The following is a 72,089-nucleotide window of genomic DNA, read 5'->3' as shown; positions in this document are numbered from 1 at the left end:
ATGGGGGGGAGAGTGGCTGAACACCCCAAAGGGGCTGGAACTCTGAGTCCAGCAGCTGCCTTCAGGACAATACTTGAGAGTAGCCCAAGCCGAATTGCCTTCAGGTACAGGCTGCTTTCTTCCAGAGTCCACACGATCTGCCAGGAGGGAATAGAGAAAAGTGGCTGAACACCCCATAGGGGCGGTCGGAACTCCAGGGTCCAGTAGCTGTCTTCAGGGTCACTACCCGAGTGTCGCCCAAGCCAAGTGCCCGTCAGTTGCAAACTACTTTCACCCAGAGTCCATGTGATCTGCCAGAAAAGAGGTACAGGTCACCCTTAGGGGCCTGGTCAGCCTTGATGTCCAGCAGAGGCCTTCAGGTCACTGCTCGAGAGTCACCCGAGCCACGTGCCCTCAGATGCACTCTGCCTTCTCTCAGGGCCAACACGACCTGCGAGAGAGAGAACAGCTCCCCTAAAGGGGAGGGGGTCCCAAGACAGAAAGTCCCAATTTGTTGTCAGGTCAGGCAAGGCCTGACCGCTTGCAAGTTTGCTTTTGGTTAGGGTGACTTTTGGGATTTTGGGGAAGCAGCTCTCAGGATTTGCATAGGGTATTTGCAAGTCCTTTGAAGGGTCTCATCTCCTTTCATTCAGTAGGAGTGTCCACTTGGTGCTGGCCCCTGGGTTTGTTGATTAGTAAACAAATGGCTTTGTGAAGCTCTGGCCTTCTTATCTCTGAGCCTTTGGAATTTCAGGCATTTGTCGCCCCTCAGGAAACTCAGGAAATTAACTTTTTCTGCTGAGGCCTTTTCCCTATCTGCCTATTTCCTTTCTATCTCCCCACCATGATCAAATACTAATAGACTGAGGCAGAAAACCAGCAGGACCTGTATGTTCAGCTACTTCTGACTTCTTTCTGCAGCATTTTTTCCCTGTATCTGGAGCACAGTTTCTGTGACTCTCTGGGAAGGGAAATTCAAGTTTCTATGACTTGCATTGGGTGGAGGAAAGAACGCAGGAGAAAGGACAGGAGAAGGTCAGAGAGAAACTTTGTTCCTGAGGCTATTCTAAACTTTCCCATAAATGGAATCACAGAGCGGGTATTCTACTGTCTAGTTCCTTTCACTCAGCATAATGTTTTTGATATTAACCCATATCAGTGTCCTTTTTTCTAGGAAATATTTTATTATCAGACTTGATGTTGTTTTAGTGAGAAATCCGTGAGGGAGGAGTGGAAGTAGATCCTTGGGTTCAACCAGTCATCTGTATTAGTCAGATGTAAAAGACATATTCTTTCACTCCTGGTTTACTGAGATTTCTCATTGTTGTTGTGCTTTCATCCTGCATGATTGTTAATTTGATTAGATTTTTTTGGCTCTTTGAGATAATCATTCTTTTATTCCTCCCTGTTTTCGCTTAACATGGTGAATTACATTATAGATTTCCTCATGTTAAACCACTCTTGTTTTCATGATACAGGCCCAACTTTGTTTGGCTGTTTTATTTTTTATAGCCAGTGCTGTATTTAGTTTGCTGGAATTTTACTTATGTTCTTTGCCTGTATTTCCTAATTAAGATTGGTCAGTGAGTTAATCTTATACTTTTGTTTGCTCAGTTTTTATATCAAGGTTATACCAGCCTTATAAAATAAGTTTGGGGATGATTCCTCTTTTTGTCCTTGGAATTTATACTTTAAATTGGATTCTTATTTGGGCATAGTGGTCCAGGCCTGTAATCCTAGCACTTGGGAAGCTCAGACAGAAGGATCTCAGTTTAAGACCAGCCTCAGCTACTTAGGAAGACCCTTAGTGACTTAGCAAGACCCTATTTCAAAATAAAAGAAAGAACTGGGGGCATAACTCAAAAGTATAATGCCTTTGGGTTTCAATCCCCGGTACTGGAAAAAATAAAACAAAAAGATTCTCATATGTTAGAAGAAAGTTCATTAGTTTTATTTTCCTGTTGCAAAAAAAATTCTAAAAGTTTAGCAGCTTAAAATAACACCCATTAATTTTCCACAGCTGTGTAGTAAGAAGTCAGGTCAGATAGGCATGGTGGTCCGTGCCTATAATCCTAGAATTTGGGAAGCTGAGACAGGAGGATTGCAGGTTCAAGGCCAGCCTCAGCAGCTTAGTGAGACCCTGCTTCAAAATAAAAAAATAAAAATCAGGGTGAGATGTAATAAATCTAGAAAACTAGACTAATATAATAAAGAATATTTCTTTAGTTTTTATTTTTCAATACTTAAAAAAGACAAAAAAAAAAAAACCAAAAAGAATCAATTGTGTGGATGGAGCAGTCTCTTCTCTTTGAGACTCACAAGACCATAATAAAGGTTTAACCAGAGCTGTGTTACTTTCTGGAGCCTCTAGGGTTTTGAGGCTCATCAGGTTGTATGCAGAATTCAGTACCACAGAAGTGTAGGAATGAAGTTCCCTTTTCTTCGATTAAACTGATTAGCAACCTAAATTTCATCCTCAAATTTTTATTGTATTTTGTTGTTGTTGTTGTTGTTATTGTTGTTGTTGTTATTATTATTATTATTATTATTATTATTATTTTGGTGGTACTGGGGTTCCTGGAAACCCTTCTACCTCCGGGCTACACTCCCAGGCCTATTTTGTATTTTTTTTATTTGGAAACAGGGTCTCTTACGCCAGCGTGGCTGGCTTTGAAACTGCACAATACTCCTGTCTCCACCTCCCAAGCACGGGGATTACAAGAGTGTGCAACTAGGCCCGGCTAGTTCGTTCTTTCTCTCTTTCTTTCTTTCTTTCTTTCTTTCTTTCTTTCTTTCTTTCTTCTTTTTCTTTCTTTCTTTATGGTATTAGGGATGGAACCCAGGGGCATTGTAACTCTGAGCTATACCCTCAGCCCTATTTTTTATTCTTTATTTGGAAACAAGGTCTCACTGAGTTGCAAAGGGCCTCACTAAGTAGTAGCTGAGGCTGGCTGTGAACCGGGATCCTCCTGTCTCAGCCTCCTAAATGGTGGGTTTACAAGTGTGCGCTATGCCCAGTTCAAGTTCTGTTGACCTGCAACATAATATATTTGCAGATATAACACCATGGACAAAGATTGTGGGGGGGCATTAAAACTTTCCTATCAAAAGTTGACCTGTAAAACCATTTGTGCCTGGTATTTTCTTGATGTAAAAATTTGAACTACTAATCTTTACAAATAGTTATGATTGTTTTTCACATGTGCTATGTCTCTTTTTTTAGTGCACTGCATGGTAATTGTACATGATAGTGAGATTTATAGTGATATATTCATGTGTACACATGACATTATTTGGCCTGTTTCCTTCCCTGTCTTATTTATTCTATTTAACTCAGCTTGGCAAGTTATTTTTCCTAGAAATTTAACCATTTCACCTAAATTTTATAATTATATAATTTCCCATAATATAATCTTTGCAGCAGCAGGGCGTGGTGGCATACACTTGTCAGTACTTGGGACGCTGAGACAGGATCTCCAGTTCTACAGTCAGTCACAGGTACTTTGTGAGGCCCTCGGCAACTTAGTAAGACCCTGTTTCAAAATAAAGAATAAACAATGGGACTAGGGGTATAGCTTGGAGGTATGCTCCTGGGTTTAATCCCAAGTTCTGAAAAAAAAAAAATCTTTGCAGTAACTGTAATCATGATACTCTTTTAATTCCTGTTATTATTTATTTGTGTTTGTTCTTTTATTTTCTTGATTAGTTGTGCTAGAGGAATTTTTATTTTTTCATAATAACAAAAGCTAGCATTATTAATAAACTTTTTTGCATGTATAATCAATTTCATTCATTTATCTTCTTATTTTTATTATTTACATGTAGTACTAAATATTATCCAGATTTATTTTATAAATTTACCATTGAATAATGGACATTAAAATATATAATAGGAAGCATTGTTACTTGGTAAAGATCTGCAGTTTATCAATGCTTGGGACTTTAGCCAATAGCATCATATCTATTCGATTCCAAATAATTAAAGAAAATCATAGCATTGAAATGAAAGAATTCCTCATATATCACATCACTTAAGAGGATAGCATAATAGATGGAAAAGAACACAAATAGAAAAATGAACCTTCAAATCACACACATTTTTACTGTGGCTCTTTCTGTCGCTATATATGTGATTTTAGGCACAAACATAATCCAACTGAGCTTGCATTTCTTCATGTAGTAGTCTGTGATGCTGATTGTCAACCGCAGTGTTTTCCTTCCTCTCTTGTTCTGGGTGCTACATTTTTTGACTGGTTTGGAAGGAGTCACTGAAATATTCTGGCTAATGAATTGTCAGTGGAAGTGTTGTGTTACATCTGGGCCAAAACACAGGATGGCTAGCTTTCCTATGCTTTTCCTAAATCAGTTCATTTGTTCATAGGCAGGAAGCAACGCACTGTGAAGAAAGGAGCCTGAGGAACAGTGGTTATAAAGTTAGGGGAAACCCGAGGAAAGACGAGTGTTTGGCTAGACTTAGCCATTTTGAGATCCTAAGTACAAAACTTTATTCTGTCTCTACCCTATGTGAACTTTGTAAAACTGTTGAACTGCAAACTAAATATAACAAATTTTGAATCTTTACATGATGCATTTTGACACTTTTATTGAAATGTCAAAGTTTTTAGCTTTATTACAGTTTAAGTAACAAATAAAATTTTATGTATGTTGTTATAACATGATGTTTTCATATATGTGTCTACTATGAAATGATTAGATCAAGTCGATTAACAAATCTATCCCTTCACTTGCTCTGTGTGTGTGTGTGTATGTGTGTGTATGTAGTAAGAAACTATCTTACTACACTATCTTAGCAATATTTTAGTATACCCCCTCTACCACACCTATGAGCTACTTCCCAGAGCTTTAAAATTTTTTTGAAACAAGGTCTTGTTACGTTCCTGAGGGTATTACTAACTTGCTGAAACTGATCTTGAAATTATGATCTTCCAGTTTCAACCTCCCAGGTTCTGGGATTACATGTGTGCATCAACACACCCTGCTTACAATATATTATTAACTCATCATGCTCTATAACATTTCTTCAGAATTTATTCATCACATTTCAGTGAAACTTTGTACCCTTTGACCAACATGTCCCCATTCCTAATTTCTCTCTCACCTCTATTCCCCAGTGACCACTATTATACTCGCTAGTTTTATGGGTTCTAATTTTAGATTCTATATATAGGGGACTTTGTGCAGTATTTGCCTTTTTGCTCTTGACTTATTTCACTTACATAAGTCCATGTTGTAAATGACAGTGTTTCTTTAATTTTAAAGGCTGAATAGTACTCTATTGTGTGTGTGCACACATGCACGTGTTAACTAGCAAAATCAAACTCTCAGGTTGTATACTACAAATGTATATAATTTTTGTCAGTTTAAAATATTTGGCATGTTTGAGGACTGAAGGAAAAGTGGCTAATGTTTAGTAAAGAGACACTCTAATGCATTTTGATTATTAATTGTTTTGTTAATTTAGATACTTTGCTATTGGGGAAATCTACTGAATTAAAATAAAAGTCTTCTGTATCCTTAATCTATACAAGGCTAAGCTGGGCTATGATTCAAGAGAATTTTCATGGACTTCAAGGGCTGGGTTTGACACATCACCATAGGAAGTTGTATGATCAAATGTGACCTAAAGGGTGGGCTGAACCCCCATGTGAAAGTAAGGTTCCATAACAGCAAAACCTAGGACTCTGTGTGACTGGAAAATTGGGGCTTATGATGGTAGGGTCTGATAAGGAGTGTGAGGAGAACCTGCAGGTTCAATGTAGGCTTTATACCCCATTTTAGGAGCCCACCATGTTCATGTGGTGTATAAACCTGGACCTATCATTTGACAGGGTCTGCAGAGCTGCAAGGATTGCTTTGACCCCAGTGTTACGAGCCACACACTCATGTTACTGGGCTGGTTGCATTTTATGGTTGGATTTAAAATGTCCCCCAAAGCTCATGTGTTAATCCATGCAGACATGATTGGAGGTGGGAGCTGGCTGGAAACGGGAGCCTGGGGCGTGGCCAGGGCAGTGTCTTTTTCTGGGGTTGGCTGATGCAGCTTTCACTCTCTCATGAGTTGATAAAAGCTCTTATCCTGTCTGTGCTCCTCACCATGATGTCTTGAGGACCTGAAGCTGTGGTGCTGGCTTGGAAGTCAGCCTAATATAACTGAAACCTACAGAGCTGTGAGCCAGTAAATCCTTCTTCCTGTATGTTTTACTTGTCAGGTGTTTGGGTCACAGCAGTGATACTGCAGATTGAAACATTGCCCATGCTTCACGACAGTAGGGTAACAGGCTCCTTAGAATCTGTGTGGCTCAGAGGACCATCCTGTTCATTTAACTTAAAAATGTCACTGGACTCCAACTCCATGTGACCTTCTGCAGTACACAAACTTGAACTTTAGCTGCCTCCACCCTCCTTAATGAGCAAAATATTTTTAATAATACATGAGGTGCATATTTAATAAATGAATACTTAATTCATAACAGTGAACATGGCAATTAACTAGGTCCTCGGTAAAACCATATCATAAGCATTGCAATATTATAGGGAGGGCTGCGAGAAGCTAAGCTGTGAGTGCAGGTAAGCACTATTTGTTTCATGCAGGCCTAGAGTTAATCACAACAAATCTATCAGTTTTAATTTTTAATTTGAAATTAAAAAAACATGTATAGTGATAACTATGTGCCAGGTACTTTAAAAGATTAATGGGCTACCTCATTTTCTGGCAGAAACTCTATGGAGTAGGTTCTATTATTATTCTAATTGTACAGAAAGAGGAAGTTGAAACACCAAGGTGTTAAGTCACTTGCCCAAGAGGGTACAAAGCTTGTAGGTGGCAACCAAGGATTTGCCTCCAGATTGTCTGGCTCCGGACTTTGATTACTCACAGGTACCCAGAAGAAAATTAATATTAGTTCAGCTTCGCTAATTCAGACTAACTGAAAGCCAGCCATTTAAATGACTACAAGTATTTGCAACAAACTAAACAAAATCGAATCTAATGAAGGACTTCAAGAGATTTGTTTTAATATATGGATATAAATGTGTCTTTGCTGTTTTAAATGTTTGTTTATAAAATGAGGTTTAAAATATAGATGTTAGTTGAAAGCAGTTCCTTCTTTATTTTTTATATTTATGTCTATTTTCTTTTTATTGGTACTGGGGACTGAACCCAGAGGGGGCATTCTACCTCAGAATTATACTTGAAGCACTTTTTATTTTTTGCAGAACTAGAGAAGGAACCCAGGGGCACTCTACCTCTGAGCTACACCCCCAGCCCTATATTATATTCTTTATTTTGAAACAGTGTCACTAAGTTGCAGAGGGCCTCACTAAGTAGTTGAGGCTGGCCACGAACCTGAATCCTCCTGTCTTAGCCTCCCAAGTACTGGGATTACAAGCATGTACCGCCATGCCTGGCTACTTCCAGCACTTTTTAGCTTTTATTTTGAAACAAGGTCTCACTAAGTTGTTGAGACTAGCCTCACACCTGCAATCCTCCTGTATTAGCCTCCCAGATCCTGGCTGATAGATATGTGCCACCACACCTGGCTCTTTCTTTAAATAATTGCCCAAAATAGACTTATTACAAAGTTTAAACATCATGCTTCTTGCCCGAAATAGAAAAAATGTAGAAGAATTAGATCTCACTTAATTAGATCCCTGTTTTTTTTCTAACATGCCTGTGCCTGTCCAGAAAGGACAGAGGAAAAAAAGAGAATAAACATGGTAGTGTACATTTGTTTTTCAATTCTAAGAATAACTGGGGATCTGCAGCTTTGTCTGCTTGTTTATAATATATTGGATGTGGTCTTACTGTTTGGCTGGCTTACGAAAAATTAATGATATTCAAGCAGTGATCTTATTTTGCTATGTGTTTTCAATGTGATATGACTACATAAATAAGCTGAAGAAAATAGACCAAAATTTGCACCATGGTTAAACCGATTGTACTGGTAAAGATAGCAGACTGTGTGTTTATGGTTCTAAGCTTATTGAAGGAAGTTCTGACTTTTAGAGTATTGAACAGGAAGAAATGACAGCATTTGTGCATGTTTGTAAGATTTAAATGATTCAGGAAACTTGTTTGTTGAGAAAATGTAAATACAAAATAAGACAGGCCCAAATATTTAAAAGATAGCCTGATAAAAATTCCAAGATGAATTTAGGAAGTATACAGTCAGAAGATAGAATCCGACATGAAGACCTGATGTTTTTCTCGACCTTTCTTTCTATAATTACTTACAACTGGATAAATCAACTGGGTAAAACAAATCAGAGTTATATCTAGTCCACTGACGTTCAGCGGAGATTTATATAGTATAGTTAGTGATTGGGGTCAATTTCTTTCACCAAACAAAAAACAACCCCCTGCAGTTATCTTCATAACTCTTCTTTACATCACATTTTGCACCTGTCCCACCTGATACTCTTCTCATTTGTTCTCTCTGAGAATGATTATTGGGAGTTTCTAGCATTTTAAATATATTTAGTTACATCAGAGAGTATCTGTAAACATTCTAATATACTCTTGAGGGTAGGAGTCAAATCTATTATAAACAGCTGTGCCTTCCTGGTCCGCATGTATTAGTAGTTTAGGCACTTCATTTACCAGGTGCTATATTTATGTGATTTAACAGGATGTATTGGAGGAAATTTTCTGCTTTTACCTTTTATTTCTTGTGGTGGATCACTTAGAGATTAGTGCTAGTGGCTTCAGGAGAAATGACTTAAGAACAGAATAGTGAATCAGTAGTGATCATGGTAAATTAAATGCTTAACTGTTCAATTAAACATTGAAATGGTATTATTTTCAATGATGGTCAAATGGAAATGCATGTACACCTGAGTTGGAGGTCCTATTTGAATTTGCTTTTAGAACAGAAAATTGACTTACCTGGCAGTACTCCCCAGGGAATATCATCAGATGTGACTGTGCTATTAGGGAAACTATACACACACCATGATTTCTTTGTTCCTGTGTGAGAAGCTTTAATAGCTGGAAGTTTATTTATTCTCAGTGTCAAGGAACAGGAAAGAAGAGACCCAGTTGCATTTGGTGCTTAGGTTAATGTGCTCAGTGTGTGCCTCCCCCTCCACAGTGCAGTGTAAAATTCAACCACTCTAGGTAATGAATGCACCATTTAGGACTTATCTACCACATAATGCAAAGAAAAAACGATATCTCCAAGTAAAACTTCTCTCAGGTCAAAGGATGGAGAAGGTGAGAAAATATGGATCATATATAGGCTGTATCATTTGTGATGATATGACTTTCCAGTATAGTTTGACAGTTCCCTCTACATGGAGGCTACTAGACATGAAAAATGTGCCAGGAGTGGTGGTGCACACTTGTAATCTTAGTATTTGCAGACTGAGGCAGGAGGATTGCAGGTTTGAGGACAGTAACTTAATGAGGCCCTCAGCAACTTAGTAAGACCCTGTTTCAAAATATAAGATAAAATAGGGCTAGGAATGTAGCTCAAAGGTAGAATACCCTTGAGTTTAGTCTCTGCTATCACAATAAATAAATAGGTAATGTGGTTTAAAGCTTTAAAACTTATTGGAAGGGGAAATTTGTGCTTTTCCATCTTGGTTCTTGTCTGCTCAATGCAATCTCTTTTTTGCCATTCAAAAATAATTATTTTGGATTGTTTTTTGTTTATTTTTTAAAATTTTGTTGTATGCAATCTAAATGCACATTGTGGTGAGATTCAAAGAGTTACTTTCATGTATGCATATGCCGCATCTCTTGGTGTGAATTTCCTCAGAAAATATTGTCAGATAATTATTTTATCTTTAGTTCAAATTATAGAACAAATAACCACGATATTCCCCCTTAAGCCAGGTGCTCCATCTTCTCCAGTTCACTGCCCCTCAAGCCCAACCCGAAGTCTACATTAATGAATAGAGAAAACTCACTTGTCCTAGTTAGACAAGAGCTAATGGACTTGAGTCCTTGAGGCCAGTAGTTCTCATGAGCAAAGTAAAAACTCTCCTTGTGAAATCTTTTTTTTAAAAATTGAGGTGTAATTCACATGGATACCATTAACCATTTTTAAGAGTACAATTCAGGTGCACTTAGGTGCATTCACTATGTCGTTGCTGCCACCACCTCTCTCTAGGTTCAACACATTTCCATCACTCCAGAAGAATACTACATTTCCTTTAAGTAATCAATCCTTCCTCTAACTCCTTCTAGTCTACTCGCAACCACTATTTTACATTATGGATTTGCCTGTAATGAATAGTATGTACCAAAGAAATTGTATAATATGTTACATTCTATGATTTTTTTTATTTTAGCCTAATCATGATCAGGTCCATCTATATTGTAGCATGGATTGGTACTTTATTCCTTTTAGGGCTGAAAAATATTGGATGTATATATGACAATTTGTTTATACATTCGTCTACTAATAGACATTTGTGTTGCCTCAGCCTTTTGGCTTATAGGAATAATGCTGACATAAATGTTAGTGTTTAAATTTATACGTGAACCAATGTTATTTTTCTGAGGTATATAAGGAGAAGTGGACTTGTGGGGACATGTGGTAACATTACATATAATTTTTGGAGTAACTGCTGGTCAATTTTCTAAAAGAGTTATGTGTTTTATATTCTCACCAGCATTGGATAAAAGTCCCATTTATTCTCCATCTTCACCAACACTTGTTAGTTTCCATTAAAAACTTATAGCCACTTGCATAGGTGTGAAATGGTAGCTCATTGTAGTTTTGATTTGCATTTTCCTAATGACTGAAGAAGTTGTACATTTTAATGTGTTTATTGGTTATCAGACATCTTATTTGGAGAAATGTCTCTTCAAGCACATGACCCAATTTTTAATTGAGTTGTCTCCTTGTTTTTGAGATATAAGAACGATGTGTTCTGGATATACATTATTATGAAATTTATGATTTGCAAATATTTATCTCATTGTTTAGATATTTTTACTTTCTTGTTATTGCATGCTGGAGCATAATGGTTTTTAAATTTTAGAAGTCAAATTTATCAAGATTTTTCTTAATTATATTTTGTGTCAAGACTATGACTCATTAGCCAAATCTAAGATATTAAAATTTATAATTACATCATCTGATAGTTTATAAATCTAGCCTTTAGTTATCTGGTTTTGGACTGTTGTTTTTGGGGAGGTTTGATTAAAAAATTCAATCTATTTACTTGTGATAGATCTGTAGAAATGTTCTGGTTTTTCTTGTGTACATTTTGGTCACTTGTATTTCTAGAAATTTGTCCATTTAGTCTAAGTTATTTAAATTGTTGGCTTACTGTTCACAGTATTTTCTTATAATATTTCAAATTTATGTTTCATTTATGACTTTAGTTATTTGCATCTTCTCTTTTCTTATTGCAAAATGCTTATCAATATTTTTTAAATTTTTTATTGGTGCATTGTATTCATACATCATAGTGGGATACAAACTTTTGTAGACACACATGCACACATCGCCCAGTCAGCCCCCACCTGATCCCCACCCCATTCCCTCCCCATCCCTCCTTCCCATGCTTGGCTTAGTTGTTAACATCTAGTATTATAGCAATTTATCCAAAATTAAAAATGATTATCTCACATAACAGTTTCATTTGTCTGATACCAAGCTTTTGATAACTTAAAGATAACATTTCAATATTTCTTTTTGCTTTCTTTCTTACCAGAGAATATTTTTTTCTATTTTTTTAGGTGAAACTATCATATATTTATATATTTATTTTTCAGAAAAAAATCTATCCTAATATGGAATATGGACTCTAGATACCCAAAGCGATCTCGAAAAAGAACAAAGCTAGAAGATATATAGTTTCTGATTTCAAACCATATAAAGCTACAATAATTGAAACAGTGTAGTTCTGTTTTAAAGGCACATATATAAACCGTTGGAGTTAAATATAAGCCTAGAGATAAATTCTTCCATATATTGTCAAGTTATTTTTGACAAGGTTTCCACGAACATTTGGTGGTGGAAATAATAATCTTTTAACTAAATATAGTTGAAAAATAATAATTACATGAAAAAGAATAAAATTGGACCCTTACCTAATCCCATATACAAATATTAACTCAAAATAGATAAAAGACCTAAATATAAATCCTAAGATTATAAACTTTTAGAAGAAAATCTGGGTTATAAAACCTCACAACATTGAAATTGGTAGTGATTTCTTGGATATGATTTCAACGGCACAGGCAACAGAAAGGTATACAAACTCCCTAAAAAAAATATTGTATATCCAAAGACAATGTAAACAGAGTTAAAAGTTACTGATAGAATGGTATAAAATATTTCCAAATGCTATATCTGAAGGTATATTAATATTCCAACTAGAAATCCTAAAAATTAACAACAATCAAAGAAAACAGTACAATTTAGAGATAGGTAAAACACTAACATAAATAATGAATCTCCATAGATAACTAATCTTAGTTGTCTGTTGGATGGAAAATCTTGTTTCTCTGGTTCTGGTGTGTGTTACCTATTTCTTCTTTGTAGTTAATCTCTGAGTATTTTCTCTAGCGCTGGTTTTGAAGACATAAATTCCTTCAGTTTCTGTTTGTCGTGGAAGCTTCTTATTTCTCCATCTAATTTGATAGAAAGTTTTGCTGGGTAGGAAATATTTAGCTGGAAGTTGTTTTCTTTCAGAGTTTAGAATATGTTACTCCAAGCCCTTCTGGCTCTCATGACATGGTTTGGGAAGTCTGGAGTGATTCTAATTGGTTTGCCTCTGAATGTCACTTGGCCCTTTGTTTTTGTTGCCTTTAAGATTCTCTGCTTGGCTTCCACATTGGTCATTTTGACAATGATGTGGCGTGGGGATCCTCTTCTCCGATCCTGTCTAAAGGGGATTCTATAAGTTTCCTGGACCTGTGTATCGACCTCTTGTTCTATGTTTGGAAAATTTTCTGCTATTACTTCCTTGAAGAGATTGTTGATCCCTTTGGTTTCACATTCTTTTCCCTCCTCTATTCCAATTATTCTTAGGTTAGCTCTCTTAAAATGGGCCCATATTTCTTCAATGTCAGATTCCTGCTGTTGGATATTTTTTCCTAGATTAGAAACTATGCGTTCATTTTTGGATTGATCATCTTCTAAGAGCGAGATTCTGTTCTCCATGTGGTCTAATCGGTTGTTTGTGCTTTGAATTGAGGCCTTTACTTCATTAATTGCATCCTTTATCTCTTTTTGGCTCTCTCTGAGTTCTTTTCGAAGCACCTCTATTATTTCTACAGTTATTTTCCTGATTTGATCTTCTAGAAATCTCTGATTTTCTGTTTTATCGGGTTCTGATGTTGTGGAGTTGTGGGCATTCATTGCTCCAGTGTTATTCCTCTTTCCCATGATTTCGGAAGTTTGTGCCTTCTCTGGGTTCTTCCCTTGGGTCACTATGACTTCACTTAAGGTGCTCTGGATCTCGAGTCTGTAGTATCTCAGACCCCACTACTCCTTTACTCTGTTGTATCACAGAGTCTCCGACCCAGGCTGTTGATAGAGGCTGCTTTAGACCGTGGGGGGTGCCAGGTTGGGCGTTCTCCTATGGTGTGATATCTCTGCCACTGCCACTCCCCCACTGGGTCAAGTCCCAGGGAGTACAGTACTGGGATTTCTCCTCTGTGGCCCGCAATTTGACTCACTGTTGTTAAGTGCGCAGATGGAGCTGTAGTGGACTGGGTGAATTTGCTGCTGCTCCCGCCGGTGGCAATATGGCGCGGCTGCCACACCCTTGGCCGTGAGGCTGGCATATTTCTTCTTTGGCTTTGAGCTCCGCTCTGAGTCCCTGCAGTGTGTGCTGAGCTCAGCCACTGGGAGCTTTATATGCTCCCTGCGCCGAAAAATCCCGCCGGGCTGTTCCGCAGCGGCTCACCTCGGCTCGCTATAGCCGTCTGGTGAACTCGCCGCTGCCACCAGCAGTAAGGCGCTGCTGCTGCGTCCTCGGGCGTTAGGCCGGCGTATCTCCTCTGTGGCTCTGAGCTCCGTTCTGAGTCCCCTTCCTCTCTGGAGCCTGGTGATTTTTTTGTTTCTCTGGTAATGGTGTTTTCTGCCTATGAAAGGCGCTGATTTTGTGGTAATATAGATTCGTTGTTAGTGGGGCTCTTAAGCCCCGCTTTTCTCGGTCGCCATCTTCCTGGAAGTCACTTATCAATATTTTTGACCATTTCAAAGAATCAACTTTTCATTTTGATTTTCTGTTTTTTATTCTTCTCTCTTTCGCTTATTTCTGCTTTAATCTCTGTATGTGGGGGAGTTACTGAAACTCTGGGGTATCTACCTCTGTACTATACTTCCAGCCCTATTTTATTTTTTCTTTTGAAACAGGGTCTTGCTAAATTGCTGAGGATGTCCTTGAATTTAAGATCCTCCTGTCTCAGCCCCCAGATACTGGGATTAGAGGCACATATCACCAACGTTGCCTTGCTTTAATCTATATTATTTAATTTCTTCTGGATGCTTTGGTGTACATTGCTTTTTTTAGTTAATTAAACTATAAAGTTAGGGTAGTAATTTATAATATTTCATATTTTTCACAGTAGAAATTTACAACTGTATGTTTCCCTATGAATAGTGCTATTGTTAAATTCCATACCTTTCAGCATATTGTTTCTTTGTCTCAGTCATTGCAAAGTGTTTTCTAAATTTCCTACTGGTTAATTCTCTGACCTATTGATTGTTAAGGATGTGTTATTTAATTTCCATTTATTTTGTAGTTCTCCTGTTCTTTGGGCATTGAGTTTTAGATCAATTGCAATGTGGTTATAAAAAGATATTCTTTATATGATTTCACTCTTTTAAAATTTATTTTTTAATTGTTTTATGAGCCATTATATGACATATTATGGAGAATGTTCCATGTGCACTCAAGAAGAATCTATATTTGGCTTTTGATGGGTAGTTGTCTATATAGTTGCTAGATCTAGTTGAGTTATTGTATTATTGAAGTCTTCTGTTGCCTTATTAGTCTTATATCCATTCTTCTATCAAAAGGTATTCTAGCCAAGCGTGGTGGCACATGCTTGTAATCCCCGTGCTTGGGAGGCTGAGACAGGAGGATCTTACAGGTTTGAAGCCAGCCTGAGCTGGCTTTAGAGACCCTGTTTCCACATAAAATATAAAAAATAGGTCTGGGAGTGTAGCCCGGAGGTAGAAGGCCCTTGGGTTCCATTCCTCAGTAAAACAAAAAAGAAAGAAAAAAAGAAAAAGTATTCTACCCATTATTGAATTGTAGTACTGTATTGAATTGTAGTATTGTATTGAAAAGCAGGGAATTGAATTCTCCTACTATTATTGTATAGTTATTTGTCCCCCCTCTAATTCTACCAATGCTTGCTTCATATATTTGGGGTTCTGTTTGGTGCACATGTGTTTGCGATAGTTATCTCTTCTTGAAGATGGATATTTTTATCAGTACTTAATATACTTCTTTGTCTCATAACACTTTTGGACTTAAAAAATCTATTTTATATTAGTATAGTCACTCCAGATTTCTTTAGCTTTCTATAATCTTGGGATATTCTTTCCACACTGCCTCTTTTGAAATATTTGTGTCTTTGGACCATTTATATGGAGCACATATTTCAATTAATTTTTTATCCATTCTGCCAATTCTCTGACTTAATTGGTGACTTGAACCATTTATATTTAGCTATATTATTGATAGTACAGAACTTCTGTTGTTTTGCTATTTTTCTGTATTTCTTATATAATTTTTGTTTCTTTTGTTTTTTGTGATTGATGTTTTCCAGTGTTTCACTTTACTCTCTCTTCTTTTTCTGCATCTTTTAAGCTTATTTTTAGTGATTATCATGGTAGTTATAGTTAACATCCTGAATGTATCACATTCATATTCCAGTTTAAGCTGAAGCCACCCCAGCTTCAGTATCATGTATTAATTCTGCTCCTCTCCACCTCTGTCCCTCACATTTTTACCTTGTTATTGTCATTTCCACATTACCATATACTTTCCTTTAATTTGCATCTTAAGAACTACTTTTAAGAACTTCTTATAGAGAAAAATATATAAGCAGCAGTTTATTTAGCCCTTTGTTATCTGAGATAATTTTAATTGTTCCTTTATTTTTGAATAATTTGTGATTGTCATATTGGTATATTTGATGGTATCCCATAAGATGGTATCTCATACTTCTGAGGTCATATGCATTTTCTTTATTCTTTTTCTTTTTAAGTGTGTGTGTGTGTGTGTGTGTGTGTGTGTGTTTCTGGGGATTAGACCCAAGAACATTCAACCTGGAAACTCCACCTGCCGCCTTATTTTATATTTGGATAGGATCTTCTTAGGATACTAAGAGCCTTGCTAAATTACTGAGACTGGCCTTGAACCTGAAGTCTTCCTGTCTCAGCCTCCCATGTACTGGGATTAAAGGTGTGCAACACCACACCCAGCTAGATTGAATCTTTTAATTGCTTTATCTTCAAATATGCTAATACTTTTTTCTATTAAAACCTACTTTTGAACCACTCTAGTGAGTTTTTATTCCAGGCAGTGTGTTTTTCAGCTCCCAATTCTGAACGTCAGTCCTTTTTATAATTCCTTTCTACTGGTATTCACTGCTTGTTCATGTATTGTTTCCCACTTCACATTTGCTTTCTCTCGTCCATGGTTTCCTTCAGCCTTTTGAGTATCTTAATTCAGTTAATTTAAAATATAGTACAGTAGGCCAGGTGTGTTGGTGCACGCTTGTAATCCCCACGCTTGGGAGGCGGAGACAGGAGGATAGGTCTGGGAGTGTAGCCCAGAGGTAGAAGGGTTTCCAGGAACCCCAGTACCACCAAAATAATAATAATAATAATAATAATAATAATAATAATAATAATTATATACAGTACAGTAAATTCAATGTATGAATATTTTCAGTGATGGTTTCTATAAATATATTTTCTTCCTTGTGACTAGACCATACTTTTCTGTTTTGTTGTATATTTTGCAACTTTTTTGTTGCTATTGTTGAGACCTGTAGACATTCTGAATATTGTAGTATGATAATTCTGGAAATTGGTTTCTTCCTCTTCCCAGGGATTGGTTTTGTCTCCTATTGGTGCTGAATTTGTTCAGAGAGTACCTCATCCCTTTGTTACTACTAAGCTTGACTTGCATGACCTCTACCAAGTTCATTTTGACCCTCAGTTCAACCCCTGGGTTGACCTCCATATTATGCTTTTATTCAAAGATTTTTTTAATTCCATATAGGTAGATACGTATGTGATTGTCAAGTAAATAGGTCAGGATGTTACCATAAACATAAGATGTTGTAAACCTCTCCCTGATGGAGAATAAGCAACATGATGGTTCACGTACTACAGTCTCTTATCATATTCTAGAGAATGATTGGACAGGCATGAGTGAGTGGTTTTATTATTACATCCTGAAAAGGTGTTCTGCCTTTCTGCTGTTGCTACTGTCTGGTAGCCTCTTAATTTTACTAGAAAGCAGGAGATAATGTGTTATGGTAATAATAGGAAAGATATTTGACATTAGAGATTTGAGGAGAATACAGAAGATTTGCAAGTGCTCCTGCAGATCCTGAAAGAAAGGCCTATGTAGGGAAACAAACATTTTGAGACAATAGTGAGACTTCATTTGAGGTTGTAGGCCATGCATTTAATTTATAGTCCACCGAGTTTTACAGTGGCTTGTTTTCTCCATAAAGAAGGCTTGGTCTTGAATAAATAGACTGGTCCATGGATGATGTGCATGTTACATGTTAGACATGTAGAAAAGATTTCATGTTTAGAAATGTGGAAATAGGAATATTAGGAGTTTCGGAAGAGATTTCTTAAATGTGGTGGCCCATGGGAACTGGTTAAGGAAGAAAGTAATTAGCAATGTCTGTGTGGCTAAGGAATGACAGTAAATAAAAGGGGAAGTTTGAAGAAGAAACTGTAGATAGAAAAAAATGTGTTCTTTCAAATTAATAATTAATTAATTTAGGCAAGAGATTCCTTAAATGTGATGGCCCTTGGGATCTGGTTAAGGAAGAAAGTAATTAGCAATGTCTGTGTGGCTAAGGAATGACAGTAAATAAAAGGACAAGTTGGAAGATGAAACTGTAGATAGAGAAAATGTGTTATTTCAAATTAATAGTGCAGGAGTTTGAGAATTTCAAGAGGTAACAAACAAATTATATGCTATAGTCGTATAGTGATAACTGATGTGTAATGAAGGAGAAGATGATTCCAAATGACAAGCTAAAGCAGCTGAGAGGCTTGGAAACTGGAGGTGTCCTTCATGTCACGGGCTTCCCGCTTTGAAATTTGTATTGATTGACAGTGTAGAACCAACGCATAACCTCTAACAAGCTGATTTGAATATGTGATAAAAAAAAGCTTCATAATTTTCTCTGAAGAAGGGATATCTTTATCTTCACGCTTATGATGGAAGAAGCTGGGAAACAATATAATTCACTTGCTTTAACATTGATCAATATTATATGCTTTCTCTCCCATTTTGCTTCAACATCCAGAGATGTGACCATTCATAATTAGAAGGGGATGATTTAAAGAATTGTGTTATTACTAATTTAAAGTAGACCTAATGGTTATTTTAAATATTTAATTAAATTTTAGTTTTATAAAACAATATTGTAACAATTTTAGAAGAAAATAAAACAGAATTTTGCCGCAGCTCATGAGTAAAATATCTCAAATATCAATAGACTCTAGTCTTCAACTCAAATTCTTCCCATCATAATGAATAAGGAATTTCTATTTCTATACAGACCCATGGGTTCCATCCACAGCAAAACACACACACACACACACACACACACACACACACCCCATTACATGTTCATTAAACATAAAAAAAGAAATTCTACTTATAGATAAACATGTATAAAACTCATTTTAGAGACTGTAGTTGAAAGGCATTCAATTGGGAAGATTCGGTTTAATTAGTAATTGTGAGGCTTTACTTAGTATGCTTTTGGATCATTTTGGACTTAAAGTTTAGGTTTCACATTAGATAATCTTGGGTGCAAATTGTTAGAGAAGAAAGAACTGTCAGCTTTGGAACTCTTTTCAGATAATGCAGATCCTATCATGAATGGAAGTATTTTTAATTTGCCATCCAGCAATTTGTTTCATATCTCTTTAGACATATCAAGAGAGTGTTGTAAATTTTGGAAACACTTTTCAACTGTAAACTTTAATCAGCACACACACAATTATTGCATAAAAATTTTAGCATTTCATTAACCTATTAATCCCTGTCCATGTACTTTATTAAAGTATGTATATAATACATAATAGAAATTAAATTTAATACTAAACTGATTTCTGTTCATTCTTTTCTTCCTCTATTTCTCTTATATGTATATTTGTTCATTACTACCAGAAATTTGGGAGATTGACTGAAATCATGTAGAAGGAGCAAATTGTTTAATTCTCTATATTTTGTATATCACTGTATTCATTTTGTTATGCTAATTGAAAAAGACATGGTGGTGGCTGGCACGGGAGACAAGATGGGAGACTAGAAGCAGTTGGCATATCCCAGTCTGAATAGAAACAGCTGGAGAACAGCTGCTAAGTGAGATGGGTGATTGAGCGCATGCACTAAGGTTCAATACAGGACACTCAGAGACTTGGAGAGACGCAGAGACATTGGTTACTGCAACGGAGAGTGACAAATAATTATATCTGAACCTGTTCCTGTGGTGTCAGGGCGGTAGGGGTCACAAAGAGGGAGAGAAAGAGATACATATCTGTCAAAATTGTTATAGAAACTACAGAAGTCGAGAATGTCTTCTGAAATTAGCAGAACTAGGAACTGCAGAACTGTGTGAGAAGTGCTCCATTTTTTTTTCCATTGCTAGACAAAAACCTGCAGTGGAGACCTATCTTGTTGAAGTTACACCTGTGCCCATGGAAATATCATCCCCTGAAGATCACAGCAAATGTCATGGAGGGTACACCTGGTAGCAAGGTGTCTGATTAGTTTATACAGTGAGATCGCTAAAAAGAACTGAGGAATTAATTAAAGAAAATAATGTGGGATATGTAAGAGCTTACCAATAAAGAGAGATTTTGAAAAGCCAAACAAATCTTAGAAATTAAAGGCATAATAAGTACAAACAAAACAATTTCAACACAACTCAGTGGAAGTTCTGTCCAATAGACGACGTCAAGAAGAAGAAAGAACACCAGGGCTAGGAGACAAAGTTCATGAACTGCAAGTTTTAGATAGTAATAAAAACTGAAAGCTGTGGGCAGAATATATAAAAGCTTTGGAACAACACAAAAAGGCCAAAGTAAGTTTCACAAATTTCAAGTAAGGAGTGGAAATACAGGCTAATGGCATCAGAAATTTATTTAGTAAAATAATGGCAGAAGATTTTCTAATCCTTGGGGATGAGATGGACACATGTACTGGAAGAATGTATAGCTTCAAATAAACACGACTAGAAAAGGAGGTCTCCAGAACATATTATAGTTAAGATGCCAAAGATTCAAAATAAATCAAAGATTTTAAAAGCTTCAGGAGAGAAGTGCCAAGTCATTCAGAAAGGCAAATATAACAAAATATCAGAAGATTTCTCAGATACCCTAAAGGCCAGGAAGGCATGGGATGATATAATCCAGGCCCTGAAGCAAAGAAAAGATGAAATGCCAACCTAGATTACAATATCCAGCAAAGTATATTTTTTTAGAATTGAAGAAAAAATAAAAACCTTCCAAGATAAGTAAAAGGAATTCCTTACTACTAAGCTAATATCTCGGAAGATACTCATAGTAATTCTAAACATAGACACACACACACACACACACACACACACACACACACGTACAAACACATACACACACTAAAAGCCACAAAGAGATCATGGAAAATAATTAATCTCACTAGAGAAGAACATAAGCAAATGAGAATTAGGAATGAATCAAACACTAGAAAACTTTTAAATGAGAAAGAAGAGTACATACCTCCCTGTAATAATACTTAGAATAAATGATCTTAATCCTCCAATTAAAAGATATAGACTGGCAGATTAGATCAAAAACAAGACCCAGTTGTATGTTATCTTCAAAAACATACTTCACTGGTAAAGATATTCACAGAGTGAAAGTGGAAGGATGGAAAATGATTTTCCATGCAAATAAAATCTGAACACAAGTAGGAGTAGTAGCTGTTCTCATATCCAACAGAGCAGAATTGCAGTTAAATTAGAAGAGACAAAGAAGATCATCAATGACTGGTAAAAGAATCATTAACTTTTGAGGAGCTATAAAAATTGTAAACATTTATTCTCTGAGAGTGACTTATCCAATTTCATAAAACAAATACTACTTAACATAAAAGGACACATGGGCTCTAATTCAGGAAAATGAACACCAAAAAATAAAAATAGTAGTAACCCATTCAACCAATGGGCAAATACGCTGAACAGATACTTCGCAGAAGAAGAAACACAAATGACCAACAATTTTTTTTAAGTTTAATATTTTTAGCCAAAGAAAAATGCACCTCAAAAGTATATTTAAGCCAGGTGTGGTGACACACACTTATAATCCCCGCGCTCGGGAGGCGGAGACAGGAGGATCACACAGGTTCGATGTCAGCCGCGCCGGCTTAAGAGACCCTGTTTCCAAATAAAAAGTATAAAATAGGTCTGGGAGTGTAGCCTGGAGATAGAAGGGCTTCCAGGAACCCAAGTACCACCAAGAAAACAAAGTATATTTAAATTCCACCTTATTCCATTTAAAATGAATATTATCTAAACCCCTCTATTACGTATAACCATAATTCACCAATATAAAACAACGAATATCAGTTAGCTATTAAAAATTAGAAGGTAATCATATGAAAGCTCACCCTGCCTCCCATTAAAATACACGAGCATAAAACTTAAGAACATAATAGACAACCAATTGCAATTTCTTCTTCCTGGTAATCGAAGCTACTGCGGAGGTTGAAACCAATTCGGAATTTCAAGGCTGGCCTGGGCAGCTTTGTATTAAACTATATGGAAAAGAAACAACAACAAAAACAGAAGATTAGCTCCAGTACTACCAAAAATAAAAATAATAACAATACAAATAATGCAAATAACAGTGAATGCTGCAGAGGAAGAGGGGTGGAGGGAAGGAAAATTTACGCACTTTTGGTGGGAATGTAAATTAATAGAGTCACTCTGAAAATCATTATGAAGGTTGCTCAATCAACTAAAAATACAAAGTACCATATGATCCTATTATATCACTACTTGGTATTTACCCAAAAGTCAACATACAAAATAGACACATACCTACCCATGTTTATTAGGGAACCATTCAGAATAGCCAAGATATCACATCAGCATAGGTGCTGGTCGGCAGATCGATGGATAAAGAAAATGTAAGTTACACACACAAACACAGAATAGAGTTTTATACAACCATAAAGAAAAATGAAAATGTGTCATTTACAGGAAACTGGATGGAAATGGAGAGCATTATGTTAAGCAAGATAAGCCAAGCTCAGAAAGATAAATGTTAGGTTTTATTTCATAAGTTGAAGAGAAAAAAGAAGGGAGACCATTAGGATAGAAGAATGGGGTCATGCGGAGAGAGGAGGGCAGGTTAAGGAGAGGTATTAGAGGGAATCTGATAAAATTATATGTGTGTATAAATATGCCACAATGGAATCCATTATTTTTGTAATATCTATCAGAGAGAGAGACAGAGACAGAGACAGAGAGATTGTACAGAAGGAACAGATTCTTCCAATCCCAAGTTGGAGGCTTCTACCCACCCCATTTGATATCTACATTTTAAGCATTCTGTAAATTGGAGTTGTTTGCGTGATGGGGCTAGAAAAAGAAAAATCTATTTGTGATATATTATTATCTTTCCATGAATTGATTCATCTTGTCCTGATTTGTTCTCTAATTAATAAGGTCTTATGCAAATAGACACTGAAAATTATAATATGTAGGACAAATATCAACTATTCTGTGTTTCAGTTTTCTTACCTTATAAAATATGTATAATAATATATTGAGTGGCCAAAGGCAAGAAGCTTTTAGGCTTTATTCCATTACGATGATCTTTGATTCCATAATTGACAAAATGGAAAGGGATCTCATTAAAATATCATTTCCCAGGACCACAGATATTATTGCATCAAAGTTTAAGGCTGGTCTATGATGTAATTATGTTGAGCAGCAGCCTTTGAAAGTATATGTGTTTAGTGAGTTTTTAACTAGGAAATGGAAGTATGAGTTATTGCTTTTTTATCAAAATAGTGAATTAGTGTTTTGAATGAAGAGAATACAAATAAAATGCATATTCTGGGAGGTAAAATAATATTGCTACTTATCCTTGTTATTCAGAGTATCCATCTCTACAATCACGAGGTTTAGTCTCACTTTTCTTAAAATAGTATATTATATTTAATTATTACGCATAGAAAAAACATACATTTGTACATAGCAAGAGTTCAGATCATTCCCTCAGGCCAAAGTTAAGTGTATACATACCACCGATCTGCCTGTTTTGAGTGAGTTTATATCATTCATACTCAACAACAGGGTTGTTGGTGAATAATCTTCCCATGTCTTTCAACGCAAGGAATCATTAATGGTCTACACAGAGAATTACACTTGTAGATATCCATTCAACTGCTGAGGTCCAGTAGATAGATGCTGCAAACTATTCTGTTATGGTTCTACCACTTACACTGCTGAGACAATGATTCCCCTGTAAACTTAATCAGTTTTGCCTTATCAATGAACATCTGACTTAGTGGTAAGTCATCCTGTTGCTGGACATTTTAATTCGAAAACCTCTCTCTCTCCATATATATGCCAAGTTTAAAAAACAATTATTTTCTACACCAGTTTTTTTATTCAAGCCATCCATTTAACAAAATTGTGTTGAACATTTTCAGTAAATAATATATTAAGCTATATTATGTTAAACCTTAGAATTAAAAATAAGATCTAGTTTATGTTCTTAAATGTAATGGGTAAGTCTTAAGCTAAACAGATAATTATAAAAATATGTAATTCTGTTGGTAGCCTGAATCAGTATACTTCTGTACCTAAAATCTTTAGGACTTCCACCTGACCTTTAGTTCCAATTTGCTTTCCTGAAGGATCATGCTGGATGTTTACTAATTGGCAGCGTTCATTTCACACACTAGACAGAGTTGAAGCAAATGTGCTGAGTTTCAGTTTCAATTTGCACAATTAGTCTCTTTTTGTCTTTTTCGGTTTTACTACAATGTACTATATTTGATTAATGTTTTACATAGTCTAAAGAACACAAAAAGAGGGCTCTAATCAAATGTCCAGTTCTGCTGAAACTCCACTTCCAGTGACAGCTACATAAATGGTTTATTTAAACAAAAATGAAACAAGGCCTTCTTTTTCTAACTTTCTCCGACACTTGTGAAGCTAGCGAGCATTTGTTTAAATGCTGTTACTGGTTCAACAATTTTCATTTTGAGGTAATATGACATTATGGGATTATGTGCTATGAAACCATAGCAAAATACACATTTGGCATTTCCTCTAGGTTGCAAAAATGAAGTAGTGATTCACTTGGAAGATTTAAATATTGTTTCTTACTTGGCATAACTTTGACTCCCAGATGTAGCAGTTGGGTATAACATAGCCAAACCACCCAGTTGGAAAAGTGAACAGTGTGGTCCAAGTTAACTAATTCAACTGAAGACTTGTCACCTATACAGATTCAGTGGAGGAAGAACTTTTAATTAAAGCACATTTTCTCTGCCGAGGCTCCACTTTACTTCTAATTTTCTCTCTGCCTTAGAGTGCCATTCAGATTTTTCAACTAAAGATGCCTCTTTGGATCATGTTGATCTTTCAAGTGAAGTGTTTTTTCTCCATCCAAGGATTTATTATTCTATAAATGAAGTATTAGTGTTAACATTTACACAAATGAGCATAACATTCACTGGGGAAAATCAATTTAATGTGTCAAAGCCTTTTGAAAATGCAAGGAGAAACCTAGGACACACCTGCTATCGCATGGTCACTTTTGTTATACGAAATATTTCTTGCCGGATGTGTTGGCTAGGCCTTTGTGCTCTCTATACAAATTAAATAATCTTTAAAGAACAGCCGTCCCTAGTAGGAACCATCTTTATAAATCCTTACTTTCCACATATTTACTAATCAATTTTATTTGTTTTGGAGATAGATAATTAATAAAGCAAGGAAAATAATTTCTTCAAACATATCATAATCAGGTTTCACATCAGTAGTTTTATTAGATTAATTTTCTTGGCTAATGATAAATATAATTCCCTTTAATGTAAAATATGATGGGAATAATTAAGGGATCAAAGTTTCTTTGAACTAAGTATTTCAACCTCAGGGTTAACAAAGTCTCTAGATGTTTAATCTTAACCAAATAAATTTTAACTACAAAATGAGCTATCACCCTGTGATATTGACAGTGATGAAGTTTTGGTATAATTAATTTCATATTCATTATTCTGTTCTTAAAAGATGTTTTTGTCAGCACACAAGTTCGAAGTAAGGAAAAATTTTATGATGAAAATATGCATATGTTAAAAGCTTTGTAGTTCACAGAATCTTTCAACTTTCTGATGATCATTGTACTAGAACAATTAGTGAGTTAAGTCACTGAATTATGATAAAAATGAAATGGCTGGCTCATTAAAACTGCAATTTGAAGAAATCACAACACTCTCAATACTGCCCAGCTGAGATGAGATGGATCACTAAACCTGCTCAGAGAAACACTGTGTGGTTACATTGTCAATACCTCTTCTATTCATGGCATACAACTCATATTTGCTAATATCTACTTCTAAGAAGGTCATTTCCTTGGGTAATAAGACATATAATCTCTTAAGACTTCAGTGTTCAGGCCAGGCACCATGGTGCATGCCTGTAATTCCAGCTATTTGGGAGGCCGAGGCAGGAGAATCACAAGTTCAAAACTAGACTGGGCAATTTAGTGAGATTCTATCTCACAAAAATGAGAGTTCAATATTCTAAGCATTTCGCTTAGTTAACTGTATCTCTTGGCTACATTTTTTAATTAAAGTGACATGAAAAATATACTTATCATTTTTCTTTATATTTATTACAATAGAAACCCTATAAGAAGAAGCATAATTGATTGATAACATTACTGAAATACACATTCAAAGGTTGAAACACTAAACCGCAATATGATAGTATTTGAATATGAGGCCTTTGGGAGATAATTAGATTTAGATGAGGTCATGAGGTTGGGAACCTTATCATGGAATCAGTGTGATTAAAAGAAGAGAAGATGGAGCTCTTGCTCTGTCTGTTCATTGTCTTTCTCTCTCTTCATCGTGTTCTTATAGTAGTCAATTTATAGTTTCCATAGGGGGCTTGGAATTCTCATGTAATTACTAAGTTGGCACCAGCATGTGATTATTTATGTCATGCAGACTAAGGGGCTTCTGAAGCTGGACTCTCCTACTCCTCTATTCCACAAAAGCTTGGAGGAAAATAGGTTTTATTAAAGCAAAGCCAACTTTGGATATAGGAAACTTTCTTGCTTCAAATCTCTATCTTGGAGAACTCAAAGGCAACGGAAGCTTTCATAAGACAAGGGACGGCAAATAGACCAAGAAAATTTTGCATATGCAGATTTAGATACCAGACAACCTGTGGTCTCAGCCCCGTCTCAGTTTTCTTGGTATTTATAAAGCTGAGAGTTGGGGGCAGCTCTTCAGGTTTTAATTTCACCATGAAGAAATGCAGAAAAACAAGTTGTCAGGAAGTTGTCAAATTTAGAAGGAACCTGCCAATTATAGGGAAAGCCTGTTTCACTTTGAAGAAGTACGTATGTTATATTTTACATAATAAACCTCTAAAAGGTTTACCTGACATGTAGAACATCATTGATAGTAGAATGTTGTACAAATAAGAATAACTTCATATTTTATGCCCTATTTATTTATTTATTGGTGGTACTGGGGTTCCTGGAAACCCTTCTACCTCCGGGCTACACTCCCAGACACTGATACCTGTTTTTTATATTTTTATTTGGAAACAGGGTCTCCTAAGCCAGCGCGCGTGGCTGGCTTCGAACTTGCGCAATCCTCCTGTCTCCACCTCCCAAGCGCGGGGATTACAAGCGTGTGCCACCATGCCTGGCCATATTTTATGCCCTATTAAAAAGACTTTTCCCCATCATGATGCACGCACTCAATAGACTGTACAGTTAAACTTGTAAAAAAGAAAAACATTTGACCTGGCTAGTACTTGTAAATTGAAAAAATATAAAAAGTAAATATTGCATCAACATATAAAAATAAGGAGTGCTATCAGTAAAAACTGATACCAGATTCTGCCTCTTCATGAAAGCAATAAAAATTGTTCAAAAAATTTCACAATCATCTTTATCAGAAGTATGGAAATTAACCAAAGGCTTAAGCCACCCAGAGAACACCTGTGAGATAGAAATGGTGGGTTTTCAGTGAGAACAATAAACCCTATGGACTTTGAATTTACTTCAGTCCCATCCTGTACCATGCAACTCAATACTCATTCAAACTCAGCCAGTGACTGTGGAGCGAACAACCTACATTCTTTGTATCCAGGGAACAGAACAGAGCTCATCTAGAACATTTGTAATTAATGATTTGTTCTGGCTTGTCCTGTGGTTCCCTAGAAGACAGGTTCAAAGGCTTGTCTTCATTTCCCCTCAACTTGGGATTGCCTAGTGCCAGAACTGCTTCCCAGGAGACATTGGTTGAAAACATTTACAGCCTAATCTGTTAGCTGCTTCTGCCCCAGATGATAGATAGGAATTGAAACAATGGACTAATCAAAAAGCTTGTGAGGAAAGGCGGGGAATGTGAAATTGTTATGTCTTTGAAAGGCTCCAGTACATTCCTGGGAATTTAGAAGGCTGTGCCCAGGCTAAGGACTGTACACATGCTAAGGAAATGCCTGAGAAGGTCCTAAGCTCTCACCTTCTGCTGACGTTGAGGCTTTGTGGAAGCAGAATGTAAAGGCTAGGAAGGGAAGAGCAACAAACGCCTGGCTGAATGGTGAAGGTGTGCCCAACACACATAGAGCCCCTTGGCAGTGACTTGAAGATGTTTGGTAACAGGTATTTAGGGAAATCTCCATCCAAACATTTAGTAACCATCAAACTGCTATAGTTAGAACATCTAGTACAGTGTTGTAAAAGGTTGAATAGAAACGGCAAGAGTAGGCATGTTGCTATTGTTTCATATCTTAGGATGAAAGCTTTTAGTATTTCAAAATTAAGTTCAGTATAACGTAGGGCTTTTCATAGATGTCCTTTATCATGGTGATAAAGTTTCCTTCTATTCCTAGACTGCTGAATAATTTTACCAGGCCAGGGTGTTGGATTTTGTTAAATGTATTGTGCAGGAATCAGAGCCCCCGTATATTGCTGTGGGAATGCAACATGGTATAGTTGTCGTAATATATCTTCGTGGTTCCTCAAGGAGTTAAACATAAAGCCGGGCCTGGTGGCCCATGCTTGTAATCCCAGCTCTTGGGAAGGTGAGATAGGAAGCTCATGGTTCATGGACAACCTCATCTACCTAGGGAGACCCTCTGCAGCTTAGTGACACCTTGTTTAAAAATAAAGAATAACAAAAACGGGACTGGCGGTATAGCTCGCAGGTAGAATGCCCCTGAGTTCCACCCCCAGTACCACAAAAAAGTTAAACATAGAATTACTACTATATATGAACTTTTGTAATTATGCCCATTATAATTCCTTTAAAACTTTTGCTTCCTACTGTTGAATTATTTCCTAAAAAGATGTCATATTAATAAGTAGAGTTAATCCCAGAAATTCAAGGAGAGTGGAATATTAAGTAATAAAATTAGCCATATTAATAGATCAAGATACAAAATATTTAACTCTTGAAAGATAGTTAATATAATTTGATATTTATTCCTGATATAAAGGCTGAGAGTAAGAGAAATATAAAGATTTTTATCTTAATATGATAAAGAAAGCTATTTTAAACCCAAAGTCAGCATTATAAAACTCAATCATCAAATTCTAAAGGCATTTTGGCTAATATCAGAAAAAGTTTTAAGCAGTTAATTAGTTACAACCAACTCCTATTGGCCTAGTCAATTTGGGCTGCTGTAACAAAATATCATAGACTAGGTGGGTTATAAAGAACACACATTATTTTTCACAGTTCTGGAAGTTGGGAAATATAAGATCCAGGCACTGGCAGATTCAGTGTCTGGCAAGAACCTGATTAGAGGTAGAGCCTTTCTGCTGTGTGCTCACATGCTAAAAGGGCCAACAAAACACCTTGGGTTTCTTTTATAAGGGCAGTCATTCCATCCACAAGGGTTCTACCCTGATGATCCCAGAAGTCCCCACCTCCTAATATTAATCAGTGATTAGTTTTCAACACATGAATTTCTGGGAACACAAGCATTCAGACAGCACTACCAATCAGCTAGCTAAATAAGCGAGCCCGCAAATAAAAGGAGCAGATGTTGGAAAATAAGAGATTCTATAGTTTAAGTGTGCCCCTGAAAAGTTCTTGTGTTGCAAACTTAATCCCCTAATTCCCATGTTAATGGTATTTGGAGGTGGAACCTTTGGCACTTAATTTCCCTATGATGAAATTATGTTTCTCATGAGATACCTTTCTCCTGTTACTGTTATGATACAACATAGCAAGTACATTTCTTTCTCCTTTTTTTTGGTGGTCCGGGGTTCCTGGAAGCCCTTCTACCTCGGGGCTACATTCCCAGACCTATTTTATACCTTTATTTGGAAACAGGGATTCTTAAGCCGAACCTGCGTGATCCTCCTGTCTCTGCCTCCCAAACTTGGGGATTACAAGCGTGCGCCACCACGCCCGGGGTGAGCAAGTACATTTCTAAGCTTTAGAAATTACTCGGTCTTGCAGATACCAGCAAAAGCCACGCCCTCTCGGCATCTGCATTATTATTATTCATGCAGTCCATAGGCAGAATCTCAAAGTGAGAAACAGCCCCGAGAGAAGGTGTGGTCGCTGGCCAAAAGTACTCTCCACTTTTAGATATTCTTTCATAACTATTATTCTTCTAGTATTCTTTTAACTCCCCACATGAATTGCTCGGGTGGTGTAAGATCAGGACTGTGAGAGAAACTGAGTCCGTGGAGAATAAAATTTCTAGTAACTTGTCCAAACCTCTAAATGCCTTTGGCTTTGTTCAGAAAAGAACTTAGTTAAAGATTAGATGCAATAGTAGCATGTCAGTAATGACAAACGCAGATTTCCTCTCAATCTTTGACCCTCAACCTAATCAATAACTAACCTAGAGGGGGAGGCGACCCGATGCCTCCATTTACCTCTCTTTGTGATCCTGCCCAGATACGGGAAGACAAACGTTGGGTGTAACATCAAAGCAACCCAGTTTATGAGCAACTGATACTGCCCAATACAATGGAGCTGAAGGCTAGAAAGATTCTTGACCTTTACACCCAGTATGAGCCCTGCCCGAGATGGGAGGGGCGCCACATGGCCAAGGAAAGGATATTGCAAAGGGTCTGGGACAGGAATATGGATTATTTATAGGATGAATAGTTTTCTAGTAAGACTATTGTTTGGGGAAAAATGTTTCACAGCTAAGGAAGTATATCTGACAACTAAATCTAAATACTACATGGTATTTCTGGTGTTTGTCTGCCAAACTGTGTTGTGAGTTTGCTTAAGATTTCAGATTTTAGAGGGCAAGGCAGCAACACCTGGAAGAACTTTTTATCACATCCACCTGAATCGCCACATCCCCCCATGCCTGCCATATGGACTGAGCCCAAAAGATGGAAAGTTCCAAGAAAGTAAAAGAGGATTCCCCGAGAAGCCTCCAAGCCTTGGGCGTGCCCGTTTCTTCTGGAAGATTGCCCTTTGGAACTGCTTGTCTGCAAGATCAGGGAGAAGATCCGGAGTTAATCTCTTGAAAGCCAAAAGCCAGCTGAAAGCCGGACTAGTTTTTTTACCTTTGTTTACATGTCATTCACTATTGTTTCACAGTGATTGCAGTCACTTCCTTTTCTCTTACTATTAACTTTACTGGTGAAGGGTATAAATTTTTCGGGGTTCTTGTAATAAAGTGTCATTGGCTCAAGAAGCCTTTGTCCATATCAGATTCTTTCTAGAGAGCGCTGTCACTAGGAACTCTTAGTTCCTAGAAGGGAAAGAATCACTGCAGATAAGAGGCTGCAGTACTTTACTCTAATCCTTCCCCATCTTTGCGGAGGTTCTCCACGGCGAGTGGACTTGCGCCCCAATTAGACTGAGCTGGTTTGCGACACGGTCTCAGGTCATTTGTTAGAGCAATTGAAAATGGACTACTACAAGAGCTAAAGGCCTGATTATCTGAAGGTTGTTACTCTAGATAACCTCAGAGACTTAACAGAAAAAATTATTGAAACTAATAAGAATGCATTCAAATAGACCAGAGGCCAGTAAACTTTTCTTGTAAAAGACTGGACAATAAACTGGACGCAATGGAGCAAGGCCTGGAATCCTAGTAATTGGGAGACTGAGACAAGAAGATCACATATTTGAGTCCAACCTCAGGAATTTAGCAAGCCCCTCAACAACTTTGCAAGAACTCACTTGAGAGTAAGAATAAAATAAAATAGGGCTGGTGTTGTAGCTCAGAGGTAGAATTACCCTGGGTTCAACCCCCAGTATCGAAAGAAAGAGAAAAAGAGAAAATGGAGGCAGTAAATATCTTAGGATTTGAGGACTGTGGGTTATCTGTTATGACTACTTAACCCTGCTGTTATAGTGCCAAAGAAACTATAGATAATAAGTGAATAAACGAGCCTGGATGTTCGCCAATAAATCTCTATTTACAAGATCAGACCTAAGGCCAGTCTTGGCTCAAGAGTTATGGTTTTTTGGCTCCTAAAATAAAAAATTAAAATTTCCTAGCTTCAGTAATTACTAATCAGAAAAAATTTAAAGAAATAATATTAGAAGTAGCGACAAAACAGACGCCCAAGAATACCCTTAACAGGAAGTATGGGAGGGCAGTATTGTAAAAAGTACAATAATATATTCAGGAACAAGAAGAGCCACATGAAAATTGGACAGTATCTTCTTTTTGAGAACCTATAGTCTTTGATGGAAAGCCCACACATCATAATGGGGTAAATGCCTTTTAAAAGAAGAATTTTTCCAAAGGGAAAATATATTCAGCTATACAACTGCAGATAGGAAGGTGGAGTTCAACTCTGACCTAACCCAGTATTCCCAGTTCCATTTCTCTGCGATTTGTTAATCACAGTAATTTCCAGTTTGAAATGATCTATCCTCTCAGAGGATATTTGGCAAGGTCTTGGAAACATTTTTGGTTGTCACATCTAGGTGGGAATAGAATAGGGGGGATTCAGAACACTGCAGCATGGAGTGGGTCGAGGACAAGGATGTTGTTAAACATGCCATCATGAGCAACAAAGTCCTCAACAACCAAGAATTATGTAGCCCCGGTGTCAGTATCTGAACTGTCCTCTTCTGTACGTTGTAATTATTCAGATGTAATAACATTCAGAGGGAAAGGATGCTATATCTTTTTTTTTATATTTGCCTAATAGAAAATTGGCTAGTCTCATAAGATGACTTTGGAAGCTTTCACTACCTTTTTTTATAAACTGTAAAATTTTATACGAAATATCTCTGTGAGCCGGGCATGGTGGCGCACTCTTGTAATCCCCGTGCTTGGGAGGCGGAGACAGGAGGATCGCACAGGTTTGAAGCCAGCCGCCCTGGCTTAAGAGACTCTGTTTCCAAATAAAATGTATAAAATAGGTCTGGAAATGTAGTCCGGAGGTAGAAGGGCTTCCAGGAACCCCAGTACCACCATAAAAAAAGAAATATCTCCGTGATTCTTGAAGGCACTAGAGTTTGACTGTTTTATCCTTGCAAATTGGTACTTTAACCAATATGTTTTTGATGTGCTTTGCTTTTAATTGTCTTTTGTCTGATATAATGACTCTACTGGCTTTATTTTCATTAATATTTGTCTGGGACAACTTTTGGCATCTTTTTCCTTTTCTTTCTTTTTGTTTCGTGTTACTGAGGATTGAACCCAGACATTCTACCTCCGAGCTATATACTCAGCCCTTTTTTTATTCTTTATTTCAAAATTGGGTCTCCTTAGGTTGCTGAGAGTCTAAGTTGCTGGAGCTGTTCTCAAACCTGTGCTCCTCTGCTCTCAGCCTCCCAAGTGGTTTTCTTTTCATTTTAAAATGGGTTATTGAATGTAGGGCTTTGCACATGCTAAGCAATATTCTACCACTGAGCTACATACCCAGCCCCATCCTTATATTTTTAGTATTTCTATATTATTTTAGGTGTGAGCCTTCTGAATAGTGTGTTTTACATTTAAAATTTCAAATTCAGAATATATCTTCTTTTTTGCAGTATTGGGGGTTAAACCCAGGGGCATTCTACGTCCGAGCTACACCCCCAGCCCTATTTTTTTATTCTTTATTTTGAAACAGGGTCTCACTAAGTTGCTAAGAGCCTCACTAAGCAGCTGAGGCTGTCCTCAAACTGCGATCCACCTGTCTCAGCCTCCAAAATGCTGGGATTACAAGCATGCACCACCATGCTTGGCTTCAGAGTATATCTTCTAATGGAAAACTTTAGTCATTTAATATTTATTATAATAAATGAAAAATTAAAATATATTTCAGCCATCATACCTGTTTTGATGCATATTCTCTATTTGCAATTATTTTCTTTGTGTATTTCCCTTCCTTCTCTTTTGCTAATTTTTCCTCCTAATATTTTGGAAAGTATGTATTCTGTTTTTTTTTTTTTTTTGCTAAGCTTAAATATTTTTAAAATTATCCTTCTGTATTTTGTAAATGGTAAGTGAAATCAGCATTTTCAAAAATCAAAAACATTTCCCAGACCTCAGCATTTTCATTTCTGGTCTTCAGAGAGTTCCCTTGAATGTAAAGTTTGCGACATACTTGTTAGTATTATTTCTGATACTGCCCTGTGACTGGGAGAGGGAAGTCTCAGCGTTTATTCAACTTGCCAATTTGAACCACATGTATGCCTTTTAGTTTTCAAAAGATAATTTTCCACAGATAGTCCTGATCATAATCAACACAGGATTTCTGTGTAAGGATGCTCATTGCAAATTATTATTATTATTTTATTTTTGTGGTACTGGAAATGAACCCAGGGGCATTCTACCTCTGAGCTAAACCCCATGCCCTATTTTATTTTTTTATTTGGAAACAGAGTCTCACTAAGTTGCGAAGGGCCTCGCTAAATTGCTGCTTGTGATCCTCCTGGCCTAGCCTCCCAATACTGATATTACAAGAATACACTACCATGCCTGGTGAAAATTATTTTATTTACAAAAATGAGTCAACTTAATGTTTGCCGGGAAGGACGTGTTTAAAATCTTATATTCACATGGTAAAATATTGTTGGTCATTAAAAGGATATTTTATGAAATATTTAATTTGTGGGAAGATGCTAACAATATCATGTTAAATGCAAATTATTTCGTATGGTGCCTGTTTATGGAAAAGAAGAATTGGAATGAAATATACCAAAATGATGATAGTAGATCTGGGTAAGGAAACTGTTGTTCATTTTCTGTACTTTTTCTCAGTTTTCTTCATCTGAACTTAAATTCTGATACCTGGCCTTGGTAAGCTGGATTGTAGAAACAATCTCAACAATTTGAGTTTTTCAGTCATCTAAGAGTCCCTAGTTTCTCTCCATAATTTTCTTGGCTGATGATCCCTTTCTCCGTCTTCATTACATGTCCGTGTTAGTATGTCTCTGTCTTTGATCGCTGTTATGTGCTCTTCCCGTGTCTTGGAGAACAATGGGGTCTCTGAGGCTGTCGCCAATCTATTTTTTGCATTCTGAATATAGCCACCTCTATATTCTGCTCCTGTTTCCTTTTAGATTTAAAGAACATGGAAAGACATCTCAGACAAGGGAGATACAGAACATTTCTATCCACCTATTCTCCTTATCCTTTGGGATTTTAATTGACCCTTCACCATCAAATCTCCCCTAGTGGAAAGTATTACTTTGGGCTGTTTATAAGGGATCCACTTCCATCTCACTCCTACTTTACTTCTGACTTTATTTCCTAGCCTGTGGATTCTTTGGTTTGGGGTGGGAAAATTGGCTTTGACTCCAGATCTGTTGTGCAGTGCATAAACTCAAAGTTACAATTTTTGCAGGCTTGGAAACTAAACATCCCAGATTTCTGCAGCTCAAGAAAGTTTTTAAATGTCAAAAGCTATGACTGGAATATGTTTTGTTTTCTCAAAGCAAAGAAAAGCACTGCATGAACTAGGGAGACGTGATAATCAAAAGAAATCAGAACAGTGTGTGGTGGCATAGGCCTGTAATCCCAGTACTTAGTACTTGGGAGGCTGACGTAGGAGGATCGAAGGTCACAGGTTCAAGGCCAGCCTCAGCAACATAGTGAAGCCCTCAGCAAGTCAGCGAAGCCCTCAACAAGTTAGTGAACCCCTGTCTCAAAATAAGAAATAAAAAGGGCTGAGGGTGTAAATTCAGAGATAGAATGCCACTGGTTCAATCCCCAATGCCAAAAATATCAGAAAATACAGGAAAATTAGTATCTTGAGATTTATTTCATCACACAGAGATCAAAAGTGCAATCTTATTATTTTCGGTCAGCCTCTCTCAGTAAAGTCAGAATTCTTTTCCTAAACATGAATGTGCCTTTTATTTTTCTTTAAAACTCAACAAATTCACATTAAGTATAGATTAAACCTTTCCATACTTGCTATCTGGTTGTGTTCGTGGCCTTTTCTCCCACTAGTCTTTACACCACTACAATAAAGATTTACTTGTAATTCTCCCAATGTATCACTTCATCTTCTGCCTCTGTGCCTTTGCTTCCTCTCTTTCCTCAAGAGTCAATTGCCTATCCACCTTCAGAAGCGAGGGGAATAATACTCAGACCTCAAAGCTCAGCCCCAGCATCTGATCAAAGCCTACGTACAGTCCTCTCTGATGGCCTGTCTATAGCATTGCTGCTTTTTAGAAACAGTTTTACAGTGCCTCACAAAATAATGAAGAGTGCCGCATTCCTTAAACATCAGTTCCAGGCCCTCCTCTCTTCATTCTGTATTCTCTCTGGAGGCAGCCTTATTCACCCCTTTGCCTCAATTCTGCCAAAGACTCCCCAAATAATATTTCCAACTGAGACATTTCAGACGACCGACGCACCCACATGTACAGCTGGCTCCTCTCCAGGTCCATTCAGAGGTCTCTTCAGCACTCCAGTCTCAAATATTCAAGCTGAATATCTATTGGGTGCTCAAATATTTGTTGACTAGAAGATGAAAACAGAATCGAAACGACCATATTTGAGTTTCGTGTTCCTTTCCTACTTGGGCCACCAGCATCATGTGAATGTATGAAAACAGATGCTCTTCGTTTTACTACCATCCCGCAAAGCCCAGCCGCATTATGCTTTCAGCGGGATACCTAGTTGTGAGTCCTTCAGTGAACACTTGAGCAGCAGTGAGGAATTCTTCCACACCTGCTATGGAGAAGTGCGATACTTGAAGGCTTTGAGAATAAAGCATGACTGCGTGTCTCTTGTAAATCTGCCGCTCTTTGGCTGTGTGACTTAGAGGAAGTTACTTATCCTTTATGATTTCACATCTATAAAGTATGGGAACTGATACCCAGATCACTGGCTTGTATGCAACCTCAGAAGTACATTGCTGTCTCTCAAACATTGCAGGCTACAGAAAATGTATGCAGACGGACTGAACTGCAAGGGTAATTTTACTATTTTGAACAATAGAGTACATTATTCAAGAAGATCCCTAACATTTGTTCTTCAGAGTAAATTTTCTAAATGGCCATTCCCTCTCTTTAAAAGTAAATAAGAACTGGGTGCAGTGACACATAGCTGTAAACCCAGTTCTTGAGAGGCTAAGACAGGAGAATCACAGGCTTGAGACCAAACTATGCAGCTTAGCAAGATTCCAAGCTACCTAAGGATACTGTGTTTAAAATTAAAAAAAAAAAAAAAAAAAGCTGGGCATGGTGGCGCACGCTTGTAATCCCCGCGCTTGGGAGGCTGAGACAGGAGTATCACACGGGTTCGAAGCCAGCCTCAGCTACTTAGTGAGGCTCTCAGCAACTTAGTAAGACCCTGTTTCCAAATAAAATATAAAAAGATCTGGGAGTATAGCCCGGAGGTAGAAAAGCCTCTGGGTTCCACCCCAGTACCACCAAAAAAAAAAAAAAAAATTAAAAAAAAGAGGACTAGGTGTATAGCTTACGGGTAGAATGTCCCTGGGTTCAATCTCTAGTAACATACACACACACACACACACACACACACACACACACACACCAAAAAAAGTGAATAAGACACTAAATTTTGGAAATATCATTTATACCCCAAAGAATATTATAAGGACTGTTCAGATCAATTAAAATATTTAAGAGCTCTCTTCTGCTTGTATAACAGGCTTTCTGGCCTCGTCCACAATAAATATTCATAATGTATTTTGGTTTTCCTCTGCACTTAGAAAATATTTTACAGATACCTCTATGTTACCATTTCTTGTGTTTTCAAACATATATATATATATAGATAGATATAGATATATATGTATATCTATATATATACCGCTGTATTATAGTCATGCCTTTTAATAGGGTATAAGGTAGATGGTAGAGGCATTCTGTCTCTTTGACTAGAGTGTACGTGTCTTTGAGGGGATGAAACATGTCCTTTTATCTCAGAAAACCCACATAATTGTTCAAGTGCTTTTCAATAAAAAAATGAATAAATGTATGTGTGTGTGTGTGTGTGCGTGGCACTGGGGAGTTGAAAGCAGGGGTGTTTGCCTCTGAGCTAACACCTCCAGTCTTTTATTTTATTTTATTTTATTTTATTTTTGGTGGTACTGGGGTTCCTGGAAGCTCTTCTACCTCTGGGCTACACTCTCAGACCTATTTTATATTTTTGAAACAGGGTCTCTTAAGCCAGCGCGGCTAGCTTCGAACCTGCGCGATCCTCCTGTCTCCGCCTCCCAAGCACGGGGATTACAAGCGCGCACCACCACGCCCGGCTCACCTCCAGTCCTTTAAAAAAAATTTGATACAAGATCTCCCATAGGCAACAAACGCTGGCCTAAAACTTACAAATCCTCCTGCCTCAGCCTCATATATACTGAGAATACAGGCTTGTGCCACACCACTCACTCAGGGCTAATGACTTAATTTTTAATAAATTGACAGAAAATTTGTTCCATTTTATCTTTTGATGTAGTTTTAAACTTCTGTAAAAAAAAAGCATCTATTTATTTGATGTTAGTCTAAATACGTATAGTGCTTCATGTGCAAAAGCTTAATATGTACACATTTTATTTTATTTATTTTCTTTGAGGTACTGGGGATAGACACCAGGGGAATTCTACCTCTAAGCTACACCACCTGCCCTATTTTTTATTCTTTATTTTGAAGCAGCGTCTCACTGAGTTACAAAGGGCCTCACTAAGTAGCTGAGGCTGTCTGCGAACCACAATCTTCCTGACTCAGCCTCCCAAATGCTGGGATTAAAAGTGTGCACCACCACGCCCGGCATGCGTACACGTTTTAAAGTCCTGTCATTGGAACTCAAAGAGATCCATCCTGATTTAGACAAAATCTGAATGGGCAGCATTGATCCTTAAGGAATTTCCATAGATTCTTAAATTTTATGACCTGATCCAACTTGCTTCTGGTGTCACTTCTTGTGCCTAAAGTATCACTTACTCATTCTTAAGTACATCAGTAACGAAACCTGAAAGTTTTCTCAGCCTTTGCTAAGGTAAAATTCCACTTACCTTCCATTGACTGTCAGAAATGAATTAAACTAATTGTGGGTCTCTTTTGGGCATCTATTGTCTCCATTAAGTGTAGTGTAGGAAATGAACATCAAAGTATACATAACTTCAGGCTCTTGACTACATGATTTACTCCAATGTTTTCCCAGAAACTCTGATGGACCGTAAAAGGCAGAAGACACCCACTGCAATTTAACAAGCCAGAAAGCAGCTGTTCTCTGAGTTGCGAACAAAAGCAAATGTTAAACTGTTGAATAGCCCTTTTGTTTTTTGTGTTCCACTACAAAAGGGCTTTATTATAACCTAAGCTTTGGGAGTTTGCCTTCTTGTAGGTCGAAAGAGCAACTCAAAGGACAAATGGAAAATTTGTACTTCGTGGTGATTACCATTGTGGAGCCTTGGGGTGACCATGTTCTTTCCTTTGTTTACAAGACTCCTGAAGACTCTCTGTGTCTTTGAAGTGACTCGTTCTCTCCCAATATTGGCTGTGGGGCACAAAAGAAGCAGCAATTTTAGGAGTACAAAATAAGGCGAGAAGGTGTAGAATTCAATCTGGTTAGTCAGGCACTTTTCAGAAGGAGACGTTTGTGTTCACATCACCTGTAAGGAATTGAGAGAAAGGCTCTGAGAGTTTTCTTCCCATAAGAATCATCAAGACTTGCATTTGTCATCCTCGCCTAATTATTCCAACTTAAAATTGTCTTTATTCTCTGAACACTTGCAGCATATCGTCCCTATCAGCCATTTTGCCCTCTATGCATTCTGGGAGCATTCCTTATTCAAATCTCATTTCTCTGACATGAGTTGAAAGCCCTTGCTTCTCAGGATTGTATCTTCAATATCCTCATCACGTCCATCGTAATGTTTCTTATCAAAGGTATATTGCTATTTCTTGAACATTATAAACCACAAGGAATATATGCAGATTGACTGAGCTACAGGTGTAATTTGTACTCTTTTGAACAATCGAGTACATTATTCAAGCAGATTTCTAATATTTGTTCTTCATTTTAAATTTCTAAATGGCCATTCTCTTTTGGTACAAGTAAATAAGGCACTAAATTTTAAAACCTTACTTATACCCCCAAGGAATACTGTAAGGACTGTTCAAATCAAAATAATTAAGAGTTCTCGTCTGCTTGTATAATAGACTTTCTTACTTTTGCATGTACTGTTCTCTTTAAGAACTGTCCCTTGGCTTTGCATTTCAAACCTGCTTACTAGGTTGTGCTGGCCACTGATTGCAAACGCTTCATGTTGGATTGTTTCTTGCTCTTGTCCTGTTACTTTAAATTTTCCACTTTGGCCTGGCTCATCTCCTGAGATGATTTCATCCCAGAGTTACAGACCACAGCTATATTACATTCTGGCTTGGTCAACCCCTTCAATGCCACCTGATTTTCAGAACTGTAGCTGTAAAATTATGTGTAAAATTATGAATATGACATGGTTAAACTGGACAACCATTGGTGGGAGGGGGAAAGGGAAAACGGGGGTGGGGGGGAGAGGGCACCAAATGTAGTTTAAATGTATACTATTTATGTTCAATAAAAAATTGTTAAAAAAAAAGAAAGGGCCTGGGCACTGTTTACTCAGAATTAAAGTTAGAATGATAAAAGATAAAGACAAACATCATTAGAAGGTAAATACAAAGAAGCTGAGGACAATAAAATACTTAAAAATCAATTTTTAAGGTGAGAATAAAAAGGATTGGGATACATGGCAAGATAAAAAAAAAAAGAGCAATCTATTCTCATTTGACATCTGGATATTTCTCAACACTTTTCTCCATCTCATTCCCTTTAAAGTCTTCGATGGGCTCCAGTCCACATTGACTACTTTCTGCTACTTCTGAAGGCCCATAGCACTCTGTGCCTTTATCATAAATTGAATTTAAAATAATTACCCTTTGTGGGCTAATAGATACATGAAAAGATGTTCTTCATCACTGGCCATCAGGGAGATGCAAATCAAAACTACACTGAGATTCCATCTAACCCCAGTCAGAGTAGTAAGCATAAAGAAATCAAACAACAACAAATGCTGGCGAGGATGTGGGGAGAGAGGAACTCTTTTACACTGTTGGTGGGAATGCAAACTAGTTCAACCACTATGGAGATCTGTGTGGAGATTCCTAAGAAAGGTGGGAATAGATCCACCATATGATCCAGCTATACCACTCCTGGGTATCTTTCCAAAGGGGTTGAATTCAGAGAAATACAGCAACATATGCATACCTATGTTCATAGCAGCACAATCTGTAATAGCCAAAATATGGAACCAACCCAGATCACCATCAACAGATGAATGGATAGCAAAACTATGGGAAATACACACAATGGAATTCTATTCAGCCATAAAGAAGAACAAAATTATATCATTTGAAAGAAGATGGAAAGCCCTGGAGAACATTATGTTAAGTGAGATCAGCCAAGCACAGAAGAAGAAGATACATATGTTTCCTCTAATATGCCCAAACTAGGAAACACAAAGAATACCAGTGGGACTCCAGATATTGAAGGGGAAATATTAGCTAAGTTTGGATGGTAAGATAGGAGAGGAGGAAGGCCGGTCTTGATTAATGAGGGTCTACACCTGAACATGTGTAAAATTATGAATAAGACATGGTTAACCTGGATAACCATTGGTGGGAGGGGGGAAGGGAAGATGGGGGCGGGGGGGAGAGGGCACCAAATATAGTATAAATGTATACTATTTATGTTCAATTAAAAAATTGTTATAAAAAAATAAAAAATAAAAAAATAAAACTTCAAAAAAAAATAAAATAATTACCCTTTGTGAATAAATAGCATATTTAGTTTAAATCAACCAGGTTGCAAACTCTTAGTGTGGGCAAATGTCCAGAACTAGAAACTTTATAGCTTAGGATAGTGAACTAATCAGAAAATATGATTTTAGACTCATTTATGTAATCTTTGAGACTTTATAGGCCAGAAGAGAAACATATGTGGTGATTTAAAAATGGAGAAAACAATCCTGACAATGCAGCCCTATAATCTAGGCATGCTTTACTGGCAAGATTCTACACTCGATTGTTAAATAAATGTCTTATGCGCACTAAGAAAAGAAAATGGTAATCATCAAGAGCCAGATGTTTTCTTTTAGTAATAAGTCATGCTAAAATAACCTCATTTGATTTTTTGTCACGTTACTAATTTGGTAGATAAGAAACTGTCTTTTGTTTTTAGCAAACATTTGACAATCTTTAGCATGTTATTTATTTAGAATAGATAGGGATATGTGGCCTGAATTAGAGAAAAGGTAGTTTATATTTGGTCCACTAATCCTGAATGAAGTACATTGATTATTAAATTAGTACTCAATGATATCTTCTATCAACACCCCATACTCTGTTCTAAGTCATTTCTAAAATAGTCAATTTTAACAAAGATTTAGGAGAAAACACTCCTTATAAAGTGTGCAGTTGGTATTAAAGAGAGTAGCTATATTGTAGAAGGCACCCCAGAAGAGAGAGAATAAAAATGTGAGCTTGGGAGTTGGAAATATTGAAGGCTCCAATCAACAATGCTGCTTACTAGTTGTGTGACTTGGGAAAAATTACTTTTCTCCAATTCATGAAGACCAAATGATCACCCAAAAAACAATAAGTAGCTTCTATTCTTTATCGCTACAGTCATTATTTCCACAGGCCAAAAATGTAAGCTAAAACTAAAGATGAAATTTACCAGTTAAGATTATAATCAGTTATACAAATGGAGGACCTGAATATACTATAGCTCATGTGGATTAAGTTTGATGGTCTTAGTAGACTCCGTTCAATATGAAGCAAACATATAGGACATGAATAACAAACCATCTAATGTAATACGGGTTTTTAATAGAATTATAGAATTTTTATTAGAAGGTAATAGTCCCTCTAAAGTATTTAAGTTACATTTGAGACACTGTGTTGAAGGAGAATTTTAATTTTCCCAGAGGAGGATAAGTAGGATGGTGAAGGGTCTGGAATTTGTGTCACAGGAGAAACAGCTTAAATAATTGAAATCATTGTGCTGGAGGAAAGGCTTATGGGAGGGGAATTGGGGAATAGACAATAGAGAAAAGTGTTTTTTGTTTGTTTCTTTTTCTACATGTCATATTTTGGAGATTTGAAACATATACAAAGAGCAACAATACTGGTAAAGTGATCTTTTATATACCTATCAATCAGCTGTAGCATTTATCAGTTTATAGGCAATCTTGTTTCATATGCTATTCCCCTGAATGGATTATGTGGAAGAAAATCTCAGAATTTCAGATACCATGTTATTTCTTTTATAAATATCTTGCTATGTACATTAGAAAATAAAGAACTTAAAAAGATAACCCAACCAGAAATTGATGATAATTACTAATAATTTATTAATATCATTAACTAATTATCAGTTAGCATTTTAGTTTCAGCAGTTGCCTCACAATTTTTATTTTTTAGCTTGTTAAACTCAAGAATATCTCAATAAGTCCATCCATTATAATCTACTTACATATCTTTTTAATTTCATTTAAATCTCTAGGGATTTCCCTCCTCTCTTTCTTGGTCTGTTTTTAGTTTATCATTTATCCTGTAGATTTTTTCCCAAATTTGAATTTTCTGAATCACATTCTTGCAGTACAGGGTTCCCCCCCCCCTCTGTTTCTCAAGAATTAGTAGTTGGACCTTGAACCTTGGTCAGATTTAGGTTTAATTTTTTTAAAGAATATTTTGTAGGTAGTATTTATTTCTTCTGCCAGGAGACACTGCATTTCTGATTATTTCTTTTCTCTTTTTAATGTTAACAGCCATTGTTACCATTATCTATATTTTAAAAGAAATTTTAAAATGCTCATATTCTAATTCTATCACTCCTTCATTTAGTAGCTGTAACATTTCTAAAATAAAAAATTACCCTTATTAACCTTTTGACATATGATTATTTTAAAGCAAGTACATATTTTTTGCCCTCCAAAGCTTTGGATGCATCCTGGAAACAGGATAAGGTCAGGAGGAGATAATGGAGACGTGAATTAGCTCCTTAAGTGAGTCTTCCTTTAATAAAAGCATAAAAAATAAAATATATGTGACTTTGGAAAAAAGTAGTGGGAGAATAGATTATGTTAAGTGTATACAAATATGTCAAAATGAATTTTATTATCATGTGTAATTATAATACACCAATAAAATTAAAAAGAAACCAATGAGAGATGATAGGCATTTTCAAAAAAGTATCTTTTTAAAAATTGAGAAATGAGCTGGACGTGGTGGCGCACGCTTGGAATCTCCACTCTTAGGAGGCTGAGACAGGAAGATCATACAGGTTCAAAGCCAGCCTCAGCTACTTAGTGAGACCTTGTTTCCAAATAAAGTATAAAATAGGTCTGGGAGTATAGCCCAGAGGCGGAAAGCCTCTGGTTTCCACCCCAGTACCACAAAAAATTATTGAGAAATAAAAATTGTATATATTTATAATGAACAATAAGATGGTTCAAAGTATGCATACATTATGGAATGGCTCAGTTGAGCTAATTAATATATGTATTACCTCTCATACCTATATTTTTGTGACAAAAACATGCAAAATCATCTCTCTTAGTGATTTCAAAAATATAGTACATTGTCAGTGATTATAGTTATGTTGTACAATTGATCTCTTGGTGAAAGAGGGTCTTGTGTTGGCAGAAGTCTTTAAGTCATTCTCATCTCCGAGTTTCCACAATGCTGAAATGTTCCTAAGAAACTAGAATAAAGAAAGACCTACAGAAAGTCTTCCAGGGCTGTAGCTATGTAAGGGAATCCATTTTGAAGATTTAGGCTGGAATTTCAAATCCAAGAGCGCTGTATGCATGAATGTCTCCATCATACTGAACTTTATTATCATGTCTGAAAACAATGAACCAGTAAAAATTATATAAAAACAAAGAATGTGGTATAAAGAGGTATGGCTTAAGGAGGGTATTCTTGGCATCATTCTTACACTGCCTGCTTGTGAACAGCTTGTAAATTCTGGCCTTTGCCTGTAGAGAAGGTGCAATAATTATTTGGTTAACAACTCAGAGTTTGGCGTCAAGTGAGGGCCTTTCCCCACAAATCCCAACTACAGTACAGAATTAATAGATGCCACTATTTCTGGCAAAACTGGAGACTGTGTATTTTATCATGGGGGAGAGATTTCTGCCAACAGAGAGATATCTTGGAAAAATGTAAAGGTCATTAATAATTTTTGAATTGTTGTATTTTCCTGTGTGTTTTGGGGGGAATGACAGTTCTAAGGGGTATTGCTCAGTGCCTCCCTAACCACAGTATACCAGAAAAAAAATTGGTTATGTGGTTAAAGTACTTGAGAAAACCTTCTCTCTTTTTTTTTTTTTTTGATGGTACTGGGGTTCCTGGAAACCCTTCTACCTCCGGGCTACACTCCCAGAAACCTATTTTTTATATTTTAATTTGGAAACAGGGTCTCTTAAGCCAGCGAGGCTGGCTTCGAACCTACTCGATCCTCCTGTCTCCGCCTCCCATGCGCGCGAGGATTATAAGTGTGCGCCACCACGCCCAGCAAGAAAACCCTAGTTTTTAGTATTCTCCAGAGAGGCAGAATTATAGAATATACATACATATGATGTATATTATATATATAACATATTATATACATGACATATATATGTGACATATATTATGTACATGACATATATATGACATATATTATATACATGACATATATATGACATATATTATATACATGACATATATATGGCATATATTATATACATGACATATATATGGCATATATTATATACATGTACATATATATACAGATATATACATACATACACATACACACATATGTATGAAGATATTTATTATGGGAATTACCTTGTATGATTATGGAGACCATTATATTCCCATAATGGACTGTTTGTGAGCTAGGGAACCAGGAAGTTTGGGCATTAGAATTCAGTTCAAGACTGAAGGTGTGAGAAACAAGACAGCCAGTGTTCTGAATGTCAGTCCACACCTGAATACTTGAGGTCCCAAGAGGCCACTAGTTAAGTCATAGATTCTGAAGGCCCCAGAACCAGAAACTCTACTATCCTGAGGGCGGAAGATGGATACTCCAGCTCAAGGAGAAATATGAGGAATGTGTCCCTCCTCTGTCTTTTTGTTCTATCTGGGCACTCCGCAGATTGGATGATACCTGCTCACATGGCTGAGGGCAAATGATCTACACTCAGTCTACTGACTCACATGCCATGATGCTATTGATTCCGTGCTCTGACTCTTCAGAAATACTCTCACGGATAGATCCAGAAATGTTTGACCAGATATCTAGGTATCCCTTCACATAGTCAAGTTTGCATATGCTTTAGACATCACAAGGCTGTCCCTTGTCAATTTGGCTCTCATACAAATCTTTTTAAACCATAATTAATCTTCAAGTAAAGGGAATAACAAGGTCATAGTTCCACCTAATGTGGAACAACTATCCTACATGCAGCTAAAAATGCATTAATCCATTCCCCAGAAGAAGAGGTTAAGTCCTTGAGTGGTGATTATCCCTTCTCCAATATCCTGTAACTTAAGTACCATGATGGAAAATTAACAATAATTAAATATTGAAATGACGATACTTCATCTTATAATATGTGGTAAGGGAATAGGAGATGAAATACAATAAATTTTTGCTTAATACCTGAGTGAATGTACACACAGAAGTAGTATGAAGGAGGAAACATGGTAACTGTTCACATGTTGCAGGTGACATTTGTCATTTCTTTTTCCTACTATCCATCCTGTATTCCCTTTGCATTCAGCAGCCATCTCAGTGGGTAATTGTTCTTTACCTGGTTTGATATCCCAAACCTTCCTTTCTGAAGTGTCTGGGCCATTTATATTCTTGCTTAGATTATTATAGTTTCCCATTGACCTTAATCACAGGGTATGTCAATGCTAAGAGATGCCCTAAGGGATCTCCTGTATTACTGACATATTCTTCCTTTTCTTTGCTGTGGAGTATATTCTATTTCCCCTTGGCAATCCAGATTAACTACCCCAGCCAACAACACCATAGCTCTCTTCTTGGCCTGTCAACTCAGGTGTGAGAAGCCCACAGCATCTGGGTGATAGTCTTATCTTCCAATTCAATGACATCATTGTCACCTGGTGGAAGCCTTCTTTCTCTGAAAATAAGACCTCTAGGCCAGCAGAGCATAGGCATGTGAACAGGAATTCGAAGCATGGCTAGTGAGTGTGTCATGACAGGGAATAGTGAATAGCATTACTCTCATTTTCACCCTTTGATTCGTGGACCGTGAATGTTGGCTGGGAGAAATAGTACCATATATTGTATGTGGGTTCACTGCTTATACAGCCTTCTGAAGAACATTGTCCCAGCCCTGCAAGGTGCTGTCACCTATCTGGCTCTGTAACTTGAGCTTTACAAAGGCCACTCTATCAAAAGCTCTGTGCATGCATTTTCCTGACACTCTGTCCCCAAATATGTTTTAAAATTACAGTGTACCAAAAGAAAAAAAAAGTATTTCAAGGAAGCAGAAAAGCATATGTTAGAAGCAGAACTCTTGTAAATGAGAACTCTGAAGGAACAGAAGTAAATGAGTCAATATGGGAAGTGTCTCAGACTGAAAGTTTCTTTCTGGCGCAAACCATGCTTCTATGCTTTCCTTCCCCAGGTATATTACTCTGTTAAAGACACTCATTCAAATCAACTTAAGCATACAAACGGCCATTCTATGATCGTGTCAAGTCGGCTGCTTCAGTCTGCTTGGGAACATGATACGACCCGTGAATCTCGTGAGCACTGCCCGCTGCTGCACTTCTTTGGCTGTGAGGTGAGTTCCTTGGTCCGAAGCAATGCTGTGTGGAGACCAAGATGGTGGATAAGGCATTCTGTAAGTCCACAGATGGTAGTTTCCAAAGAAGAAGCATTCTACGCAGGGAAGGCAAAATGTGCAGCCAGGAGCTGGGCGTGGTGGTGCCCGCTTGTAATCCCAGCATTCAGGAGACTGAGACCCGAGGATCTGAGTTCGCGGCCAGCCTCAGCTACTTAGGCCCTCCGTAACTTAGTGAGACCCTGTTTCAAAATAAAGAATAAAAAATAGGGCAGGGGGTATAGCTCGAAGGTAGAATGCCCCTGGGTTCCATTCCCAGACACACACACACACACACACACACACACACACACACAGTGCAGCTAGGGAGATAGCAATGAGAACAAAACCCTTCTTCTTCCAGGATAGACAGGGTCAAGTGCAATCAACCTCACACCAGGTCGCTGACTGGTCATTCTGGGGAAGAATGCCACATCTGGACTCAGTATTGGTCTCGGCTGTGGCACGTTGGGCACTCAGGACTCACGCATCGCCTTCATCCCTGCCACATGGCCACTTTGTCCATGAGCTACTTGGACAATGACAAGGGTGGCTGAGGAGAGAGACTGACAGTCAGCCACAGAACATTTCCGACTAAGCACTCGATTGTTAAAAAGTCCTCTCTGAGGTCACCCTTTCACAAGCATCCACATGAGACACAGTATCTTCATGCTTTCTGCACATCCAGTGAGGTCTCGCTATTGATCTCTTCCCAATCTGCTTTGTCACCAGCTTTCTGATCATGTTCCTCCCAAGCTCCTAACCATGCAGCCAAAGCATTCGCTGCAGCCTATGAATCAGTACGTGCCCATTGTAGTCGACCGGACGTGGACTTCATTGCTGGTTCTGCCACTTATATGCTAGAAGAGCTTCAACCAGTTCCTCGGCAGCTCTGTGCCGATTAAAATGGGAATCATGATACTTATCCCTGAGGTTTATTTTAATTCTTCTACTCTATCTTAAATTACATACGCTATGTAACAAGGATGATATTAAATGATTAAAAGGTATTTAAAGTACCTACTACATGTCTAGCACAGTTCCCAGCATAATGTCCCATCTAACTCCTATAAAATTACTCTGCTGAATAACTTTAATCATCTTCTCTTCTTAATCCCAACCTTCCTTTTAGTCCTGGGTGAATTTTCACTCAGCTATGAGCTTGTTCTAGCCTGTGATCTGCAGCACATAGTTATCAAGTTGTTAAGAGTGAGGCCTGTGATGGAAGCGATTTTTTCCCTTTGTCTGAATCAGGTAGGCCTTAATCAGGTAGGTCAGATCGAAGCAAGCTTTGTAGATGATTAGTTGGGAGAATCGGAAACAACAGTTTGAGAGAGAAAGAAAGCCCGCCAGGTGAGATGCTATCTGCACACTCCGTCTATAGAATTGCATTCAGAGCCACATCCTGAGCTCCAGCAGAGGAGTACCTTCATTATTTTATCGCCCCACTTCCATTCTGATCCAGATGTCTGGCATTTGCTCACTTACCCTGTTTGTAAGATCTGACTCTGAATGACTTTTAGCTGTTTTAAAAAATCAAATGTTCCCCTCAGAGGATCAGGCGCTCCCATCCGTGAGTATATTAAAAAAAAATATCTCAGGCTCTACACCTAGTCCTACTGAGTGATGGCAGAGATGTTTGTCCTGTAGCATCATCATTGTTCAAATAAACGTGGGGACCATTTTGAGGAGCACTGCTCATTTGGCTATCTCAGTTCTGTCCTTATTTGTGGAAAAGATTGGTCCCGAGAACGAGGTGTGGCCACACCTTAGGATAAACACTGCTATATCATGTCACCGTCAAGTCTGTCTTCTCGTTCTGAGGCTCCTCTGACTTCTATCCACATACTAGCATCATTTCTGGGACCAAAGCTCTGAAATGAAGACCAATAGAAAGGGTGTTTTCAGCCATTTTGATAGACCTATATCAACAGTTTGGTTTCTGTGAATATAAGTTTTAAATCTACAGAACTTTTTTGTTTTGTTTTGTTTGTGGTACTGCAGATGAAACCCAGGAGCATTCTACCTCGGAGCTACACCCTCAGCCCTATTGTTTTAGTCTTTATTTTGGAAACAGGGACTCATTACATGGCAGAGGGCCTCACTAAGTTTCTGAGGCTGTCTTCGAACCTGCAATCCTCCTGTCTTAGCTTTCCAAATACTGGGATGACAAGTATACACCACCATGCTCAGCTAGCAGGTAGCTTTTAAATTGGTCAGTCTGTATAACGTAGAGTGGTAGATACCACTGCATGTAAACAAAAATGTCGTCTTCCTGTAACTACTCTTTTCCCCTTAAGTATATCTATAATTGCCCTAAGCTGGCCATGATGGTGCATGCCTGTAATCCCAGTACTTGGGAGGCTGTGACAGGAGGATTGCAAATTCAAGGCCAGCTTTAGGATTAGCAAGGCCCTCAGCAACCTAGTTTCAAAATAAAAATAAATAAATAAAAATGTTACGGTGGGGAAACTGTTCCGGTGGCCCTGTTGGGCTCCCGAAACTGTTAAGGTGAGAGATGTAGAGGCAGGTTCTTGTTCTGAGCTAGGTATAGAAAACACTATCCCGAACTCTTTTTGCTGTAAGCTTAAGCAATTTTTATTATTACAAAGACAGAAAGATAGAACATAGCTTAGCACTACACTTGTAGAGGAGGGATGACTTGAAAAAAAGTCACCGGAGGTTCCTGAACCTAGGACATTTTATACCAATAACCTTCTGACTACACTAGATCCGCCCTTTCTCCAGGGCAGGTCTTTTGATGTGCGAATTCCTTCCTGTTGAACTGCCCTGTCTCTGGCACAGACCCCAAGTTGTGATTATACCCCAAAAGGTGTTAGTTGGTTATTGGAGTCTGGGATCTCTTGGAGGCTCATGGCGTCCCCCACATCCTTTCGTTTATCTTTAAAATGTAAAAGACCCTGAGCTTCTGGGCTTTTTCTATTCTCTTGCTAATTGCCCTTGGAGTCTAAAACTTTGCAGCCTTTTCCCTGAAATCATTTCTCAATCCTGGTACATTCATACATTTTAAAGCCATTTTCCAATACAGGTACAAAAAGGCTAGGGTGGTAGCTCGGAAGTAGAATGCCTCTAGGTTCAAGCCCCAGTTACAAAACAAAAACAAACACAAAAACTGCCCTAATCATTTCTCTCTAATCATTCCACCCTATTTTTTATTCATATACACATTCGATTTCTCCTCTTACCATCTTGTATAAAAGTCCAAATCCATAATTTTCAGAGATAGATTGTATATTGACTAGAGATCAGGGGATGGGAGTCAGGTGAAGATATGAATCTTTTTACCTCCAGAACTCCGTATCTCTTTACTCCTATCCACATCTTCCTAACTTGGCTCCTGGGTTCTCTTTGTTGAATCCTGTAAGCAGAGACAGATTTACTTTGAAGCTAGAAAAGTATGATTTAAAAGGTTCCCTATTAGACTTAGCTCTTCCAAGACAATGTGCTTGATTTCATATTATTTTTCATAAATTGCTTTCCTATCCAGTTAAGTTTTAAGTCCAAATACATAAGATGAATCTGTCCCTGAATATATTCATCTTTTCTTTTCCTTCTACTTCCTCTTAGAGTTGCTCTATTGAAAAAGAGTGAGCCAGGGAGGCATTTTTATAATAAAGATATTTCCTCAAGAAGATGTTTTTACTTAAAACTACTTCCTTTTCCCTTCCCAAACATTTTTATTTCTCCATATCTAACATCCTTCCTTTGAAATTTGTGTGTGTGTATGTACGTGTGTGCATGTGTGTGTGTGTGTGTGTGTCTGTGTGTGTGTGTGTCTGTGTGTGTGTATTAGTGGCATTTGAACCCATGGATGTTCTACCTCCAAGGTACACCCCAACCCCCCCTCCCTCCCTCTCTCCCTTCCTTCCTTCCTTCCTTCCTTCCTTCCTTCCTTCCTTTCTTTCTTTCTTTTGTTACTGGATTGAACTCAGGGGCATTCTACCACTGAGCTACACCCTCAGCCCTATTATTTATTTATTCATTCATTCATTCATTCATTCATTCATTTATTCATTTATGTGGCACTGGGAATTGGACCTAGGTGTGCTCTACCTCTGAGCTATACCCCTAGCCCTATTTTATTTTGTATTTTGAATCACAGTCTTGCTAGGTTGCTAAGAATTTTGATAAGTTGCTGGGCTGGCCTTAAACCTGAAATCCTCCTGCCTCAGCCTTCCAAGTACTGGGGCTATAGGCATGCAGCACCACACACAGCTATTTATTTTTATTTGGGGATCTGTAGCTGACCTTGAACTTACAGTCCTTTCTAAAGCCCTCTATAATGCCTATCCTCTCCTCAGTCTAAAAAACTAATTTTTTTTTACTTTTTTAATATTTACTGTGCATTACAGTCTCTTATCATAATGTAAATCATGTTGACTGTGACACACATGCACACAGTACCCGGTGATTCCCCACCTCTCCATTTTTCTTCCTCCCAATATGAAGTACCCACATTGACAATGGTATATTCACATATATACACACATAGTCAAGGGTACTATTTCCATTAATTAATATCCACACTGATCTCCACAATGTCTGAACTAGTTTGCACTCACACCAACAGTGTAGAAGAGTTTCTACTTCCCCACATTTCTTGTTATTTGACTTCTTTATGATTGCCATTCTGATTGCAGTTAGATGATCAGTGTAGTATTGAGTTGCATTTCCCTGATTGCTAATAATGTTGAATAACTTTTTATGTATCAATTGTCCATTTGTATTTCTTCTTTTGTGATGTGTGTATTTAATTCAATTGCCCATTTCCTGATTGAGTTAATTGTTTTTCTAGTGTAAAGTATTTTTTTGTGTGTGGTACTGGAGATGGAACCCAGGGGAATTCTACATTTGAGCTATACCCCCAGGCCTATTTTTTATTCTTTATTTTGAAATAGGGTCTTGCTAAATTGAAGAGGGCCTCACTAAGTAGCTGAATCTAGCCATGAACCATGACCCTCCTGTCTCAGCCTCCCAAATGCCGGGATTACAAGTATGCACCACCATGCCTGGCTCATGTAAAGTATTTTAAGTTCTTTTTATATTCTGGATATTAGCTATATATTAAAGGGATAGGTAATAAATATCTTCTCCCATTATGTAGGCTTTCTCTTTAGACTCTTTATGTTTTTATTTGATGCCATCCCACTTGTAAATTTTTGTTTTCATTTCCAGAGCTTTAGAGGTCTTGTTGAGGAAGATACTAGCTGTACTTAATGCTGGACCTGTGCCCACCTCTAATAGCTTCATAGTCTCTGGTCTAACTTCCAGGTCTTTGATTCATTTTGAGTTGATTTCTGTGCAGGTGAGAGGTAAGAATTTTGTTCTACTTTTCTATAAATGGATAAACAGTTTTTCAGCACCATTTGTTGAAAAGGCTGTCTTTTCTCCAGCATATGTATTTGGCCCCTTTGTTGAAGATCATTTGGCTGTAAGTGTATGGATTTGTTTTTGTACCTTCTGTTCTGTTTCATTGGTACTTGTGCCTGTGTGTGTGCAAATACCATGTTGTTTTAATTACTATAGCTCTGTAAAATAATTTTTAAAATTTTTTTATTGGTGCACTGTATTCATACATCATAATGGATAAAAACATGTAGACATACATGCACACATCGCCCAGTTAGCCCCAACTCGATCCCCACCCCATTCCCTCCCCATCCCTCCTTCCCATGCTTGGCTTAGTGGTTGACATCTAGTATTATAGCAATTTATCCAAAATTAAAAATGATAATCTCACATAACAGATTCATTTGTTTGATATCAAACTTATAATCACTTAGCAATAACATTTTAGTATTTCTTTTGCTTTCTTTCTTACCAGAGGATATTTTTTTCTTTTTTTTTTTAAGGTAAAACTATCTTACATTTTTTTCAGAAAAAAATCTATCCTAAAATGAAATATGAACTCTAAATACCCAAAATAACCTAAAAAAAACAAAGCTAGAAGATGTACATTTTCTGATTTCAAACCTTATAGAGCTACAATAATTGAAACAGTATAGTACTGCTCGAAAGGCAGATATATAAACCAGTGGAGTAAAATAAAAGCCTTAAATAAATTCTTCCATATATGGTCAAATTATTTTTGAAAACGTTTCGAAGAACATTTGGTGAAGGAAATAATAATGTTTTCACTAAACATTGTTGAAAAATAATAATTACATGAAAAAGAATAAAATTGGACCCTTACATAACACCATATACAAATATTAACTCAAAATAGATAAAAGACCTAAATGTAAATCTTAAGACTAAACTTTTAGAAGAAAACCTGGGTCATAACACTTCACAACATTGAAATTGGCGGTGATTTCTTGGATATGATTTCAAAGGCACAGGCAACAAAAGAATAAACAAACTTCCTAAAAAATAAAAAATATTGTACATCCAAAGACAATGTAAACAGAGTTAAATGTTACTGATAGAATGGGATAAAATATTTCCAAATGCTATATCTGAAGGTATATTAATATTCCAAATAGAGATCCTAAAAATTAGCAACAATAAAAGCAAACAATACAATTTAGGAATACAATTTAGAAATAGGTAAAAGACTGAAATAAATAATGAATCTTCAAAGATGTTAACCTATAAATACATGAATATATTCTTTGCTTGGTTGTCTGCTGGATGGAAAATCTTGTTTCTCTGGTTCTGGTGTGTATTACCTATTTCTTCTTTGTAGTTAATCTCTTTGTATATTTTCTCTAGTGCTGGTTTTGAAGACATAAATTCCTTGAGTTTCTGTTCGTCATGGATTTTGAATGAAATATTTGAATGAAACCTTTGTTGGATATAGCAGACTTGGTAAGAAGTTGTTTTCTTCCAGGGTCTGGACTACTTAATATCAGTCCCTCCTGACATTCATGACTTGGGTTGTGTAGTCTGGAATGATTTTTATTGTTTTTCCCCTGAGTGTCACCCATTCTTTTTTCTCACTGCTTTTAAGATTCTTCCCTTAGCCTCTATGTTAGTCATTTTGATTCTTACATATCATGGGGAGGTCCTTTTTTGATCTTGTTCAAACAGTGTTCTGTCTCCTGTATATGGATCTTCAAGTCTTTTTCCATTTGGGGAAAATATCTGAAGTTACTTCTCTGAAGAGATTATGGATACCCTTGGTCTGTGACTTTCCATTGCCTTGTATCTATAAGTTAGGATATTTTGTATTTTCCCCAAATTGTTGGATGTTTGGGTTCTGTCACCAGCTTTATAGAGAGTTGGATCAGAGGTGTGAGAGAAACGGTTTGTGACCTATACATTTTTTTTTATTTTGTTTTTAAAGATTTTCTTCTTTCTTAAAAGTTATTTCCAGGCTTCATGACACTTCATAAAATGGATGCATCATGATTTATGTTATGATAGTGGGTAGTATTTATTTACAGTTGATTAAATATAATATTTCTGTTCTTTAAAATTTTACTTAAGGGTCCTTTGACAGAAATATAATTCTTAATTAGGACATTAACTTTTGGGGGAAAATTAGTCAATTTATATCATTTTAATTTTCTGTAGCTTCTTTAAAGAAGTCCATTCACAGTAAGTTCAACAAGTACTTAAATTTTTATTTTTTATATTTTTTTATTTTTTATTTTTTATTTTTATGTGGATCATATTGAAAATGGCATACCTTCAGACATTTTTAAACTCTATGTATGGGCTTTTGGGTGTTTTCTTCTATAAATTGTGGTTACTTTATCCTTAGTGTCTGGCAGTCCTTTTCTGTGGTTCACTTATCTAGTCCAGTATTAGCCTTAGGGACTTAAAGGTGTCAGCAGGTATATATTAGGTGAAGTTGTGTTGTGTGCAGGAATAGGGTATAGGGTATGGTCAAGTTTAAGTATTATAAAGTCATATATGGTAGAGATGAGAAATAGTAAATATAAGCAGGGCGTGGTGGCACACGCTTGTAATCCCAGCATTTGGGAGGCCGAGACCAGAGGATCGTGGTTCGCGAACAGTCTCAGCTACTTAGTGAGGCCCTCCGCAACTTAGTGAGACCCTGTTTCAAACTAAAGAATAAAAAAATAGGACAGGGGATGTAGCTTGGAGGTCAAATGACCCTGGGTTCCATCCCCATACCTGAAAAAAAAAAAAAACCAGTAAATATATAGCAGTAAATATATAGGAGGATTAAATGTAGAATATTTAGGTATATGGATATGAAATGGATTGAATATAGGACAAAAATGTTTGGAGAGAAGAGAGTAGATAGGAAAGAGGGAAGAAGGTTCTAGAAGAAATGGTGAAGAGAGAAAACAAACACACAGGAAATAACAAAACAACCAACGCAACAAACAACAACAAATTAAAAAAAAATCGTGCAAATATATGAGTACAAAGCAGGATTGGCTTCTGCAGTCCTCCTAGGTGTGTGTGAAGTCTTTCCGGTGTTTAATGTCTATTCTCTATAGTAGGTTCTCAATCATGTTCCAAGTGTTCTTGTTTTCTTAGTAACCTATAGTAGTGATATCAGTTTGCAGCCCCACTTTTGAATTTCCTGAAATGATCAGGACACTGAGCTGGTCAGTGCAAGCACTGAGCCCAGGTAATGCCTCTCACCTCTGCATACGTGGGTCTCTAAACTGTCCACAGGGCCTGTTCCTATGTCTCTGTCTGTCTATGCAGGTAGCAGGTGTCTCTGAGAATGGACCCCATGTAAACTCTGGGCTCTGTGCTTTCCACAGGTGCTGGGCCTGTGCCCCTCTCTCTCTCTGGCCACACTGGTGGCAGGTGTCCAGTATAATCTCAAGGCTATCTCGAGACCATGGGCAGGTACTGCGCCCTGGGCACTATGGGCCGCCCCCTCACCTCTGCTGTGTTTCTTAACAGTTTCTGACCCAACCTCTGCAGGGGAAGACCACCAAATTTCAGATTGCAGGGGTCTCTGTGGCCACTCTGGTCCTCCCACTGAGAAGTGCAGTTAACTTACTGTTGTGTGCAGCTCTGGGTCTTTGGAGGACAAAGTGAGCTGCTGCAAGTGTAGGTTCTGGCCGAACATGTGCACTATTGGATCTCTTGTATCTGAAGCAAGGTGCTGATTGGTTAAGATGCTTATGATTTGCAGCCGCTTACTTCACTTTAAATCGTTGGTTTCTTTGCCAGGGTGGGAGGATCTCTTGGGGCCACAGTGCCAGCACTCCCAGATTGAGTAGATGGGCCAAGATGGCACAGCCTGCCACTGGCAGCGGTGTTCACCAAGTTAGGTGCTTGCATAAGCACTTTGCTAGCCTCTGTTCTGTGTTCTGAATTTTATCCCGCCGCAGTTCAATTTTTTTGTAGTTTAGTTTGTTTCTTCGCTGTTTTCTTTCTCTTGTCAAGGAGCTGCCTTCATGGTAGCTGAATTTCATTTGTCACAGTGACTGAGATGTGCTGCATCCCACAGTTGCCATCTTGTCCCTAGATAACATTTTCATATTTACAAAAATGATGCAGATGCTATCCCGTTTGGTCAAGGTTGCCATCGATGTGATAAGGACGTGACTGAGAACCATGACAAGCGAGATTCCCCTCTTGGCAGAGGAGACTGAAAACAAAGAAGGCTGTGATGACTTAGAGGAAGACAAATCCTGTCCCATCCCTGTCTTTTGTCCCTAAGCACCCCTCTGCTCCCTCAGGAAAGTTGTCCTCACCCTCAAGTTTCCCAAAGATAGAGATTGTTTTTGCCAAAGATAGAGATTTGAGACAGACATCTTCCCTCAAAGCTGGCTTTAATTCAAAACTATTTTTTGTCTGCCAAGTTGACTGAATACTGTGGAGCACAGGAGCTATAGAGCCTAGCCCCCAGCCTCCCCTCACCATTATGACAGGTATGCCTGGTAACATCAGTGCAATGCTTCTGTTGCCATGCTTTCTGTTCTTGACCTATGTTCAAGACAAGTTGGAAGCCAAACTTCGGTAACATATGGGTTTTCTTTCTTTCTTTCTTTCTTTTTTTTTTTTTTTTTTGTGGTACTGGGGGTGGAACCCAGGGGCTCAGCGGTTACTTCCTAACATATGGGTTTTCTGAATGGCTTCTTTTACTCATTTCATTGTGAATTAGTCCTAGAGACTGGAGAGGTCTTTTAAGAAACGATGATGGCCAGCATCCTAAGACAACCTCAGAGGAGTCACAGACGAGTTCTGCTAAGGCTTTTCCTAGTTTGACATTAGTTAACGTCTGTGAGCCTCAATTTCCTCATCTGCAAAACGGAAACAATAATATTTACTGTTCGGATTTGCTCGGAGGATTAAGCCAGAAAATCTAGGTGAAAACATCTTACACAAGCGCATGGCACTGACTCTGGATCGACACTTCAAGTCCACTTCCCTCTCCTTCAGCTGCCACAGCAGAGAACTCTGGCTCCTGCAGGGTATATTTTTTACCTGCATTTTCTGGGAACCTTCTCTCATCTACAAAAGCCACCGAAATGCATGCCATTAGCCTAAAAAGGCAAATGATTCCCCAGGCAGGCACAGAAGGATGGAGCTGCAGCTTTATTTAGGAGGGTAGCAGACAGAAAGAGTGGTGGCAGCAGCCATCCTGTAAGCCAGCCATCTTTCAGCTCTAGAATCTGTTCTGCTCTGATAAGACTGTGTATATCCTCTCTTGTCCTCCATGTACGAAATGTTGGTTTTCTTTCCTTTCTGTAATCTGTATTGTGCTTAAGGAATGAACATTTGGTCTTAAAATGATAGAATGAATACTTAATGGGGTGGGGGGAGCGAGGTGTTGCATGGAATTTATTCTCTATCTTCTCTGAGCATTTTTTTTTTTTTTTTGCATAACTAGGGATTGAACCCAGGGGCATTCTACCTCCAAGCTACACCTTCCAGCCCTATTTTTTATTCTTTTTTTTTTTTTAAACAGGGCCTGAGTCGCAAAGGGCCTCACTAAGTAGCTGAGGCTGTCTGCAAATCACAGTCCCCTGTCTCAGCCTGTGCCACTACCCCTGGATCACATCATTTCTTTCCCATTGTACAACTCTTTGATTTATTTAGCCAGAATAATAGAGTTACACAAGGAGTGATTTCAAGTATTTTTTTCCTATAATGTTAGTCATTCTGTGTCAGCCTCAGTATATATGCTTCTAGGCTCTGAGCCCTTTCTCCCTGAGCCTTCCCTACTCTGCAATACCATGGTATTTACTCGTACAGTATATATGGTATTTAATTAGTCATAATTCCCTAGAGCCGTCTTTACCACAGACTAAGGAGCACTTGTGTGACACTAACTGGCAAGTGTCACTCACGGGCTAAGCCTGCAGGGCTCTTACCTCCACAGTGATTACTTGGAAGAATCTGGTGACGCAACATGCCGGTAAAGGGCATCAGTTCTCCGCAGAGCAGTCTTTGACCAGGAACGAGGGGATTAAATCCAAGGTATTCGGCCTCCTAGCCACATCTTCAGCCCCTTCTGTTTTTCTGGGACTTTTACATTTATTTTGTGTGTGTGTGGTACTGGGGATAGAACCCAGGGGCATTCTACCTCTGAGCTATACCCCCAAGTCCTATTTTTTTTAGTCTTTTTATTTTTTTAAGCAGAGTCTCACTGAGTTGCAAAGGGCCTCCCTAAGTAGATGAGGCTGTCCATGAACCGCGATCCTCCCGTCTCCACCTCCTGAATGCTCAGATTACAAGCACTGCCACCACACCCGCCGTGTTTTTCTGTTTTTAACAGGGTCTCCCTAAGATGCTGACTCTGGCCTCAAACCTGTGATCCTCCCATCTCAACCTCCTAAATTTTGGGATCACACCTGATTGTGCTTTTTCCTTTGTGCTTTATGCGAAGAATCTGATATTTTTAATACTTTGGTTTAATGTGAGAACAATTAACTTTGATTCCACACATAAACTCTCTACTTTGATTTCTTCCTCCCACTTTATGCTATTTACATCATACTTTACATTTCTTTATATTGTATATTTGCCTACCATGGAAATAATTGAGTATTCTGCTATGTTTACTTTGCCAACAAATTTTATTCTTTCTTATACTATCATTTTGTTGAATAGCATCCTTTTAATTCCTCTATATGTGCATGCCCAAACAAGATGATTTAACCTGTTTCTTTTTCAACTTAACATAATGGAATAACACATAATGTATTCTTTTGAGAATATTTTTCAACTTTTTTTATTTCTGTTAGATTCACTCTTTTACTTTCAGTCCTGTAGAGCATTTTGTTTTAGAAATCTACTACAATTTTTCTATCTAATGTATTGTTAATAAACATTTGGCTTACTTCAATTCTATGCTATAAAAAAGAATTCTGTAATAAGCATTTTTTGGGGGGTCTGGGGATGGAACCCAGAGGCATTTGACCCCTGAGTTACACCCCCGCCCAATTTTTTATTTTTTATTTTGAAACCGGGTCTCACTGAGTTGCGAAGGGCCTCACTAAGTAGCTGAGGCTGTCCATAAACCGTAATCCTCCTGTCTCAGCCTCCCCAATGCTGGGATTACAAGGGTGCCCACCACCCCGGCTTCTGTTATAAACATTCTTTAAATTTATTTTGCGATAAATATGCAAGAGTTTCTCTGTACAGTAGGTATAGAATTGTTCATGCGTAAAGTTTGTGGAAGGCAACCTTTGAAAGAATATAATAAACCGCTTATCTAAGTATTTATATCAATTTTTACTCTTACTAGGTACCAATTTATATTACCACCAGCAGTGTATGAGAGTTCCTATGGCTTCATACTTGGTTTTATTTAACTTTTAAATTTCTCCAATCTGTCAACTATATTATGTATGTAACTTTGTTTTATAATAAGTGCCCAGATTGTTACCAAGTTTGAGCTGCTTCTTATATTTTTTTTATTTTCAAATGAAATCATTTAAAGTTGTATACTTATGTGTGAGTATTGTTTTATTTGTATCCCACATATCTCAATACAGAACATTTTTAATTATTAATTATAAATATGTTGTAATTTGCATTATGATTTATTATTTAACCTAGGCGTCACATTAAATTGTTAAATTTACATGTGTGGGATTCAACTTCTTAGATCTCCTAGTTGTGTTATTATTTTCTCCAACAACTTTAGTGATTTGTTCTCTTCAGAGATTTATTTTTCTCCCAGAAATAATGAAATGTATGACCATTTTCAAAAATTTAATAGTGTAGAGAGAAAAATCTACCTTGAAGCTGATGGCAAATGGACTATTGGATTCGTTCACAAGGATAATTTGTTTTAAAATCATGCTTTAGAAAAATTAAAAATTGCAATGCCTTTTATTAAATATTTTATTGAAAATAGGCAAATACAAAGGTAAACATTAAAATCTATGAATTTTATTGGCATTTACAAATTTTAATCTTTTATATATATCACAGAGTTTGACCCAGCAGTAGTCCCATGAGATATAATTAACAGGATTTTTTTAGGGGTGAAACATTTCCAAATTGCTAAGGGCCCGAAGGAAAGAGACAGAAGTAGTGATTTGTAGATAGACATGAGAATATTGTAGAGAAATATGGAATTGGCCAAATTATGTTATTTGCATGTATCGATATATAACAAAAATCCCACTATTATGTGTAATTATAAAACACCTATAAAAAATTTAAAAAAAATGAGCCAAACACCTGTAATACCTGTATTTGAGAAGCTTAGACTCGAGGATCGCAGGCTTCAGGCCAGTGTGCAGTAATTTATGAGACTCTGTTTCAAAGCCACAACAATCAATCAATCAATCAATCAATAAATGTATGTATGTTGTGGGTATAGCTCTGTGATAGAAATGCCCTGGGTTCCACCCCCGGTACCACGGAAAAATAAAAATAAAAGTAAATACTGAACATAGGTGCTAAAATCAATCATGGGACTCCAAAACCAACTTGAAATGAAGTCAACGTTGACCTAAAGAGGCATTTCAGGGGAAGGAAAGGAGGTTTGGGGACTGAACGAGCGCTCCTTTTTAACTGGGGCACTATGACACCTAAAACGCGTAGACGTGCTTGTATTCATCTGTGGAGAGGTGATGATGGGAGCCACGTGAAAGGACCGACTGTCTGAGGGAAGGGATGTGGGGCGTGAGAAAGGGCAGAGCGTCGGGTCTGTCTGTATTTAAAGGCTGGGTAGAGGAAGAGATAGAACTAAAGAAGCTAAGCTGAATGGGGGAAAAGCAGATAGGAGGAAAGCCAGAATTGCAGTTGCATGGTAGTCAGGGGAGAATATTCCATTAATAGAGAGGACGCTATCACCTGGGTCAACAGGTGTAGAAGGGCCTTTGGGGACACTTATTCAAGCCATAACTCTGGCTAAGTGAATGCATGATTGAGTATGGTCTAGGATTTGAGAAGAGAGATATCAACAAGAGCTATGTGGTCCAGTGCCAAGACCATGGGGGTAAGTAATTAACAAAAGGGGAGCTTGGGGTTTGGGGCTTTGTTACCTGACTCTATAATTTAACACAAATCATTACATTTAGGGCCTTGGTTTTATCATATGTAAACAGAAGCATTTTTAGATGGTTTCTAAGCCAACTTCTAACTCTAAAATTCTATGTCCTACCAGGCATGGTGGTACAGTCCTGCTCATAATCCCAGTGCTTGGGAGGCTGAGATAGGAGTATTGGAGGTTTCAGGCAAGCCTTTGTAATGTATGAAGGGGCTCAACAACCTTGCAAGATCCTGTTTTAAATAAAAATCTTAAAAAGGGCTGGAGTCTTGATGTTAGAACGTCCCTGAGTTTGTTCCCAGTGCCCTCCACACACACATAAATTCTGTGTTTCAGGAACTAGTGGAAGTTAACATACAGTAGATAGAGTTTGAAGTGGATGTAAAGAGCAGAGGGAAAGGAATGCGTGTTGGGAGAGCAGGCCACGTCAGTGCTGTTGTCACAGAATCAGCCTCCATATTGAACCCTTCCTGCAAGGCAGACTTCTTTTGGGAAGGCATGAATGGTTACGTTATGAAAATCAAGATGGATCACTAAGAGTGGCAACTTTTGAATTTAGGATAATGAGGTGAATTTAATTCTGTAGACGGTTGCTTTGGTTTCTGCTTGGCTTTGTTCTGTTTTCGAGAAACATCATTACCCCAGATCCTTCTAAATACGCTCCCCCAACGTATTAGTCCAAATGTGTCATATATATTTTGACACTGTAGTTTGAACTATTGATTTTTTTCTCTGCCAAGAAAATTTAGACCTGTGTCATATTTCCCTAGGCTGATGTTTTGCAAAGTGTCGTGTGCGGACGAGAACTTCTAACTCTCCTACAGCATGTGTTAGAATGCATATTCTTAGGTTCTGCTCAAATCTTCTGAATCTGAATCGACAAGGGATGTTATCTAAGAGTGTGTGTGTGTGTGTGTGTGTGTCACACTGGGGATTAAATCCAGGGGAAGGTACTATCTCTGAGCTACACACTCGGCCCTTTTTATTTTTTATTTAGAAATAGGATCTCACAGCCGGGCGTGGTGGCGCACGCTTGTAATCTCCGCGCTTGGGAGGCTGAGACAGGAGGATCGCACAGGTTCGAAGCCAGCCTCAGCTACTTAGTGAGGCTCTCAGCAAATTAGTGAGACCCTGTTTCCAAATAAAATAGAAAAAAGGTCTGGGACTATAGCCCGGAGGTAGAAAGCCTCTGGGTTCCACCCCCAGTACCACAAAAAAAAAAAAAAAAAAAAAAAAAAAAAGATCTCACTAAGTTGCTGAGAGTGTTGCTTTTACTGAGGCTGGATGTGAACCTGAGATCCTCCAGTGTCACTCAACACATACTAGGATTCCAGGCATGCACCACTACACCCGGTTTAGAATCCAGATTTAAAACAATCTAACCAGAAGAGTTTTATGTACAGAGCCAGCTGCATGGGCGTGCGCTTCTCTGGTCAAACACGGCCCCCACATTCACAAGGACCCTGAGCTTGGTTCATTGTTCGGATATTATTTTCTTCACTTTCCTAATACTTTAAACAAGGGACTTTACATTTTATTTTCTAATGAGCCCCACAAATTATATGAGTATTCCTATTTTGAGAAGTGCTAATGTTTGAGAACTATCGCCCTAGCTCAATCCTGACGCGCTCCAAGCTTTAGTGCTTCAATGACAAATGTCTGAATGACAAAAGTCTGTGTAATGTTTTACTATAATAGCAGAGAGTTGTGTGGTTTATAGAGAATCTAGACAGGAAGCTGAGAAACCAGTTAAGAGGCGACCTTAATCAAGGATTCCTGAATTTATGAAAGTGTAAAACATGATGTTGTTAGGAAGAAAGCAGTTCACCTAAACACTTGCTCAGTGCTTATTTCTGGGTCGCAAAGATTCTCCAGGCCTTGAGGCTTGGGTGAGTGAAATCGGCATCCTATGAGGAACATTTGTTTTTATTTATTTATTTATTTATTTATTTATTTATTTATGGTGCTGGCGATGGAACCCAGGGGCATTCTACCTCTGAGCATTACCCTGAGCCCTATTTTTATTCTTTATTTTGAAACAGGGTCTCACTGAGTTGCAGAGGGCCTCACTAAAGTAGTAGCTGAGGCTGTCTCGAACCGCGATCCTCCTGTCTCAGCCTCCCAAATGCTAGGATTTCAAGCGTGTGCCACCATGCCCAGCTTGAAGAACATTTGGTTTTAGAAGGAAAAAGACAGTCCATTTTAAATACATAGTATTTTTGAGATGGCGACAGATAATCCAGGTGAAAAGACACAGTTGGAGATTACAGATTATAAGTGAGTGCTTGATGCGGAGATTACAACATTTTAGAGTCTTCAAAAATGCCATAAGATAGTTATGTGATAGTCTACAGTGTGGCGGTCTTCACCTGTAATCCCAGTATTTTGGAGGCTGAGACAGGAGACAGGAGGATTGCTGGCTGGAGGCCAGCCTCAGCAATTTAATAGGACCCTCAACATAAAAAATAAAAAGAGCTGGGAGTGTAGCTCAGGGGCAATAACACTTGAAGTCACAACCGTAGATGAATTGAACAGGAAAAAGTAGGAATGTAAAAGTGAAAAACTAAAGAGAGAGCTCTTGCTATCCGTAGTTAGGAGGCAGAAGGCCAAGTACCTTTGAAAGGAGCAAGAGGAAGTCAGCATAGTTCTGTTAGGAATCTTACATCTGTTTCAGTTTGGAATTGGTGGGAAAGACTTGATAACCACGTGTTCTTTTCATTTTCGTGACTCTATGGGTCTGTCACACTGCCCAGATATAATTATCACTATATGCATGGGTAAATATAGCATGAGGAAGATGTTAAAATCTCTCTGGTCATCTGTGGTTTATCTACACCATTTATCAACACCTCTTACATCGCAGTAAGGAGAAAATCCCGTGTAGAGGAGGTGTTATGCCGGGCTTGGTGGCGCACGCTTGTAATCCCAGCATTCGGGAGGCTGAGACAGGAGGATCATGGTTCACAGACAGCCTTAGCTACTTTGTGACGCCCTCTGCAACTCAGTGAGACCCTGTTTCAAAATAAAGAATAGAAAATGGGGCTGGGGGTATAGCTCACAGGTAGAATGTCCCTGGCTTCCATCCCCAGTACTGACAAAAAAAATTAATTAATTAAATAGATGAGGTGTTATGTTGCCTCAACGTTACAAAAAGAAGTCCACCCTGAAGATGGAGAGAATACTTAAAGACAATGTTGGCGCATGCTTTGAGTATGCCATACTACAGTTCAGATTGAAAATTTGAATATATTTTTGTTAGAAGACATGGGATACATGTTTTCTAACCCGTTATGATAGAACTTTTCTTAGGAGAGTTGATCTGAAATTGCTATTATACACTCAGTCACTGCAATGTACAGAATCTCCTCCTATCCCCACCTGCCACCTCTGACGTGGTAAGTTTTAAAAAAGGGATCATTAGTCCTGTTGACATTTTTCCATGTTGGTTGGAAAGTACTGGTCATGACAGAAAGTCAGCCTCAAAACTAAAATAACGTTTCCATTTATAATCTGAGCTATGTCTAGTGCACAGAGAAACAAGTAAATTATATGAAACCTTTTCTGTGATGAGAACAGATCAAATGCTTTAATAATACTTTGCAAATCTTAAAAAGAGCTCCTGACAATAATACATCAGCTTTGGAAGCTGTATGAAGGAAAAAATTAATGCCTGCCAAGTCAATGCCAGTCTTTTTATCCCAAAGCTAAAATTAACAAAGACCAACCAACCCTCTCACATGTCCAAAAAGAAAGCCCTAACGTGTGTTTTAATTAATGCTTAGTGTATGTTATTAGCACAACAGATGATGGTCTAGTAATTACCTTTGGAAATAAAGAAAACTCCTCTCTTAATTAGCCTCCTCATAAAATGTCCTTAATATTTTTATACTTTGTGAGGACTGACTTTCAGTGCAAGAAAATTCAGTGTGCCATAATATGAGGAAGAGATTCTTTATCTAAGGAACAAAAACCTTTGAGGATTCAGAGCAACTTTGAAAAAGCTTCCGGGCACTGCACCAGGAAAGGTCTCAATTATTTTTAAGTCACATAAGAAAATGTATTGTTAAGTTGTGAGCAAAAGTGTCAGCAGTCTCGTGATGCCTCAACACAATAGGCATCCACTTGCATTAATATTTTAATTTGCCTGGTGCTTATTAGAGGACATGTGGCAGGCTTCTGTCTTGGCTGTGAAATGCTCTGAGTTTAATTTCTGTAAAGCCTTAGCAGTCATCTCGTGCTGGATTTGATGGAGGCTAATTTCCAACACTCCGTTAACAAGGTCTCTTCAATGAGTGTGAGGTTTGAGAATGACATTTGCATATCTACCATGCAGGGATTCAATATCCAGTCCTGTTGTTCCTTTGTTATTGTGAAACACGATGCAGATTAGTAAAAGCATTTGCTTCGACACCTTTCCCGGTTCTCCACTGATAGATATGTTTGGATAGATCTGTTATTATGCTAATTTCCTTGTGTTATCTTCGGTTGCCTGGGACTGTGGAACAAGAGAATTCACAAATTTTGGAAAATAATAAAATGATTCTCAGCAAGGCAATCACAGGAACACATTCAGCTGTGAAATTCATCTTGAATTACACAAATACTTTCATGTTTGTCCAGCATTGGGATCGCTGCAAAAGGGAGGAGAGAAGATGTTCATTTAATGACAATATGCTCTTCACTATTTGCGTAATCCAGCCTTAGCCTTCCGTTTAAACGTTCTAGTACAGGATGGAAGGTATTAAGGAGGGGAGGGTCAGCGGACCATTAGAGGGGTGGAGAGCCGGCTGATTGGGAAAAACTAAGTGATGTACCTTGGAGTACATGGATGAGGGTTTAGATTAGAGCCTTGTTTTTGAAAATGCAAAACCTCTGCTAGGTTCAGGAAACTAATCAAAGTAATACGGGGCTTTCAAAAATGATTCCCAGGCCACTAGTCAGTATTCGTGGTCATAGTGATGAGGAATTGGGGGGTATTGTGCAAACATTCTGAGCAGAGTCTAATTTGGAGTTATAGGATAAAAAGTGAAAAGCCCTTATTGACAATGGGAGTCAGGAGCGTCAAAATGAATGAGGGAGGGAGGGAGGTGCAGATTCCGTGTTCCGGCATCACTGAAGTGATGGAAATAGAATTGCAGTGCGTCGGGGTGAATGGAAAGAGACTAGGTCAACCTGCCTTTTAAGCATTTTCAGAAGCCCTGGAGGGGAGAGGAGTGTGTTGGGCGGGAGCTTCTTCGAAGCCCCTGGGTGTCTCTCTTGGGTTTCTTACAGTGCCATCTGCTGTCCATAAAGAGCTCCGTGCTGTGGTTAACTCTTTTGATTACTGTACTTTATTGATATACAGTGAGTGAAAGAAAATAACAGAGTGCATTCACTTGCCAGCAACTAGGATGAAAGTGGATTATTATTATAAAAGGCTGGAAGGTACTCAGAAATCCCTGGCCACTTACGAAGTTAATTCAAGCAACACGACTCTCATTCTGCTAGCCAATCACTCTATCTGACAAAAAATCATTGGAATAAAAATCTTTCTTTCCAGGCAATGAAAATGAACAGGGCAGTTTGTGTAATGGCTCCAGTAATAGCAGTGGACTACAGGATTTAAGAAGTCCTTCCACAGCGAGTAACAAGGGACGAAATTAATGAAACAACGTGTCTTATATATACACGTTCCCCAATTCATTTCTTTTTGGCCATTACTATAAACATAGCTGTTCTAGAAGAATACGTTCCAGAACGGCATACCCTGTAGGAACAAAAATGAGCAGGTATGCTAATTTATATTTAAAGTAAATGACTTTTAGGGAAATAAGTCTTTAGGGATTTGTTGTTGCTTCTGAAAATCCCTAGCCACCAGGACAAAGACACTTGTGCAGTATAAAAATGGGGGATGTTTGCTATCACTTCCCCTGATGGCAGATCAGATTTCTTGTCACATGTCCAGTTGGTATCTCTGACTGACAAGGGACACATGGTGAGGGCCCAAACCAATTCCATCGGTTAAGGGCCAAGGTCCCAGGAAGCCTGGGGCTATGTCTCCTTATGTACTCCCCGGACCTTGGAGACATCTTTAGTACTTAAGAGCTGTAGGCACCTGAAGTTTCTCTTACGGTTACAAAGGTGTATTACATTCCAAAATATCAGGGTGAGAATTTAGGATTTTTTTTCAATTCTGTCTCAGTAAATAAGAAGCACCCAGCCCCTTTCCTCTGTAAAAGTTTGGCATGTTTCTCCCCTTCATAAATGGAAAAAAATCCATTGTCCTTTATTATCTGCCCATAAAATCTACTGCTGGGCGGGAGATGTAGCATGGCACCTTCGGGGTCACCTCTGGGGTAGGTAAGGTCAGGGGTAACTGCAAGGGGGGATGTACTTCTTACTGTAAGGTAATTAATAAGAAACCTGTTTCTGATCCAGAACCCCTCATGTGATTACTAATGGATAAGTATTAAAAACAACACACTCTATGTTCAAACTGACTTCTGTGAAAGGAAGGACACCACAGTGTTCACACACACACACACACTACAAGTTATGGAAATATTTTCTGTTGCATATTGTATAATGTAGCTCACTTTCATAATATACCAATAGTTCATATTTATAATTTATAGGTAATAATACTTTATAAACCTCTTTGTCATTGATTAGCACATCAAATCCTTGTAACACCTGTGTGAGGTGAGAATTGATTCTCACTTCCAGGATGAGGTTGCTGAAGGCCTTGCTCAGTTGCTGAGGCTGACCTGGAGCCTGGGATTCTCCTGTCTCAGCTTTCTGAGTACTGAGAGCGCTGGCGAGCACCACCACACCCGGCCAGAGATATTCTCTCGAGGCTTTCTAGCCTGTAAATCTGAAGCAGTGTTCTGGATGTGAGAGCGTCCTATGTGATTGTGTGCTTTTTGCTTAGTTCCTAGAGTACAGATATTGGTGGATTTTATTATGTCCCACAGGAAGACAGGCTTCATAAGGGCTATGATAAAGGCTTTTCTATTTTATCTGTAAAACCTCTACTAAATGATAAATTTAAAAATCAACTGTATGATCAGACTAGACAACTAATCTGTCAGTTCCACAGCCTGGTTTTCTCCCAAGCACAGAGTTATAGTGGTTTGTTATTAACCTGAAGTATTTCATTTCACTTCAGATGTATTCTCTCAAGCTCAGTGTTTTGTAATGCATTTCAGTTTGTATAATAGAGTCTCATTTAATTGTTAATCATTTATAATTTATAGATTATAAACACCTTATGTTTTAGTCATCGGTTAGCACATTAAATCATTACAACAAATGCAAGAGGTAAAAAATGATTCTCATTTCCAGGATAAAGAAGCTGAGGCGAGAAGAGACGATAAAGCTTACTAAAGTCACATAATTTGAGAGCTTGACCGGAATCTCCACATTTATTTGTCCTTAATCACCTTATATCTTTTCACTTTCATAGAGAATTCTAAATTATGATGGCAAGTTATGGAAATATTTTCTGAAGTACTGTCATATGTAGGCTAAATAATGTTATGGAATTTAAGATCATGATGAGAATGGATAGTTTAAAATTTGGGGATGTCTCTTTTGACAGCCTAAGAAAGAGCATGCTCAAAATAATCTTTCTCTTGAACCCCATACCAAATACCGATTAGCATCTTCTATTGGTAGAAACCAATATTTGGGGGGGTGAGTTGGCTTGTACCACCCTCCCCCCCATGCCATTCTGGCATGGGGCTGTAACTATTTTCTGTATTCTATCTTTTTAATAAACTTCTTTAAATCTTTAAAAACAAAAGAAAGCAATATTTAGGCAAGCATCGTGGTGAATGCATATAATCTCAGTACTTCGGAGGCTGAGACAGGAGAGTTGCAGGTTTGAGGCCAGCCTCAGCAACTTAGAAAGGCCCTCAGCAACCTGTGAGACCCTATTTCTAAATAAAAATTAAAATAGGGCTGGGGGTGTAGCTCAGATGTAGAATGCCCCTGTGTTCAATCTCTAGTACCCAAAACAATGTTCGTATATGCACATGAATTGGCATAGTAGTTATTTTACCAGAAAATATCAAGTCTTAGGAATAAAATAATAAAATTATTTAATATTAAATAAAATATCAAGTCAGAAATAAAATAATAAAATAATAAAAATAATAAAATAAAATGATGAAAATCATTCAGACATATTCACCATTCACATCATAGACCTTTTCACTATATCAGATCAAGTAGATGATTTCAGTCTCAACTCCCTGAGGTCATATCTTATTTACACGGGATGATTTCTCTCTAGCAACAACAAATCCATATGAGCCCCATTGTCTCCAGTCCAAGTCTGTTTCGTGTTTTCTGTCTGAATCATAATACGGGTGGATTCGCAGAACTGTTTTCCCTTCTCATTAGAGAAACATTGCGCAATAGGAGCCGCTTCTTATTTAGCTGAATAGGACTGGCAATTTCTAGAACTATTGGCAGCCCTAAGTTCTCAACAAAAATGCTGCTAATTTATCTATAGGAAGCCTTTTCCTTTTGGATGAATAATTTTCATGGCTATTCATTATAATGTTATTTAATTCTGTGCTCCTGCTTTCTTCCTACCACTAGGTAACCCAAATGCTATAGAAAAGTGCCAACTCTCTCACTGCGACTGAAAGAGATGAAGTCATATACAGGAAGCTCGAAACTAGGATATTTTGATGAGTTTCTATAGAGTCTATACATTGTAACTTTGTCCTCGATAATTTTCCATTTATTGCTGGGAAACAGTCATGAATGATGCAAAGATACAGGCATAGAACTGAAAAGAATGTACATGGGTAATTTACTGTCAATAAATAAATGCATTCCCACCTGTTCACGACAGTAAGAAATTGTAAGTTATGAACATTTAATTTTTCTATGTTAATCTTAATTAGCAAAAGGGTATTTAGCTGAGAAAGCATCTGAGAAGATAAAATATATATTATAGCCGGGCATGGTGGCGCACGCTCGTAATCCCCGCGTTTGGGAGGCTGAGACAAGAGGATCGCACGGGTTCGAAGCCAGCCTCAGCTACTTAGTGAGACCCTGTTTCCAAATAAAGTATAAAATAGGTCTGGGAGTATAGCCCGGAGATAGAAAGCTCCTGGGTTCCACCCCCAGTACCACCAAAAAAAATAAAAAAATAAAAAATAAAATAAAATAAAATAAAAATAAAATATATATTATATAAGTAAAGCCTATTATGCACTTTGCTTAGAGGAAAATAAAAGTAGACACTATTATCAACTATTATTTTTCTAATTTCAAGCTTGCAGAAACATAGGAATGGTACAAAGGGCTCTCATTGGATTTCACACATATTCACCATTGTTGATACTTTGACATTATCATCCTTCCTCTTAGATAATAGATATAATCCTATTATATAGCATATGCGTCGTACTCACATTTTTTAAAGTGCCCCAGTATCCCAATAATGTCCTTTTTAACGTTCAGGATCACTTATTACATCCAGCTATCATGTGACTTTAGCCTCCTTTAATCAGAACGTTAGCCCAGCCCATCGTTGCCTTTTCTGATATTGATAGTTTTGAAGATCGTAGACCTGCATTTTGTAGAATGTTACTCAATTTTTGTTTGTCTGAAGTGTTCTCATTTTCATATCTAGGTCAGAAGAGATGTGGTCACCAGTGATCTTAACTTTGACCACTTGATTAAGATGGTATCTAACAGTTTTCTGCACAATAAAGGTTCTAGTTTTTCCTCTGAGATGAATATATAATTCATGAAAAAATGTTTTGCTGCTCCAAATACAAGATATTGTTCTTCATATATCACCTATTAATTTTAGTGCCTGACAAATTATTACTATGATTGATCCCAAATGGTGATTTTCTATCACTTTTATCATCATATTTTTAAAATACAAATTGTATTCAAACATATTTAACTATGTGATATTCTAGTTCATAATAGGTGGTAAATACTAA

The sequence above is a fragment of the Muscardinus avellanarius genome (genome assembly GCF_963383645.1).
Source record: "Muscardinus avellanarius genome assembly, chromosome: X".
Lineage (NCBI taxonomy): Eukaryota > Metazoa > Chordata > Mammalia > Rodentia > Gliridae > Muscardinus > Muscardinus avellanarius.
The sequence above is the reverse complement of the archived record's forward strand: the minus strand, read 5'-3'. Positions refer to the sequence as shown.